Source organism: Corylus avellana, chromosome ca2, assembly GCF_901000735.1.
Source record: "Corylus avellana chromosome ca2, CavTom2PMs-1.0".
Taxonomy (NCBI): domain Eukaryota; kingdom Viridiplantae; phylum Streptophyta; class Magnoliopsida; order Fagales; family Betulaceae; genus Corylus; species Corylus avellana.
The window spans coordinates 13778184-13843253 of NC_081542.1; the positions used below are offsets into that span (position 1 = coordinate 13778184).

The 65070-nt window shown below is 35.2% G+C and overlaps 5 protein-coding genes and 1 pseudogene across 11 annotated transcripts; 2 read left to right on the plus strand and 4 right to left on the minus strand.

The window, feature by feature from the left end:
- Positions 1 to 887: 887 nt before the first annotated feature.
- LOC132171345 (probable indole-3-pyruvate monooxygenase YUCCA10) lies at positions 888 to 3342 on the minus strand. The gene is made up of 4 exons (XM_059582639.1): positions 2646 to 3342; positions 2294 to 2527; positions 1364 to 1489; positions 888 to 1165 (listed from the first exon to the last, which is right to left on the minus strand). The coding sequence occupies exons 1-4, from the start codon at positions 3255 to 3257 to the stop codon at positions 1001 to 1003; spliced, it is 1137 nt and encodes a 378-aa protein (XP_059438622.1). The 5' UTR covers positions 3258 to 3342; the 3' UTR covers positions 888 to 1000.
- A 1543-nt stretch (positions 3343 to 4885) lies between these two features.
- LOC132169091 (probable indole-3-pyruvate monooxygenase YUCCA10) lies at positions 4886 to 6690 on the minus strand (annotated as a pseudogene).
- Positions 6691 to 34513: 27823 nt separating this feature from the next.
- Positions 34514 to 35322, plus strand: LOC132172218 (classical arabinogalactan protein 26). The gene has a single exon (XM_059583681.1). The coding sequence runs from the start codon at positions 34647 to 34649 to the stop codon at positions 35067 to 35069; it is 423 nt and encodes a 140-aa protein (XP_059439664.1). The 5' UTR covers positions 34514 to 34646; the 3' UTR covers positions 35070 to 35322.
- A 613-nt stretch (positions 35323 to 35935) lies between these two features.
- On the minus strand, positions 35936 to 39148 carry LOC132171208 (protein NETWORKED 3C-like). 2 transcript variants are annotated; one of them, XM_059582467.1, is made up of 3 exons: positions 39013 to 39148; positions 38228 to 38337; positions 35936 to 36714 (listed from the first exon to the last, which is right to left on the minus strand). In XM_059582467.1, exons 2-3 carry the CDS (start codon positions 38316 to 38318, stop codon positions 36035 to 36037), a joined length of 771 nt encoding a protein of 256 aa, XP_059438450.1. In that variant the 5' UTR covers positions 38319 to 38337; positions 39013 to 39148; the 3' UTR covers positions 35936 to 36034. The 2 variants fall into 2 exon arrangements, with proteins under 2 accessions (XP_059438450.1, XP_059438449.1); XM_059582466.1 differs by having other exon boundaries at positions 38228 to 38342; positions 39013 to 39128.
- Positions 39149 to 40621: 1473 nt separating this feature from the next.
- On the minus strand, positions 40622 to 48591 carry LOC132168792 (sodium/hydrogen exchanger 1-like). Of its 4 annotated transcripts, none has more exons than XM_059579839.1 (16): positions 48480 to 48582; positions 48209 to 48265; positions 47323 to 47530; positions 47069 to 47187; positions 46737 to 46834; positions 44666 to 44725; positions 44172 to 44218; positions 43877 to 44071; positions 43547 to 43593; positions 42820 to 42886; positions 42600 to 42700; positions 42368 to 42469; positions 42022 to 42160; positions 41881 to 41943; positions 41425 to 41508; positions 40622 to 41207 (listed from the first exon to the last, which is right to left on the minus strand). In XM_059579839.1, the coding sequence occupies exons 3-16, from the start codon at positions 47491 to 47493 to the stop codon at positions 40887 to 40889; spliced, it is 1614 nt and encodes a 537-aa protein (XP_059435822.1). In that variant the 5' UTR covers positions 47494 to 47530; positions 48209 to 48265; positions 48480 to 48582; the 3' UTR covers positions 40622 to 40886. The 4 variants fall into 4 exon arrangements, with proteins under 4 accessions (XP_059435822.1, XP_059435823.1, XP_059435821.1 ...); XM_059579840.1 differs by lacking the exon at positions 48480 to 48582 and adding an exon at positions 48371 to 48432; XM_059579838.1 differs by lacking the exon at positions 48209 to 48265 and having other exon boundaries at positions 48480 to 48591.
- A 6444-nt stretch (positions 48592 to 55035) lies between these two features.
- Positions 55036 to 60452, plus strand: LOC132168793 (tubby-like F-box protein 3). Of its 3 annotated transcripts, none has more exons than XM_059579843.1 (7): positions 55036 to 55216; positions 55310 to 56279; positions 58270 to 58357; positions 58532 to 58661; positions 58745 to 58924; positions 59087 to 59569; positions 60045 to 60452. In XM_059579843.1, exons 2-6 carry the CDS (start codon positions 55929 to 55931, stop codon positions 59556 to 59558), a joined length of 1221 nt encoding a protein of 406 aa, XP_059435826.1. In that variant the 5' UTR covers positions 55036 to 55216; positions 55310 to 55928; the 3' UTR covers positions 59559 to 59569; positions 60045 to 60452. The 3 variants fall into 3 exon arrangements, with proteins under 3 accessions (XP_059435826.1, XP_059435827.1, XP_059435825.1); XM_059579844.1 differs by having other exon boundaries at positions 55903 to 56279; XM_059579842.1 differs by having other exon boundaries at positions 55036 to 56279.
- The last annotated feature ends 4618 nt before the right edge of the window (positions 60453 to 65070 follow it).

Genomic DNA, 65070 nt, shown 5'->3' on the forward strand with positions numbered 1-65070 from the left:
CTGGTGCATATGGGCAATGAATTTGACCTAACAATCCAACCCCAACAGAAAACCACTACCATTCAAAAACCAAAATCCAACTCACCGTCTATACCCAAAACTAAGCCACCATCATCAAAAAACTCAAACACACTTGTGCCAAGGAGACTAAGAGCTTGTTTAGAATTGTATTTAAGAAATAAAGCTTTTAAATAAAATAAAAAAATAAAAAAACGTTTTTTTGACAAAAATTTCATTTTTAAACTTTTGTCAAAAGAGTGTTTTGATTATTTTTTGGCTCTTAAAAGCGCTTTCAGTTTCGTTTACTAAAAACGGGTATTTTTATTTTTTCAAATGAACTTTTTGAACATTAAATTCATTTTTCGGTCTCTAAAATACACACCCAAAAAAGGCTCCAAATCGGAAACAACTATCATAAACGATTGCAATGCCGACAGCAAAGCGATGACTGTCGAACGTCAAGGAAGTTCATGACCAACAGGTTCTTGTCCTTCCAAATGGCAACAAGAGGGTCAAAAGAAGTGGGTCAACTTTCGTCTTCTTTTGTGGCTCAAAAAGAGAAAGAAAGAAAAAGAAATCGTGTTTTTGTTTGATCCAGATAAAAAAAGATAGCCAATTCACGGTTGGCACACAGCCACTTGGCATGGATGGATGGATTGGATGTTGTGATTTAGGAACCCAAGCAGCTATCGAAAGAGACGAACTGCCACCCGACATCAAATACAAGAGAGGCCCAGTGACACTGCTCAAAACTGTAAGGTTGTCAGCCACAGCCGCGTCTATTTTTAAATTAATATTCCTCCCCCAACTTCATCTAATTTAATTTGCTTCTCGGGTTTCCAAATCCCAGTTTCTATCGAGGTAAGTTGGCAATATCAGATCAGTAATTAATAAAATTCTTTAGAGCATAATGAGTATTATTAGCCTCATCGTCCACAAAGACAATTCACTGAAAATAAAAAAGTTTATTTCAGAATTTTATGCGGAACATGACATTTTTTTACAAGAGAGACTTGATATGATCAGCTATATTTTGTGCATCAGTGCTAGCTCCATAAATCCCTTTTCTTGCAAATCCGACGCAGTATAACCCTTTCTTTCCCTTCCAATGATTAGGGTAACTTGGCTTTGGAAGCCCGTCCTCGTTCAAAAGATAATCATCTCCCTGCTCAACATAATACGACATTTAACATAAGACACAAACATGTCTCAATACAACTCAAATTTAACGCGCAAAAATGAAGTTTAACAATCTTTCTAGAAAGGAGTACAGCTATTGTAGAACATCTTTTTATGTTCTTTTTTTTTTGTTTGAGAGACAAGATTGGACAACTTAATAAGTAATCAAAAGAAGTAGCTTTACCTTGAGCCACAAGCTCGTAGACCTCTTGAAACCGGTACAGAAAACAATTGTGTCAAATGAACGTGACTTGCCGTCCTCGAAAAGTAGCTCCTTCCCACTCATGCTTGCTATTTCTGCTGGTATCACCTGCGAATACATCATACCATGCAGGGCCAATCAACAACTCCGTTATTAAAAGAAATAAGAACTGCTAAATTTTTGACACAGTTTATGAATCTGATACAAATTTAACACTAAATTTAAAAGTTATGATTGATGAGTCTGACTCATTTAATTAAATGAGTTTAGTTATGATTGACTCATATAATTTTATATCTATGCTTCGACACAACTCAAACTCAACATGTAACGTAATGACATACAAAATTAAAGGATTAGAGTTAAAATGTTTGATCCGTTTAATTAAATAAGTCGAGTTATGGTTAATCTATATAGTATTTTATATATGTCTCGACACGATCTGAACTCAACATACGAACAAGAATTGCCAACCCTATGGATATGCCTCATTTGCTTACGTGCTAAAGCTGCCACCATTGATTTCGTAACTTTATTTTTATTTTTATTTTTCTTAGCCATGAAGACTTGAGGGTCAACTCATCGGCTTTTATCAGTTTAGGACTTTGAAGGTCAAAAGTAGTTAAACCACTTATATATTAGCATGGAGTGTAGACTGAGATTTTCTATTAGAGAATTACTTACTTTAGACATTTATTCTGAATAGTTTAAAATGCATAATTTATTTCCTCTTTTAAAATACTCAAATTTTCTATAAAATTCATGATAACAATTTTTTAAAAAAAAAGAAGCAAAAGAGAGATTGAAGTAAAATGCTTTTTACTCAACCACCAACATGGTCACCAAACTTAACTGTGAAGTTATGATTAAGCTGACGATCGACCTAAATAAGTTGAAGTTAAAACTCTTTACCTGAATTTCTCCGGCCTTGATCTTTTCATAGGCTCCGACGTCGGCCACCGGATACTTGCCGTACTTATCCTTCATATAGAAAGGACCCTCACTAGGCCTTCTTATTCCATACTTGCTCAGATCCCCATAAACCACCTTGCTCATCATCACCATCAACGAGTCCACCGTGCCTACCTCAAATCGCTTCAATAAAACTAACCCCATGTATATCATCTCCCTTGACAGAAAATGAACCTGCATATATATATATACATATATAAATTTTTAGGTGCAAGTTCACTCGACCCAGATAATTCCGGTTTATAAAAAAAGAAAAGAAAAAACAGAGCAAGGATTGATATGGTATTCATACAGGGCTTCGAACAATAATGTAAGTGTTGGCACCATGATTGACAAGGTCCAAGGCGATTTCCATTCCAGAATTCCCAGACCCAACAACCAAAACCTTCTTGCCGTTGAACTCCTTCCCAGATTTGAACTGAGTAGAATGAAGAATCTCACCGGAGAAAGTGTCCAATCCCTCAATCTCCGGCGTATAAGGATCTGTGGCTTCCCCGGTCGCCACCACCAAAAACTTCCCGCGATAATCCTCAACCTCACCGGAGCCTGCATTTCTTGCCTTCACTTGCCATGTCTTGGAGACCTCATCGTACTCTGTGGACTCAACGGTCCTCCTGTGCAGGGGATTAATGTTGAAATGGGAGACATAGTCGTCTAAGTATTGGATGAACATGCTTTTTGGTACGTACGTCGGAAAAGACGCCGGGAATGGCATGTGGGGGAGTTCACAGAATTGCTTTCTAAGGTGGAGCTGGAGACGGTCGTAGGCATATTTCTTCCAGAGAGAAGCGAAACAATCTTCTCTCTCGAGTATTATGTATGGGATTGATAGGCGGCTGAAGCACGCCGCCGTGGCAAGCCCAGATGGGCCAGCTCCGATGATTATTGCTACTTGTTCCTGCATTCTACCAGAGCTCCCTTTTGTTATTGCAGAGGAGGAAACATGGATGATAAGAAGGGCTGTGGAATTGTGGTTTTCTATGCATCTGGTTTTGTTTTGTTTTTGTTTTTATTTTTTTATTTTATTTTTTTTAAATATATATTTTTGTTTCCTTGGATTGAAAGGAAAATTAAACGAATGTAGTTGTCATCACTCGAGAGGGTACAGCAAGGATGACCCAGATTTGATTTGTAATAGCTAGGTATGTGGGGGCCAGCCAAATCTTGATTTTTATTAAATTATCTTACAAAAAAATATCTTCAAATTAATTTTAGAGTCATATTTCTCGAGTTTCATGCATATTAAAGTTTACAATAATTTTTGACACAACCATGAATCTTAACATAAACAGAAACAAGAAATTAGTGGGTTATGGTCGAAAGGTCTAATCCATTTAATTGGTTAAAATTTGACATATGTCATAATTTTATACATATGCTTCGAAACGAGATATTAGAGTGATAATTTTTTACGCAACTCGTCAACTTAACATGAAATTAGATGATTACGATTGAAGTGTTTAACTGTTTAATTAAATGAGTCAGGTTAAAATTGACTTATATACTCTTATACTCATGTTTTAACACGACTTGAGCATAATATAAGAACACAAATTGTCACCCTTATTGCATACTGATTAGCCTGAGTAAACCAACTATGATAAGTCCTTCCTTGTATTCACTTAAGTTCTTATAAAGTAATTTTTTTTTTTTTAGTACCTTCTATGTTTAAAATTTGTAATACAACTTAGTTACAATATAATGCATAGTAGAATGTGGAGCAAAGTGGGTTATATGGGTCTAAAGTTAGATATGAATAACGCATATGATAGGATGAAGTGAAATTTTTTGGAGGCTGTTATGTGGTGTTGTGCCAAATACCCACCTAAATTAATAGGCGAATAACTGGTGCGTTTTACTCGCAAGTGCACGATATCAAAACGATAGTATATGGTGCAAGTATGAGATCATTCCCACGAAGATTGTTGATTTTGTTTAAAACTGATTTTCCAAATTAATTTGCCAAATTGTCACCAATGTTGAAAGAGATAAAGATAATGAAAAGGTTAGAGATTTGATATCCACCACTAATCAGACTAATTAAAATACAAATACGCCAATGTTTCAATCATGTTGATGTATTTAATGCTTGTCAACATAAGAGCATGGTATCTACTCCTTAAGCTATCGATTTCCCTAAGCAATGAATTATGTATGATTTCTACTCTAATTCTTTTCTTTCCTAAAGGATTTAGCATTGTATCTACTAGGTTGTTCTTTAAGGAAACATAAATTTATAGAAATCAACAAACATATGAAGCTTAGGGTATGGGATCTACTTCTAGTTTCCCATATTGATTACCCCAAGAACTCATGATAAGATTATTTTGTTACTTTATTAAATCTAAGAATCGGTCATCCAAATCCCAAGTTTCTATCAAGGTAAGTTGGCAATATCACACCAGTAATTAACAATACTAAAATACAATTCTTTAGAGCATAATGAGTATTATTAGCCTCATCGTCCACAAAGACAATTCACTGAAAATAAAAAAGATTATTTCAGAATTTTATGCGGAACATAACATTTTTTTACATGAGGGACTTGATATGATCAACTATATTTTGTGCATCAGTACTAGCTCCATAAAGCCCTTTTCTTGAAAATCCGACACAGTATAGGCCATTCTTTCCCTTCCAGTGATTAGGGTAACTTGGCTTCGGAAGCCCGTTCTCGTTCAAAAGATAGTCATCCCCCTGTTCAAAATAATACGACATTTAACATAAGGAACAAATATGTCTCGATACAACTCATATTTAACACGCAAAGATGAGCGGAATCCGCGTTTAACAATCTTTCTAACCAGGAGTACAGCTATTTTAGAACATCTTTTTTCTCCTTTTTTTGTTTGAGAGACAAGATTGGACAACTTAACAAGTAATCAAAAGAAGTAGCTTTACCTTGAGCCACAAGTTTGTGGACCTCTTGAAATCGGTACAGAAAACAATTGTATCAAATGAACGTGACTTGCCGTCCTCGAAAAGCAGCTCCTTCCCACTCATGCTTGCTATTTCTGCTGGTATCACCTGCGAATATACATCATGCCATGCAGGGTCAGTCAACAACTCCGTTATTAAAAGAAATAAGAACTGATAAATTTTTGACACAGTTTACGAATTTGATACAAATTTAATACAAAATTTAAAAATTATGGTTGGTGAGTCTGATCCGTTTAATTAAATAAGTTTAGTTATAATTGACCCATATAATTTTATATCTATGCTTCGACACGACCCAAACCCCAACACATGACATAATAACATGCACAATTAAAGAGTTAGGATTAAAGGGTTTCATCCGTTTAATTAAATATATCGAGTTATGGTTAACCTATATAGTATTTTATACGTGTCTTTACACAATCTAAACTGGATATACGAACACAAATTGCCAACCCTATGAATATGCATCATTTGCTTAGGTGCCAATGCTGCCACCATTGATTTCCTAACTTGTTTTTTTTTTTCTGAGCATGAAGGCTTGAAGGTCAACCCCTTGGCATTTATCAGTTTATGGACTATGAAGGTCAAAAGTAGTTAAACTACTTATATATTTGTATGGATCGTAGACTGAGATTTTCTGTTATTAGATTGTTCAGAATTTAGCGGTCAAAAAAATGGGCTACGAGGATTACTTACTCTAGACATTTATTTCGAATAGTTTAAAATGCATAATTTACGACTCGGGATTGGCGAGTCACCTCTTCCTCTCTTAAAATACTCAAATTTTCTATAAAATTCAGGATCCCAATATATATATTTTTTTTAAAAAAAAAAAAATGCAAAAGAGAGATTGAAGTAAAATGCTTTTTACTCAACCACAAACATGGTCACCAAACTTAACGGTGAAGTTATGGCTAAGCTGACGATCGACCTAAATAAGTAGAAGTTAAAACTGTTACCTGAATTTCTCCGGCCTTGATCTTTTCATAGGCTCCGACGTCGGCCACCGGATACTTGCCGTACTTATCCTTCATATAGAAAGGACCCTCACTAGGCCTTCTTATTCCGTACTTGCTCAGATCTCCATAAACCACCTTGCTCATCATCACCAGCAACGAGTCCACCGTGCCTACCTCAAATCGCTTCAATAAAACTAACGCCATGTACATCATCTCCCTTGACATTTAGGGTCAAGTTCACCCGACCCGGATAATCCGGTTTATAAAAAAAGAGAAGAAAAAACAGAGCAAGGATTGATATGATATTCATACAGGGCTTCGAACAATAATGTAAGTGTTGGCACCATGATTGACAAGGTCCAAGGCGATTTCCATTCCAGAATTCCCAGACCCAACAACCAAAACCTTCTTGTTGTTGAACTCTTTCCCAGATTTGTTTAATTACCGTATAATGCATCTAATTAACATTAAAATTCAAAATCTCAAAAGAATATTAAAAAAACAATAATTATGCTAAATTGTAGTCTATGCTAGCTTCTTCGGCAAATAAAAGTCATTCATTATCAATTTCCATTGAGGATTTGTTTGGGTTTGCAATCTCAAAAAGTGGGATTTAAAAATAATGATTTGAAAATATGATTTTTAAAGACCCAGTTAAACGGTTGACAAAATTATAATTTGACTTTTAAAATCGTAGTTTAGCTTTTAAAATTGTACATTTTAAATCGCAATATTTTAAAATTGTGCATTTTAAAACGTAGAAAAATTCTCTATGTCTTCAAATCGCAATGTTTTAAAAACACAATCCCAAACCATCTATTTTTTTACGATTTGGTTTAAAATCTCACCTTTTGTCTTTAAAATCACAATGCCAAACATACCTTGAATATTTCATTAATTTCCCCTCAGTATAGTTATCTACAACAAAATCGTACTTCATTTTATTTAAATTTTGTATTGATAATGCTTGTAGCTGAAAAAAAACTCACTTGATAGATTCATCTATTATTAAAATAAACAAACAGTTATTTGTAAGAGAAAAAAAAATATCTCTTTAAATGTGAGAAACCATAATTAGTTTTGATATACAAATATAAATAAACTATGAGTAGTGTTATTGACCATATTTTTATCTTTCTAAAATTAATGTGATTTTTTAAAATACTATTGAATTTTGACAATTTTAAAAGTTACATTAACTTAAAAAAATAAAAATAAAAAGGATTGTTGTAACATCACTAGTAACCTACGGCCTCAATTAATGAAAGGGCCCACCACATACTGAGAAGGCCAACTACATCTACATGGCCAACACCCAAAAAAAAAAAAAAAAAATAGGATCATCTCCAGTCTATTATGGATCGGAGAATATTTAGTTCATGGCTAGAATTTCTTCTTAGAAATTTAAGAGCTATAAATAGGACACTTGTCCCACTACAAAAAAATAATAAAAATAATAATATTTCAGATTAAAAAAATAATAATAATAAATTAACAAAAAAATAAGCCACCCCTTCTTGGCCATAGGAGGTGGCTTGACCATTTCATTTTAGATGGGGGTGACTTGAGAGCAGAGACGGAGGGAGGGGGGGACCGGCTGGGGCCATGGTCCCCCCCCCCACTTCCTTAAAAAATATATTACCGATTATTCAAATTGCTATAGCTAGCTTCCAAAAAGTCTCTATAATTAATACATGTTTGCAATGACGTTGCTTACACATAGAGACGGAGGGAGGGGGGACCAGCTGGGGCCATGGTCCCCCCCCCCCCCACTTCCTCAAAAAAGATATTTTAAGGAGTAAAATAAATAAATAAATTATACTGGTCCCCGTCCAAAATAAATTGATAGGTCTCGGCCCCCCCAACTCTCCTCCACCTGTTGGTTCTTACTTCTTAGGTTAATCATGGGGTTTTCTTTTGGTTACTTTTTAAATTGTTTGGCTTGGAAATTTGGTTAAGAATCAGAAAAGTTTATTTATTTATTTTTTTTTTTGCTTCATAGATTGGCTGTCGGCTTTGAAATTTGGAAATTCCTGTTGCTACTTGGAAATTTCTGTGTTTTTTGTTGTTATTATTTTCTTTATGTATGTATGTAAATCTTGGATCTTTTCTCTGTGAGGATTTTTGATTCTTGATTTGGTATGGTCGTATGAGAATTTTTGATGGGTTTTTATAATTAATGCCATTGAGAAATCTCTAGTTTCTTTTTGAGTTTTTGTTCCACCCATTGAATTTTAAGTTTGAAATCATAATGATTTAGAGAATTTTGATTAGGTCCGAATTTGGGGGAATTTTAGTAAGAAGCTAAATTCCTAAAATTAACTAGGGGCTTTTATGTGTAGTGGATTTCTATGCATGATTTAAGATCCGGGTTGTTAGATTAATGGGTTCAAAGCTTTAATTTCACTATTGTTTATAGTATGGACATAAACCATAATTTGTATAGTATGAATTAAATTAGGGCTTTTGGTATGTGAACACTAGGATTGCTAATTGGATGTGTTAATTACATTTAAAGCGTTAATTAACCCTAGACTTTCATGAGTTCAATGGAAATTGAAGCCCATGGGGAGGTTCTAATATGTCATATTATAATCATATTGATTATTGTATGTGAATATGAGTATTATAAATTTGGAATAAGTTACTAGATCAATGGAATAGGAAGAGAATAATAATTATAGAGTTAAAGTGTAATGTTTGACTTAGAGTCTATGTGATGATTATGTTATTCATGTGAGTTTGTTCATTGTTAACCTACACATATTTTTTCTTTATTTTCTAAAGACTCAAAATGATCATGTAAATTTATTTGTAGATGATGAGAAAGTCAAATACAATGCTTGACTATTTCAAAAGAAAAAATGCACAAAGTTTATTGGAGTTTGATCCTGGATTGTGTGTCACTTATGAGAATATCATGTTAATCAACGAGGTGCAAAATAACTCAACTCAGGTCGCACTTTTTGAGGTTAGTACTCAAAGCTCAATTCCTAATCTAAGTGGTCTTGTAATTTAGATATTATGGTTATTAAATATTGAGAATATTGTTTGTTAGAATTTAAACATTTAATTGAAGAGTATGACACAATTCTAAGCTCAATTCCTCATTGTATTTAAGTACCAGTGATTAGAGAAAGAAGAAAAAAAAAATAGAAAAAAGTACAAGTTCATTACACGCTGCCAAAAAAAAAAAAAAAATTGCTTTGATCCCCTGCCACAAAACTTCTTGGCTCCGTCCCTACTTGAGAGCCATCCCAATGGGTGGCTAGGGGTGGCCGGACCACCCCTTGGCCTCTGGTGGCCAGACCACACCATGGCCTGGGGTGGTCGAAGCCACCCCAAGGGCCAAAAGAATTTTTTTTTTTTTAGATCTGGCCCTTGGGGGTGGTCCGGTCATGGGTGGCCGAAGCCACCCCCAGCCCCAACTGGGGTGGTCCAGCTGCCCCTTAAAAAAAAAAAATTTTTTTTTTCTTAGATCTGGCCCTTGGGGGTGGCTGAACCACCCCCGAGGACCATGGGGTGGCTTCGGCCACCCGAGGCCGGCCGGTCAAGGGTGTGAACCACTAAGGTATGAGGGTGGTCCTTAGAATTAGCGATTTTTTTTTTTTTTTTAGATCTAGCCCTTGGGAGTGACCTGGGGTGGCTTCAGCAATGGTCTAGGGTGGCTGAAGCCACCCAAGCCCCAATTGGGGTAGCCAGCTACTCTTTAATTTTTTATAATTTTTTATTTTTTATTTTTTTTATTAATGGGACAGATGTCCTATTTATGACATTAGGATCTCTTTAAAAATATCCTGACCATTAACCGCATATTCTCCTGTCCAAAATAGACTAGAGAAGATCTTGTTCTCAATAAAAAAGAGACATGGGATTGCTCTCTCATTATTAATTTTTCAGCCAAAATGTTTTTACGAAGTATGTTTGAAAATGTGTTCGAGAATAGAGCTTTTATATCAAAAGGTGTTTTTTTTTGCAAAAACTTCATTTTTAAGCTTTTGTCAAAGTGCATTTTGGCCATTTTTGAGCTTTTTGGACCCTTAGAAACGCTTTCAATTTTTTTTACCAAACGTATACTTTTTTTCTCAAACAAACATTTTAAGTATTAAACGCACTTTTAGGTACATCAAACGTACACGCATACACGCCCTTAACCATTAGAGACTCCTCCACTAACCATTGCGGTCCCGTAAAGGAAAACAAAGGAGGAGGCATCTTTTTCTAGCCTTCAAGGAAATGATAAAGACTGGAGTTTGTATATATATGGTGTCATCAACTTGTCTTTTTCAATGAAACAAAATTCATAGCAAAATTAGGTAACTAAATAAATAAATAAATTAAGACCTTTTTTATTAATAAGAAATTACGGAAGACATTTAAACTAATAAATTTATCATAATTTTTTTTTTTTATTTTTAAAAAAAGATTTGTATCATGTGGTTATATTTTTTTTGCTTCTATATTTTAAAGTCAAATATATACGTAAGATAATTAGTTCAAGTTTGGGGTGCCACTATTGGAAAGTGACTAAAATCTTTCTTTACATTCAGCACCTCCAGGCTCTTAGCTCCCCTAGGGAGTTGGGGAGTGGCCATCCCTTGCCCAAATATGGAAAACCTCTTTGGGTCCTTTAAAAATAAAAAATAAAAAATTGAAAAACCCTTTTGGATCCCTAAAAATTTGACAAAAACAAAAAAAAAACAAAAACAAAAAAAGAGAGAAAGTAATGCTATTCTTCACATTAGTTTTATTTTATTTTTATTTTTAAATAGTTGACATGAAAGGCTACTTAGAAGATGTCACATTGTCTCCGAAGAGTAACTCAATCGATTAGAGGTCACGTTGCATGAAGTCACTAGTTTGAATTGCTCTTTTCCCTTTTTTTTCACTTGTGCGGACATGTTAAAAAAAAAAAAAATGAAAGAAGAGAAGAACATGCCACGTTAGTCTGTGATAAATGAACGTGAATTTACCAAATGAAAAAAAGAACATGTCATATATATATATATATATATATATATATATATATATATTCTTGTCTGTGATGATACATCAACCAACCAACAGTTTATAGTTCAATGTAGTAATGTTTTTTATCCCACTTTTGTTTTTTTTTTTTTTTTGAAGCGATTTTATCCCACGTTATTAAGACGTTGAGATATTCTTTTTTTTTTTATTGGTTAAATACCTTTTTAATACCTTGATTTTTTTCACCTAGGTTTCATTTTGTATCATAGATAATACCTAAGTTATGACTAAATACGGAGATAGTATCAACGTTCATATTTCATTAATAAAACTAACAGATTTCCACCTCAAAATGCAACCCCATACCGGCCCCGAGGGTGGTTGAGCTACACCCAATGGCCAAAATATGGGGGGCCGGCCACCCCCATTGGCCAAAAATGGTGGTAGCCGAACTACTCCATGGCCGGTATGGGGGTGGCCAAACCACCCCAAAGTCCCCTGATTGCAAAAAGATGTGGGAATCCCTTAGTTTTATTAATGGAAGATGGACAGATGTACCATTTCAATATTTAACCATAACCTAGCTAGGTATCATTTATGATACAAAATGAAACTTAAGTAAGAAAAAATAAAGGCATTAAAACCTAAATACCAAAAGAGTATTTAACATTTTTTGTTTTTCAAAACTTCCTATATTATGATATTTATTCTTCGTGCTTTGATAAATATAGTATAAATACAGTTACAATGTTATTTCATCTTCATTTTCTCAAGTGCAACAAATTTTACTTTTTGTTTTTTTTTTTTTTTTTCTAAAAAAAAAGAAAAAGAAAGTGAGGGAACCAGTCAATAATCTCATTTATTGGTTTTGTGTTTATTGTAGACATGATCCAGTCCTCCAAAAAAAAAAAAAAATCTCACTTGCAACAAAAATAAAATAAAAATCCTCCATCCGCCCATATAGATATTAAACCATACAATGAAAGAAAAGATAATCAAATGAAAAATAAAGACAATGGTAAAAATAAAATAAAAATAAGAGATTTTACGTTGTTCAGTTTATGACTTATATTCATAGGATAAAGCCTTAAGGGCTAAGTTTTTTTTCTTATTCACTTTATTGGATTTACAATACAAAAGACTCATGGTTATAGAAAAATTGGAGTAGGTTACATGGAAGGTCTCCTATAGGTTTCATGAAAGGTCTCCTATACAAACTTATACTAATTATATAATACATATAGGTACAACATAGTAATCTAAAATGGACATAACGTCTACTAAGTAATACAAACCGTCTAATTTAATGTAGATAATGAGATTTTATCTTTAACATACAAAACCTCTGACACAAAGATGAGAGAAAAATATCTAAAAAAAAAAAAAAGCCCCCCCCCCCCAAACTACCAGCCGTTTGCAATATAGCCCCACAATATTCAAAGTGTACTAAAGTAGCCCCTAAAGTACCAAAATGTATCAAAAAGGCCACTTATTTTTTTTTTATATATATATTCTTATAATACCTCTATTCTTTTAACAAATAAAATAATAAAATAACTGTAAAAACCAAACAATTTTTTAAAATTACAAAAAAACCAATCGGCGAATAAATACAAAAAAAAAAGTTTTTTAGAATAAATAAATAATTTAGGCCAACTACACTGACTATTCATGTCGTATTAAAGTAAAATTAAAGGTACGGTTCTTGAGATATTCCAAAAAAAAAAAAATTAGTCCATGGAGTCAAATTTTGTTAAAAAATCGTTTTTATTCGCCCATTGATTTTACTTTAATACGACATGAAGCAATTTGTAATTTAGGCTAACTACAGTGACTAATTATTTATTTATTCCAAAAAACTTTTTTTTTTTTTTTTTTATATTTTTCGCCCATTGGTTTTTTTTTGTATTTTTCACTAATTTTTTTATTTTTTTTTGTTTTTACAATTATTTTATTATTTTATTTGTTAAAAGAATAAGGGTATTATAGAAATATAAAAAAATAAGTGGACTTTTTGATACATTTTGATAGTTTGAGGGGCTACTTTAGTACCTTTTGAACATTATGAGACTATATTGCAAACATCTGGTAGTTTGTGGGGCTTTTTTATATTTTTCTCCAAAGATTACTATTTTTTTCCTGTATGTTTTGTGTTTTGTTTTGGCTTATTAAATCATCACTTATTCCTAAAAGTTTTGTGGCGATTTAACATAATATTAGATCAAGCTCTTGGATTCAAATCTTTTTTCTGTCATTCACCATTTCATTGAGCTTCCATATATATATATATATTTGAAAAAAGTACATTTGCCACCATTAAACTACCACCTCATTATCAATGTATCTTCAAACTATCAATTGTGTCATTGTCTCATTTAAATTAACAAAAAAATGTCAATGTACCTCAAGGCTAACAAAAATGACTTTAACTTTTTTTTTTTAATAAGACAAAATATCCTTATAAATAAAAAATAAAAAATAAAAACAAAAAAAAAACTAATTGCTTAAAAAATTATTAAAAAATTAAAAAATATTAAAATGACACCCTTGACACCCTTGGTTTTTTTTTTTTAATAAAAAAAAATTTAAGAATTTTTTTTCAAAAAATTGATGAATGGTATTTTTGTCATTAGGGGTATATTAACATTGTTTTGGTAGTTTAGATAGTACATTGACACATAGTTAGAAGCTTGGGAGAATATTGTCAATGAAGTGGTAGTTTGAAAATACACGCACTTGTCGTTTCAGATGCAATTTAAAAGCCTTTCTTTTTTTTTTCAAGGGTAGAGACTACATATGAGGAAGATGCAAATAGAGATTCTACACCTTTTTTTATTTTTTATTTTTTTAAACAATGACTAATCTAATGGCCGATGAACACTATCACATGCACAAGTACGTAAAATAGGGTGCAATGCATTGCTCATATTTCAATCGTGTAATGTGAAGCATATTGCCATATTGGGTTGAATACCAATAATAGATGAGACAATATTATTGCAACTTTTCGTCGTGTTGTAGCATTCTTAAGAACAAGAAGCGTGATGGATGATAGATTGTGGGGGGCTAACCATTCATTTGAAAAACTTTTGTGCTTGCTTCTGCAGGCTTCCTAATCCTTTGCATGTTAGGATTTTTGGTTCGATTTTATTACCAAAAGAAAAAGGTTGCTTCAAGTATGATTAAAGGTAAGGTCTTTTTTATGGTTGGATTTTGAGGGATTGAGAATTGTAAGTAGGGGGGACAATTGGACAAAGGAAGCTTGTTCTGTCTAGGCTGTCCAAGGTCGGCGGGGGGGAAAAAGAAAAAGAAAAAAAGATGATGAAAATATATGTTGCTTTGCGTAGAGTTTAAGTTACCTATTGGGATACATAGCACAAGGTCAATAAACTATAAAGATCTACTTTTGTTTTACTTTGTTGATGTGATATTGTCGATCAAACTTTGAATTAGTCCTTTTTAAAAAAAGATTTGATCAAAAGATTGATTGGTAGCGTGAAATAAAAGTGTGGCCGATAGCAATACTTCAACGAAAATTGCTAAATGAAATACAAATGTATATTATTATTACTTTTTTGTGGGGGGAGGTAGAGTTTAAAAAGTGAGGATTGAAATCCCTAGTAATTCCAAAGTTTCAGGTATATATAGTTCATTTTAAACAAATGGCCTGAATTAACCCAAAAATAAGTAAATAAGGGTTGGCCCACCCCTCAGTAGTGAGAGAGTGGTGTCGGGAGGTGGTTCATGAGTCCATCGAGGGTAGTCGCACCCCCTCACCCCAAGGGGCCGGGGGTGGCCAACCACCCCATCCATCCACCCTCTTAGAGTGGTTAACCACATTCTAGAGGATAAAACAATGATAAACCACTCATCAATGAGCTAGCCGATCACCTTAAGGGGTGGTTCAACCAAATCAAAGAGCAATATCTACAACCCAGCCCTAATAAGTAGGTATATTTTCTTTATTTTTCTAAAGCTTTTTTTTGGGGGTGCTTATACTTTGACAATTTGTGCTTTTTAATCATTGGGTTAGTTATTTGAAATAAAAGCTGGTTTATTTATTTATTTATTTATTTATTTTGCATATTTTGTTTAATTGATATGAGTAAGTGTGAAACTGTTGGTTGTCGGGCTTGATTTCTGGTTGTTGGATGAGAAAATGGAAGAAAATAAATAGAAATACTTTTGAAGGAGGAAAAGACATAAATAGAAGAAAATTGTAAGCTTTATGTCTTTTCTTCCTTCAAAAGGGCGTTTCATTGTCGGAAATTTTCAGGCCACTCTTGGATTAACGCCCGGCCTTCTACAGGTTCGAGCAGGTAAAAATCGGGCCACTGACCCAAATTTTTTTGGCTTTTCATTTTTGGGCCCAAAAGAGAGAGACTCATTTTGCTTTTCGGTCCAGGGATGAAATTACAAAATTCACAAAAGGATAAAACTATTTTTTTCTTTTGGCGGAGTTAAGAAATTAAGCGGCGAAAGTAGCGATTTTAAAATGTAAAATACGCAATTTGGCTTTTAAAATGCAGTTTAGCTTTTAAAATTCAACAACTAGAAAAAACGTAGATTTTTCATTTTTCTAAATTTTTTTGTTTAAAAAACACTTTTAAGGACTAAACGCATTCTAAAGCCAATGGTGGTCTGGAACTTCTATAAATAGAACGCCACATGGCTCTCGTTTGGCACTTCATATGCCAACTATATGTGTCACGTGAAACATTTATTTTAAATTACTAATGTGCCCTAAAGATTAAATTACTAACTTGGAACATTTGGTTAGCATGAACCAGCCTGCTTTCATTCCTAGAGATATATAGGAGACCTTTCAACTAAGCTTAATCACAATGGACATTGTGATTAAGCTTTTGAGTAAGTTACATGGAAGGTCTCCTATACAAACTTATTTACTTTTGAGTTCATTGTTACATGAACATTTATTTATATGTTACATGAACATTTATTTATATGTCACGTGAAACATTTATTTTAATTACTAACTTGGAACATTTGGTTAGCATGAATCAATCTGCTTTCATTCCTTCTAGGAGTATCTTTGAAAATGTCTTGTTGGCTCAGGAAATTGTGAGGAATTATCACAAGGACAAAGAGAACCCTAGATGCACTTTGAAGATTGATCTTATGAAGGCTTATGACTTTGTCAATTGGGAGTTCATGATTCACTGTCGACATTGTTTTGGCTTCCCAAATAGATTTCTGAGTTGGATTAAGAAGTGTGTAACTTTTCCTAGATTTTCCGTTTGCATCAATGGTGCTTTGGTTGGCTATTTTGAAGGAAAGAAGGGGTTAAGGTAGGGTGATCCTATTTCTCCTTATATTTTTGTCTTAACCATGGAGGTCTTTTCTAGGATTATGGCTGATCATACTGGTGGCAGTTATGGTTTCAAGTTCCATCCCAAATGTGTGAGAATGAGGCTTACTCATTTATGTTTTGTTGATCTCCTGATTTTTTCTGAAGCTAGCTCGAGTTCTATAAATGTTATCAAGGTTACTCTTCTTGAGTTTGAAGATCTGTCTGGTTTGAAAACAAATCCTTCAAAAAGTTCCTTTTAATGTTCCTGAATTTCAAATAAAGTGAAGCATGTTCTGTTAGATGAGTTAATATCTTGGGGTTCCTCTCATCTCCTCTAGGCTTTCTTTAGTTGACTGTGGGGTTTTGCTGGACAGAATTAGTGGTTGTATAGATTCTTAGCTTTCCAAGAATCTTTCTTATGCAGGCAGGCTCCAATTGCTCTCCTTTGTGTTGTATAGTTTACAAGTGTATTGGACAGGAATTTTTCATTCTTCCTAAGAAGATTGTTAAAGCTATTGAACAAAAATGCAATAGGTTTCTTTGGAATGGGAAAGATGAAAGGACAACTAAGGCTAAGGTTTCTTGGTCTGATTTATGTTTTCCTAAGGAGGAGGGAGTTTTGGGTTTGAAGATTAGACATGTTTAGAGCATTTTTGCTAGGTCAGGATCCATTTGGGTAGCTTGGGTAAAAGAGAACCTTTTGAAAAGAAAGAGTTTTTGGAGTGTTGGCATTCCTCAGAATTGTTCTTGGAGTTAAGAGGAAAATTCTGAAGTTGAGGGATATTGCCAAAAGATTCTGAGGTTTGAGGTTGGGAATGGGGAAAACATCCATATGTGGTTGGACTTGTGGCATCATTCAAGGATTTTGGTTGAGCAATATGGTTTTAAGGTTGTCTATGATGCTCAAAGTAGTATTGGGGCCAAGCTTTCTTCTGTCATATGTAATGGGGATCGGCTCTGGAGACCAACCAAATTAGAGGCTCTAGTGAGATTCAAGCTAGATTTCCTGGAGTTAGCTTGGGACATTGTGATAAACCTGTTTGGACTGCCTCTAGGAAGGGTATCTACGTAAGCTCAGATATATGGGAGGTCTTTAGAGAGAAGAATGAAGAGGCTATATGGTGGAAGATGGTCTGGTTCCTCTTGCTATTCCTAGGCAAGCTTTTATCATGTGGCTTGTTATGAAGGATAGGCTTATTACAAGGGAGAGACTGCTTCAATGGGGCTATAAGGGTGAAGTTCAGTGCAATTTCTGTCATAACTAACTGAAAAATCATGATCATTTATTTTTTGAATGCAGCTTTAGCTATAGAATTTGGAATTTCTGCATGCTACGTTGCAAAATTGAAAGCCCTCATGTGATTTGGGATGATATTGTGCAGCTAGGATGTAGCAATTTGGGGCACAAAACTCTTAAATGCTTGTTATGTCGTCTGGTTCTTGAATATGTTGTGTATAACCTTTGGCGAACAAGGAATGAGCTCAAACATGCTGGTCTTCCAAGTACTGAAGAGCAGCTTTTGAAGAAAATATTGTGGGAAGTTAGAACTAGAATTGTTGGGAAAAGAGGGTTTCCTAGAACTAGGGAGAACCTTATTTTGTGTTCTTTGTGGAACTGATATGCTTTTGTAATGATGGCTTACAGGTTTTTTTCCCTGGTTTTGGTTGTTTTTCTTAGCCTTTAGTAAAGGCTTGTAACTAAGTTTGAGGTGTTGCTCTGTTTTGAGTTTTGTCCTGTCATGTTTTGCACCCTTAGATGTAAAGAATGGTCAGGATTTTGAAATTGGAGAAACTCATATTTCTCAAAATCGGAAGGGATCCGAATCCTTCTCATCCTTGGGAACTGTCGCCTACAGCCAACCGCTTGCCACACGTCATATGCAGCTACAATGCTAGTCCCTTTGCAGCTTAGTCCAGTCTCTTGCAATCACCCCTCCAAGCTTTTTCATAGAGTATACGAACGTCAGACGCTAGGTGCTGTTTGCTAAAGGCCTCAAATTTCAAATGGTGTCCTACTACTATAGGAGATGTGATTGTCCCCCATCAGACAGTTTGCTAGTTGTCAATATAGCGTGTGCTCCAATGCTTTTCTTTTGGGTTCGTTTGGCCTGGGGTGAAACAAGCTTGGTGAAACCGACCAAATCTCACATGGATGTCTTACGCGCTCTGCCAAAATTATAAAACGTAAAGGAGAACAAAACCAGAGAGAGAGAGAGAGACAGAGGCCAAAGCGAATGAATAAAGGGGCGGGAGTTCCAATAATCTCCGTGAACTGGTTCCGAATCTCCTCCACGGTAGAGCGATTGGCCATGCTCCTTGGCCGCGGCAACTATTCTAACAACCCTGAGGTCTTCAGGCTCTTCTTGTCCCTCGCCAAGTATTTATGAAAATGCAAACATTTTGCGGTGTGTGTATTTGAGGCATAATATTCTCTATTTGGAAACTCGTTTTAGCCTTTCACCGGTGGGTTTGGGCGAATTTGGTGTTGAGAATTGGATATCATGAAGGCTGGTTGCAGGCTGATCATATCCACATTTAGAATAGAGCTGAGCCCAAATCCTCCCTGCATAGCTACACTAAAACGGAGATGTTCGGCGCTTTCATCTTCAAGCGTGCACAGGCCACAAAGAGACACTGCCTAGACTCCTACACGAGGCAGCAATGGTGAAGGCAACCCCTCTCTTTCAAGAGGATTCGCCCCCTTTGTTTCGAATTCAGGTCCTTTGAACTAGAGAGGAGTCGGTTCCTTACATTTGAGGGTAAATTTGTCCAAAAAAAGTGAAATGGCAAATTTACCCTCTCAAATGTAAGGAATCGGCTCCTCTCCCGTTCAAATACTAGAGAGGATTCAGTTTCCTTTGTTCCTGAGTAGCTCAGTGGTAAAGCGGTTGACTGTTAATTGGCTGGTCATAGGTTAAAAATGGCTGACACATTGACTGCCTTTGAAATATAAAATATAATCCAAGCAGTCTAACCCCGGGGCAAACCCCAACCGAAAGGTTTGATTTGAAAAAAGATCTTAAGAGTGTCTAGGATGTTCAGGTGCCCTTTGGTCTTCACGTGTCTACTGCTTAGTTAGCTATGTAGTTCTGTCTCGTTAGTTAGATCGAAATGGACTGGATTCCTGACTCCTAGTACCAACCTCTTCCATTCTTCTTCTTTTGATGTACATGAGCTAAGAATCATGCTTTCATTAAATGATATACCCATAGAAAGCTCAACTGGAGGGCAAAGACTGCATTTACAAAAAAAAAAAAAAAAAAAAATGCATCCTTAGTTGGCTTTGGATTGGAGGCTAGATTCTGTCCACTAACTCTATTGGTTCGGCTGTTGGAATCTAGCCAATATCAACCCAATGGGTTGGTGCTAACCCCTGCTTGTGAGGAGAAGAGGAGCATAGAATAGAAGGAGGATCAATATTGCTTCAATGTGCAGTACAATGGTACAAGTCTGAGACTGTCGGGTACAAGTGTTTAAGTTTGATTCTTAAGGGTCACCACTTCATAAAATAAATATGAAGGGTGGGACCACATTTAACTCTTCCCTGGAGAACCCCACTTGAGTAGGACCAACACTAGTTTATGACCTTTAGTTAGTTCCAAATGAAAATTTGTTGGGGAATCACACTGCAATTTTCTTCTGGTGCTTTAGAATTTTGATATTATCAATGAATATAATCTAGTTCAAAATGGTCCTTTGTTTTTCGTTTTGATGGGTTGTACAATTTTTTTTTTTTTTTTTCAATACTAGGACACCTTACATTGGCAACAGATTTATTAAAATGATGTTGAATTGATTATTTATTGATTTTTTTTTTCTTTTTCCACCAAAGAGTCATTAGGCTTGATTTTGGAAGAACATGATTTTGCATGAGTCTTTGAAATGTTGAAGTGATCACCATACCATGACTTTGAAATCAAGTAAGAATCTTAGACTACATATTTTGATCAATGAATGAAAATTTAATCAAAGCGATAAGCTTTGACAACTACATTACTAATAGTACTTGCATTGTCTTCATTTTCCTTTTATATCATTTTATTTGTGTCATACTCTATTATGATGGTCTCCTTGTGAACTTGCTTTCTTTTTCCTATACAAAATAAATGGAAAAATATCGTCCTCTGCTAGGGTTTCTCTCTAAGCTTTCTTCAGAGAGGACATAGTGGTGAGGAAAAGTCTCTTCCTTGGCAAGGGGATAATTGTGGTAGTACCTGTGGAAAGAGATGCACCCGACAGAAAACATGATGGGTAGGGCAGACAAGAGATCCTTGACTGAGGGAGAAAGGTGAGGGATTACGATCTTTGATGAAGAAGTGGAGGAGATCTGTCTGAAAAGTGCAAACTGCCTGGTGGGCAAATATTGGACGGAACGAAAATATAACAAAGAAGCCTTTAAGTCTGTCCTCTCGAAGCTATGGCGATTGGTAGGTAGAGTAAGTTTCAAGGAGTTATAAGACAATTTATGGCTTTTTGAATTTGCAAAGTATGATAAGCGCAAAGTGTTGGATGGGCGGCCATGGTCATTTGACCTGCAGATCTTAGTGATACAAGACTTTGATGGTCTAATCCCACCTTCCCAAATGCAGCTCAACCACTCTTCATTTTGGATCCAAAATCACGATATGCCGCTCTTGTGCATGACAAAGAGTGTGGGTACCAAACTTGGGGGCTCCTTGGGCTTACTAAAATATTTACATAAACGGGTGAGTATAGATGTGACCAAACCCCCGGAGCAAGGTAGAGCACTACATGTGGGAGGAAAATCCTTATGAGTGCATTTCAAAAACAAAAATCTCCCATTTTTTTGATTCCACTGTGGATGCATTGTTCATGGTCCCAAAGGTTGTAGTGGAAAGTAGAGGATACGTTTCGCTTCAGAGGAAGGGGAGAAACAGTGGGGGGTATGGCTAAGAGCATATGACGGTAGGAGGAAGACAGGGTTAAGGACTAACCAGCCAAACCGAGATGGCTGGTCCCCGTCTCCGGCTGATAAGTGCCAAAATATTCAAATTTTACCCCTTAACTTATATTTGTTAGGAAAAAATCCACTTTGCTCCCTTGAAGTTTTAGGGGTTTTTCGACTTGAACCCCAAAATTTAAAAATTAGCAATATACTCCCTTAATGTTTCAAAAAATTTCAATTTAAACGTTCCGTTACTAATTTTCATCAAATTGGATGAAAATCTATGAAATTACATAATTACCCTTAGGCTTTTTTTTTAAAAAAAAAAAAAAAAAAAAAAATCCGTCCAATTTAACAAAAATTAGTAACGGAATGTTTAAATTGAAAATTTTAGAAACATTAGAGGAGTACATTACTAATTTTTAAACTTTGGGGTTCAAGTTGAAAACCCCTGAAACTTTAGGGGGTAAAATGGATTTTTCCCTATTTTTAATTCCTTAGTTTTGTTAGTTTATGCTATTTTATTTCCTTTTTGTATTTTCTTTGTTTTATAGGTTTTTGGAAGAAAAGAAAGCGTTTCCGGAAAAGTTCCAAGCTTAAAGGGAAAATTGGGAAGACCTAGAAGATATGATTAAGCTTAACCAATCATAATATGATGTGGTTAAGTTTAATCAAATAAAGGAAAGGATTAAATCGAAATTTCTCAAATTGGAGTCAAAATCGGATTTGATTCAAATTTGGATTCTGCATATGTTCCGGTATTTTGACCGTAACTTTCAGCTCAAATATCTGATTGAGGTGATTAAAGAGGCATTGGAAAGCTAACTTAAAATGATACAAATAATTGTGAAATAGTGTTTTCCTAATTCGGACTTCCACTATGCCAAAATCACCCCGCAAGATAGGAAAGCAATTTTGGACGAATCCTATTCCAATTTGGACTTAGTTTTTCTTTATCCTAATTGGACTAAGACTTAAATCTCCGAATTTCCTAGGATTACTAGGGCTTCTAGGACTCTCCTAATCCCTATAAATATACCTCTAAGCCTCACAATTCAATACACAATTTCAAGGAAACAACTTTGGGGAGAAGAATTGGAGGCTACTTCAAGGAGTCGTTTTTGGTTCTTTCTTTCCCTTTTCTTTTTAGTTTTATTTTAATTATGTGTAACTAACTCTTAAGGAGTGCTAGATTGAAGCCCTAATTATGTTCATTTAATATTTCAATATTGGCGCCTTTGTGATAGTCATATTGTGTTGCTTAACTTGATTAATTCCTGTTTTATTGAATTTCTCATATGTGTTTGTCTGATCAACATATGCATATGGTATAGACTAGTTAATTAAATCAATTTGGATGACCGAGTCTTGAGTTTAATAAGAGTAACAAAAGAAATCCACACTGGGTTCTTGGGTTAATCAACATAGGAAATCGAGAGTAGACATCCATTCCCTAGGCCTCAAGTGTTTGTCAATTTCTGCAGATTTATGCTTTCTTAAAGAACAACTTAGTAGACATCCATGCTAAATCCTTTAAGAAAGAAAAGAATTAGAGCAGACATGCATGCATAATTCGTTGCTTAGGGAAATCAATAGCTTAAGGAGTAGACACCCATACTCTTAGGTTGGCAAACATTAAGTATTTATAATATGATTGGATCATTGGCATATTGTTATATTATCTAAGTATGATTAGTGGTCGATATCAAAGCCCTACCTTTACCTTATCTTTATTTTTATTTCTTTTTCATAATATCAATATTGTGACAATTTTGAGATTTTAATTAATTCTAAAATAGAATCAACAATTCTAGTGGGATCGATCTTGTACTTGCTGCATTATACTATCATTTAATCTTATGCACTTGTGAGTAAAACGTACTAAATATTATCTATTAATTTAGGTAGTATTTGGCACAACAACGCTGATGTGGTGCGGGCTGATTGGGCAAGAAGCTTAAATTAAGTCCAAGTAAAGAAAGGAGTAGAACCACCGGCTTACATTTTATATATATATAGTTGACGACCAAGGCCTCAATTAATCTTCTGAATCTAAATTTTGAGGATGGGGATAAAGCTGAAACCCAAAGAAATACAACTTCTCCTCGAAAAGCTTTACAAGAAAGCAAATGGAGAATCAGAAAGCGATATCCCTGAATTCAACTTATACGGCGAGAAAGAGCCGTGGCAAATATGGGAGGAGGCAATATTAGCATCGGCATGCATGCAAGGTGGTGGTGCGGCTGCCGCCGCCACGTTAATGAACCAAAAAGAAGTTTGCATCTTCACAAAGGTGAAAAAGAAGACCCTCAATAGCTCACGTATTGACCGGACAGTGGGAACCGGCGCGTGGAAAGGGGAGGACGCTGGCGTCACGATTTATGGTAACACGACTACTAATGAAGGAACTACTACGGAGCTTGTCGGAATCAGAAAAAGGTTTCCGTATGAGAGTAAGACGATCCATCACGGCCGTTGGATCATGTACGAGTATGCCCTTCAACCCTCCACGCTCACCCATGCAAAAGTAAATATTCATTAACCAATTTTACTTCTTTTTTCTTTTGTTATCTAGTAAATTTTTGTTTCAAAAGTTGGTTTCTATTGGACAGAGTTTTCTTTCAAATTGGGTTCGAGGAACTTCCTTTAACCCAGTCTATAAAAATGACATGTGTCCTATTTTAATAACATATGACATACACATGAGTTTTTAATATTATTTATTCCAATTTTGTCCCTACTATTAAAAAACATGGGCATTTCACATGTTCAAATGACAACTCTGACCGTTTCTAAATTATGTCTTATCAGTTTATGACATATTTCTTAAAATAATAAATGACGCATCATTTAGAAACCAATTTTTGAAAATAAAATTTGAAATATGTAGCAATTCTCTATTGCTTTTGGAACACTCATGAACAAAGTATAATTTCAGTTAATTTCAATGTTCTTATTTATGGTCTGTGACTTGCATGCAGTTTCAAAATTATGTGCTTTGTTGGATGAAGAAGATGGAGGGATCAGAAAAGAAGAGGAAACCAGAAGAAGAAGAAGAAGAAGAAGAAAGGCTAGATCAGATCCTAACACTGAACCATATTGGACATGATGATGATGAGAAGGAGGAGAATACGAGGTTGACCAATATTGGACATGATGATGGTGGTCATATATTTATTGACTTGTCTGACTCTGATGAACAAACTGTCAACAATATTATTGAAACTAGTACATCGGTGTCGGTGGATGAGAAACAATCCAACGATTCACCGGAATCAAACTTTGACGACCATACAGACTGGGCAAAAGCATTCGCTGCAGAGTTAACTGAAGGCCAATCACACCTTCTGCAGGAGCCAGAGATTGAGATGTTGCCCAATACTGCATATTTTCTTGATAATTCTATTAATTTCCAATTTTTATAAAAATGATAGGTTTTCTTTTTTTTTCTTCTTTTGGTCTGTAAATCAATGAAAGACAGTATCTTTTTTTATTAATTTTCTTTATTTATTTATTTATTTTTTTAGGACAGTGGAATGTTTTTATCAGGACACTTGTCAGTCGGACAAAATTGTCATGGAGGTACTAAATTGGTTTTATTGATAACATAAATATCATCATGTAATACGGATTGAATAATCGAACAATATACAGTGGGTTGTATGCATTATTTTATGGTTTAGTTTAGTTTGTTGTCGCCTTGGTACCAAGGGTTTATAGTGTGAAATACACAATAATGCTGCCTATTTTCTTGATAATTCTATAAATTCCCAATTATTATATAAATGATAGGCTTTTTTTTTTTTTCTTTCTTTCTTTCTTTCTTTCTTTCTTTTTGGTATGTAAATTAATGAGAGACCCTAAACCCTAGTATCAAAGTCCAAGGCAATAATATATATCTCCTTTTTTTTTTTTAATTACAAGATGATGATTTAATGACATGCACTTCCACAACACATGACTGTTGAAGTGAGGGTAAAAGTGGAAGAAAAAAATTTAAAATGGCATATGACTTGCACATAACCATTGACCATCAATTTTAACCCATTTGACTGATGAAAATAGGTTTTTTGTCATAAGATGGTAGATTGATGGGGTCAGGTATTATAGTTGGTAGTTCATAGGAGGAAAGTATCAAGTTGTTGTAGTTCATGGGAGCAAAAGGTAATCACTCCTATTTTTAATTTGTTTTTATTAATTACTTGGTATGCTTGATAAGTGCCAAAATATTTGTATTTTAACACTTAACTTATATTTTTGAATTCTTTAGTTTTGTTAGTTTGTGCTATTTTATTTTCTTTTTGTGTTTTTTTTGTGTTTTTGTAGGTAATGGAAGAAAAGAAAGCGCTTCCTGAAAAGTTTCAAGCTTAAAGGGCAAATTGGGAAGACCGAAAAGATATGGTTAAGCTTAACCCATCATAATAGAGGATCTATATAATGTGGTTAAGTTTAATCAAATAAATGAAATGATTAAATCGAAATTTCTCAAATTTGAGTCAAAATCGGATTAGATTCAAATTTGGATTCTGCATACATCTCGATATTTTGACCATAACTTTCAGCTCAAATATCCGATTAAGGTGATTCAAGTGGCATTGGAAAGTTAACTTCAAATGCTACAAATCATTTTGGATAGCATTTTCCTAATTCGGAATGACACTATGCCAAAACCACCCCGCAAGATAGGAACGCAATTTTGGACGAATCCTATTCCGATTTGGACTTAGGTTTCTTTATCCTAATTGGACTAGGACTTAAATCTCCAAATTTCCTAGAATTACTAGGGCTTCTAGGACTCTTCTAAGCCCTATAAATAGACCTCTAAGCCTCACAATTCAATACACAATTTCAAGGAGACAACTTTGGGGAGAGGAATTGGAGGCTACTTCAAGGAGTCGTTTTTTTTTTTTTTTTTCCTTTTCTTTAGTTTTATTTTAATTATGTATTACTAACTCTTTAGGAGGACTAGATTGAAACCCTAATTATGTTTATTTAATATTTCAATATTGGCGCCTTTGTGATAATCATATTGTGTTGCTTAACTTGATTAATTCATGTTTTTTTGAATTTCTCATATGTGTTTGTCTGATCAACATATGCATGTGGTATGGACTAGTTAATTAAATCAATTTGGATGACTGAGCCCTGGGTTTAATAAGAGTAACAAAATAAATCTACACTGGGTTCTTGGGTTAATCAACATGTGGAACCGGGAGTAGACACCCATGCCCTAGGCCTCATGTGTTTGTCGATTTCCACAGTTTTATATTTTCTTAAAGAACAACTTAGTAGACACCCATGCTAAATCCTTTAAGAAAGAAAAGAATTAGAGTAGACACTCATACCTAATTCATTGCTTAGGGAGATCAATAGCTTAAGGAGTAGACACACATACCCTTAGGTTGGCAAACATTAGGTATTCATAATATGATTAGATCATTGACATATTATTATATTCTTTGAGCATGATTGGTAGTAGATATCAAAGCCCTACATTTACCTTTATCTTTATCTTTATTTATTTTTCATATGTCAATATCAATTTCGTGACAACTTTGATATTTTAATCAATTCTAAATAAAATCAACAATCTCTGTGGAATCGATCTCGTACTTGCTGCACTACACTATTGTTTTGATCTTGTGCACTTGCGAGTTAAAGTATACTAAATATTATCTATTAATTTAGGTAGTATTTGGCACAATATCGGTAGGCGGATGGAATTCTAGCAGTGGAGCACAGCCAACTTCCTCCCCAAGCATGGGAAGTTGCGGCAATCACGGAAACCCTAATGAAAGTATTCCCAGGAAGGAAGCAAGCAATACGGAATCCAGCTCTTTCCATAACGGTCATGGGACAGCATTTGTTGCCAGCTTTTCAAATGAGTCAACTGAGGGGGAAAGTGGAAAACAAACAACTGGAAGGGAGATGAGGAGCAGAAACATGTGAACCCTATTGGGGCAAAGAGGGGAATTTGTATTGGGACAGGCCAAATCAAGCCCAAGAATTATTCTGGAAGGGGAAGTCCAAAGCATAGGAAACTACAGCCCAAGTTAGGGCGAACTTGCTTAAACCATACTGGAGCTGGACCTGTGACCAAGTCGAAGCTGAAGCAGGGAGACAAAAACCACGAGAAGAATCTTACTATGATGACTCAAACACACGAAGGAAGTAGTTTGAGGACTTGGAAATGGAAGGGTCGTGAAATTAATGGTCAAGGCTTGGGACTTGAGATGGGAGGTGAGGAGTAGAACAAAGGAAGATTGAACACCTAGGGACAAAAGCGACATTGGAGGCTTCGATGAAGAAAGGACGACATGTAGATGTCTAGTGTCATGGCAGAGGCAGTGGAGCAGCCCCACCGCAAACAATGATTCTCCTTAGTTGGAATTGCCGGGGGCTTGAAAACTCCACGGCAATCCAAGACCTTTGCCAATGGGTAAGGAATAAGAAGCCCAACTTTTTGTTTCTTATGAAAACAAAAAGCTTTCAGAATAAGATGGAGAGAATTCGTGTACGTTTAGGATTTTTAGGGTTGTTTGTCGTCGACCTGGTGGGATGAAGTGGTGGGATAGCATTATTATAGCATGAGGAATGTGGAGCTACCATCCCGAACTTCTCTAGAAGGCATATCAATGCTATTGTCTACCCTCCAAATGAGAGGAATTGGAAGCTCATGGGCTTTAATGGGCACCCAGAAGTAGGGCTCACAAAACGTGTTCATGTCCAACCCAATTACAACATGACACGTTGAAGCCCAACCCGAACACGACACGTTCAGCTAAACGTGTCGAATACCAAAACCCAAACACAACACATTTTATAAACGGTTAACACGACACGACACGTGTAACCTGTTTATATAAACGTGTTGTGTTGGGTCGACACAACACGACCCGTGAACACGACCCAGGACGAATGTAAAGTCATTTTAGTTTTTAACCTTTTATAGATTTACCAAAATATAAAAATCTTAGCAAACAATGCAACAAATACAATGTGGCAGTCTTTCCTCTACTTTTTTTTTTCCTAATCAGTCTTTCCTCTACTTACTTTCACTAACAAAATCCTCTAAAACAATAATCAAACCATCAAGGGAAAAGCTTACAAAGTTACAAGGCCACATGGAGTAATGTTAAAACTAAATGAATTACATGCTCCTGTTAAGGAATATTAATAGAAATATATCCATGTGTACTGATTTCCATTGTCAGAGTAACTTCTTCTGGCTCATCCAACATAATCCATGTGCGTACTATATCAAAACATAAATCAGTAATTAGTGTTATTATAGTGTAGTAAAAAAAAATACAAGTTGATGAATGAATTAAATATGCAAATAACTAATATTACCTTGTTGTTTTTATAATCATTAAAAAAACCAACAAAGAATACAAACTCACTTCTAGTTCTAGCCATACAACTAAAACATCAACAAAAACATCAGTAAACCACCAACAATAACCCATCAGACTAACAAATTAACAATCAACAACCTGAAGGTAGAAAACAACCACAAACACAAACAGATTGTCAATGTAGAATGTCGAAATCCTAAGGAACATATTTACATCAGACTTACTGAATTTCCTTTTCCACCTGCGTCTATGTCATACATTCCAAATCACAGCCAGCAAGATTTTCTCCTAAGCTCTCGGTGGATTACCATGTCTTATAGTATTATTCCTCTGCCACCAGAATTGGTAAACAAAGAAGCACACCAAGTATAATTTGCACAAACTAGCCCTTAAAACCTTATTCCTCCAATTTTGAATTCCAAGATTCACAATATCTGGCCACTCAACAGGGAAAACGCCAAAAAATACATCAAACTGCCATTCCTAAGCGCCTAAAACAGAGCAAAAAAAAAAAATCAAAAAATGCAGAAAAAGGCGGTGATTTGCAGGTTCTCATAAATGAATTTTGTAATCATAAATTACAAAATGCAGAGAAATAGCAAGAACTTTTGTAATCATAGGGTCATTGTTTCTTCATTTTTATTTTATTTTTAGATGAGGGATAATGGAAATTACAATAGCAAACTAAAACAAAAGAAGAAAAATTACAAAAACCTAAATCAAAGACCAAAAAATAACACAAAAAATAACCTATTTGTTTGAGCGAAGTATTGCCTGAAATGAATGCCTTCAAGGCTTCAAGCCTTTCAAAATTTTCTTTTCAACCACGAAATCAAGTAATTAACCAAAGGAAATAAAATACCTCGAGGTAGTGCTGCTACGCCGCAAACCAAGAGAGACAGAGAGACCAACAGAGAGAAGGCCGGAGAAGGAGATACCGATGGAGGTAATGTTGTTGTGCCGTGAACCAAGAGAGAAGGAGACACCGACAGAGAGAGTCGAGAGACTGAGAGCAAGAGCAAGCGATCGAAGCGAGAGTGAGAGAGGTAGTGGACAGAAGGTCTCCTGAGTGGCACAAGAGAGGCAGGAAGCGAGATTCTTTTTAGGGTTGAGTAAGTTAAGGCTTTTAGGTATAGAAACAAAAAACAAAAAGAAAAAAACATACGGGTCAAACTTGTCAACCCGCGAACTCGGCGGGTTGACACGACCCGACACGTTTAATAAATGGGTCACCCGTTTAAGCCCAACTTTAACCCGAATTTCAAGTGTTGTGTTCGTGTCGGGTTCGCGTGTCATGGGTTAAATTGCCAGCCCTACCAAGAAGCGACAAGGAGAAAGGAAGTGTGAGTGTTAGTGAAACATCTCAAAGATTTCCCCTCGGAGCCTTGGTTGTGTGTCGGGGATTTCAACGAGATTGTTGTTCAATCAGAGAAGTGGGGTGCATCCTTGAGGAGGGAGAGCCAAACGGATGATTTTAGGACAGCAATTGAGGCAAGCAAGCTCAATGACTTGGGGTATAAAGGTTCACGGTTTACATAGACAAGTGGTATAGAGGACCACGGTTTCACTAAGGAAAGGCTTGATAAAGGCAGGGCTAATCATGAATGGTGCTTTACATTTGTGGAGGTGGAAGTGAGAGTTCTTGCAGCATGCACATCGGATCATAAACCTTTGCTTGTCAATTTGAGTCCTCTCCAGCACAACAAAAGCATTACAAAGGGTTGAGGTTTGAGGCTGTTTGGGTGGTAGAAAAATATTTTCATGATGTAGTTCAAAAAGCATGGTTGGACGGGCATAGAACAAAACCAGGGAGAATACGTACCAAGCTAGAACATTGCTGTAAGGTCCAATCCGATGGAAGTGCAAACAGCTTTCATCAACTTTTATCAACATCTTTTTTCTCCAAATGGGGTGAATGCAGTGGAGGATTGCTTAGCTGGTTGGAGGCAGCCCTAGGGCAGATGCACCTGCTCAAGTCTCCGGGGCCGAATGGCTTGGCTGCTTGTTTTTTCCATAACTCATGGACCATAGTGGGGAACAAGGTTAGTGCTACTGTACTTGATTTTCTGAATTATGATATTTTTTACTCTGCCACTAATCATACATTTATAGCCTTGATTCCAAAGAAAAAGAATCCCACTTGTGTCACTAATTTTCGACCGATTAGCCTGTGTAATGTAATCTATAAACTTGGTGCAAAGGTGTTGGCTAATCAGTTAAAGAAGGTGTTGCCCGGCCCCCATATTATTTATCCTACATAAAGTGCCTTTATCCCTAGGAGGCTTATCACAGATAATTTGCTAGTGGCATTTGAGGCTTTACATACCATGGGCAAACGAATGGGAGGCCAAGGACATATGGCGCTCAAGTTAGACATGAGTAAAGCCTACGACAGAATTGAATTGCAATTTTTAGAGGAGATGATGAAACAACTGGGGTTTGCCCCAAGATGGATTCATTTGATTATGACATGTGTGAGAATGATTACTTTCTCCATATTGATTAATGGCCAACCGCACGGTAACATTGTCCCAACAAGAGGAATACGGCAAGGTAATCCTTTGTTCCCTTAGCTTTTTATTCTTTATACTGAAGGACTCAGTTTGCTGCTAAATAGAGTTGAGACAACCAAAGGAATTATGGGACTAGCAATCACAAGGGGAGGAACAAAGTTAAACCATCTCTTTTTCGCAGATGATAGCTTGCTCTTTTGCAAGGCTAACTTGAGGGAGTGGCAAAAAATCCAAGAACTCTTGGCGGTGTATGAAAGTGCTTCGAGGCAGAAAATTAATAGAGAAAAAGCTTCTATTTTTTTCAGCAAAAACACCAAGGAGGATATCTGAGCTAAAATACTTAACGCGTTAGGTGTAACTTCTACTACTTGTTTCGAAAAGTATCTGGGCTTGCCTATTCTAGTGGGTCGCTCTCGAGTACGTTCCTTTCAAAGCATACACGGGAGAATTTGGGACAAGATAAGTGGTTGGAAGGAGAGATTTCTCTCTCAAGCAGGGAAGGAAGTTCTTTTGAAAGCTGTGATCCAAGCAACCCCACATATACGATGAGTGTTTTTCAACTCCCCAAGACCTTATGCAAAAAAGATTAACTCTATGATGTCGAAATTCTAGTGGAGACATAAGGAAAATCTCTCTCGAACTACATGGAAAAGCTGGGATAAATTTGAGTTTGCCAAAAGAAAGGGGGGGGTAAGGGATATCAAGATTTGGAGGACTTCAATAAAGCCTTGCTTGCTAAACAGGCATGAAGGCTGCTATAGAATCCTCAATCTTTGGTGGCAAAATTTTTTTGTGAAAAATATTATCCTAGGAGCACTCTCTTGGATGCTGAATTGGGTAGAACCCCTTCCTATGCCTGACGTAGTATATGGCGCTCTATGACACTCCTTAAGGAAGGACTGAGGTGGAGGGTGGGGAATGGGCAGAATATAAAAATTTGGGCAGACCATTGGCTCCTCTCTCCTCACACTTTTGCTGTCCAATCTCCCGTTCGAATTCTGCATAGGGAGGAAAGGGTGAGTGCACTCATTGATCCTAAAACCAACTAGTGGAATTATTCCTTGATCAAGGAAATTTTCTGTGAGGAAGAGGCAGCCAGGACAAATTGTCATCCAAGAGAATAAAACAATCACCACGAGCTCTGTTGGGTCAAATTTCGGCTTACTTGGGCCCAGTTCTGATCTACCGGCCCATTCCTCATACTCGGTCATTTTTACTGTTTAAAACAAACTCATGTTCGGTAAGGCAGCTTTATTTGGTTGGGTTATTGATACTCGGCTGTCAAGCTCGGTCAACCGAGCTTAAGGCAGGTACCGAGCATTACTCTCAGAAATATTAGAATGTCAGGAATAAATATCTTGTTTTAGTATATTGTGGAACTCGGTAAATCCACAGTGTTAGATGAACAGGAACAATTCGATGCCTATAAAAGGGGAGTCCCCTCTCATTATTTTGGTAACTTCTTTTCACCCTCTAAAGCTGAATACTTTGATTATCTTTTTTCTGATCCATAATCTTCAAGTTCATTTTTCCCTTAAACACTGTGACTAACTTAGGCATCGGAGCTTCCTCTGGCCGGACAACGCCGGCAGCTTTGATCCCTTTTTCTTATCTCTTATTCTCAGCTCAACGTTCGGTTATCAACTATTGTACTGACCCCTTCTTACATCATCATTCGGAAAACTGCTTCAACAAGCTCCTATAGTTCTCATATGGCATAAACCCCCTGAAGGTTTTTTCAAGCTCAACTGGTGCATCTCTTGATGTAAAGCGGCAACAAATGGGGATGGGGATCGTAGTCTGGGATCATGAAGGTGGTGTGGTGGCTTCTTACTTTGCAACAAAGGAGTTCATCACTGACCCAATCACTGCGGAGGCACTAGCTGCATGGAAGGCAATGGAGCTCAGTCATCACTTGGGCCTGCTGAAAATTGTGCTAGAAGGAGATTATTTGGAGGTTGTTAATGGCTTCAAACATGAGAGTAATTAGATGGGGAGATACGAGCGTGCGGTGCAAGACGCCAAGAATATGCTACACTATCTTCTGGAATGGAGAGTAAGTCATGTACACCGTCAGGGTAACGGTGTTGCCCATAGCTCAATAAAGTTGGCTTTGTCCATTCGTCAGGAATCCTTATGGGTGGAAACCCCTCCTTTATGTATTCATGAGCTTGTTCTCGTTGAGCAAGGCTCGATTTAATCAATGAAAAGCACTGATATTCTCTCCAAAAAAAAATCACTTATTCATCCAAAAAATAATAATTAAAAACAATTTTTTACAACCACTAATTGGTAAAGGGGGTTGCCCCTCACCACATGACTTGTCAAAAGAGAGCTAGGTGGCATTAATTTGCTAGTTTCACATTCCATATCATTAATTAATTAGACAGAGGTTGATAAAGGAATCTATTTAAAACTAGAGAAAAACGTAAAGAACTATTTAACGAAATTGAAAAACCTAAGGGCTAAGAAATTGCATTAAAGCCTAAGTACTAAATTTTAATTTTTCCCTAATTTTATTCAATTTTTTAATGGTAGATTGATTAGTCCAGATGCACTTGAAATTCTTTAAAATAATTTATAATAATCATTCTCGCCTAATAAAAAATCAATGTAAGACTTAACACTCATGCATACTTATATAATCCACTAACTCAATATTCACAATTCATTTTTTTAAAATAAATTGTGACTAAATTTTTGGAGAGTCCCATGTAGTTCCAACAAAGAGAGCTTCGGACTTTCACATTGTTGGTCCTCTATTGAAAAGCATTTTGAACAAACAAACAAAAAAAAAAAAGGGAAGTGCATCCAAAAGCACTGTTCCCAATTAGACACTTCTTTCACTGCACCTTCACTTTCACTACATTCATTTCTGTTCTCCAATGAAGAGCACAAACAAGAAGCCAAATCCAAATCAGCAGGATCAACAGAGTTGGAATGCTCAATTTTTGTCCCTCTCTGCCTGTTTTTGAGATCAACTTGCAACTTTCTTTTATGTTCTTATAATATAAAACAGAATTTCATGGGAGAGCTGCAGCAAAGCCAGCAACAATGCTGAAAAGGAAAAAGATGATGGACACTTCATCACCACGTGCCCCGGATGAAAATCACATATCCATCTTGTCCATTAGCACAACATGCAGGCTGTAGTCCCCACCACCACTTCCACAAAGACCCTTTTTTTATGCCTTAATCATCAATCTCCCCACATTTCTCTCATATTCTCATATTCTTCTCCTCTCCCTCTCTCTCACTCTCTCTCTCTCTCTGTGAGGAACACATTTATTACAGTTCATAATAAAGGCATTGATTCTATCATTCTATCATCATTTATGGGATCCTATTGGTCAATCTTGGCAATGTTGATGATGATCTTCTTCATGGCCTACCAGTCTTCATCAGCTTCAGCATCAGCATCTGCAGCAACTAGGAAAGTTTCTACTATTTCAGCTGCGCCTGCCGTCTTGCCAAGTGCTCCTCTGTTCTCTCCAGCTCTATCCCCAGACATCACTCCCCTGTTTCCTTCTCCCGGCGGCGTGACACTTCCTCCTTCTGAGTCATCACTGCCAACCATTCCTTCAAGCCGGACTCCAAACCCAGATGCCATGGCTCCTGAACATGATGCTGCCTTTCCCCCATCTGGGTCTTTGCCGCCATCATCCTCTGTTTCTACAGCTTCCTCTGGCAGGCCTCTTAACCTACTTTTATTGTTGGCTTTGGCGGCTGTTTGCATAATGCAGCTCCCTGGTATGTGAGGAATTTGTTGATGGACGGCTCCAATTATTGTTACTAGTGGTTCCACTTTATGTTTGTGGAATTTTTTTCTCTGTTCTTTTGGTAGTAGATGGTATGGTCTAGTGTGAAGTTAGGTATGTAGTGTAAGGCATTGTTGTGAGTTGTGATAGTATACTGTCTGCAGAAAAATATAAAATAAAAAGTACTCGTCTTTTTTTCTTTTTTCTTTTTGCCCTTTTTCATATTGTATTGTCACTAATGGAAAGATTATTGAACTGGGGGCTTTTTTTTAGGTCTTTAATATTGCTAAACAAAAGGTATCCTGCCACTTAACAGTGATTCTTTTCCTTTTGTCTTTTTCTTTGTTAAAATATTAATTAAATAATAAAATTTTTTATTTTTTATTATCTTCAACTTTTTTCAAACCCTGTCTTTATAATTCACTCTATTTTATTTAAATATTTTGCATATTAAATCTCATAAAATCTCACTTGTTAAAGCCTAAAGGGATGTAGGAACCACAAACAATGGTTTACCTATCATTCAACCATCTTTTTTTTTTTCTTTTGTACCTTTTTTTTTTTTTTTTTGTGATGAATTACTCACGGATCTTCAATTGAATCAGAAAAGTATATTACTTTAGAGTGCTTCTGGTCTGTTATGAAGATGAACATACTGCACTTTTTTCAGCCAAAGAGAATCTGATTCGTCCTTCCTGCAAAGTTCAAAGTGGGGGGACTTTTGCAGCCTATTTACCAAAATAGCGTAAAACAATGATTGAAGTAACCAAGAATAAAAAGGAGTAAATAAACAAGACAACAATTTGAACTAGAGATGATGAATATCAAGAAGAATGATGGAAAATGCTTTGAAAATAAGGGTTAGATTAACTTTCAAAGTTGGGCTCGAAGGGTATTCTCCTTAATATAGACATCTCTGTAGAATGTGTTACAAACTACACTACTTTACTAACATATAAACACCTCTACAAAGCAACAACACTTGGCTTCGAGGATCCACTAAACAAGTTCCCTAGAAATGCCTCCTTAAATTTGTTGAAATCAAAAAGAATCCGTTTCTTGGGGTCAGAGGAGTCTCTAGCAAGACATTTCCTCAGCCTCACGTTTTCATCCTTAAGCACATCCACAGCTAAACTCAGCTGTCTTATCACCTCTCTCTTCTCTTCATCTTTCTTCACTAGTTCATCTTTCTGAATTCTGTTCTCTTCTTTAAGCCTCTCTATTTCTTCCGTCAGTTTCCTCACTTCATCGTTGCTGGCCCTACTTGGAATTTCCTCTCCTTTCATTACTTGATCATCTTGAGTTTCATCTTCCTGTTCAGGATCATCAACTTCAGACTCAACAGACTCTTCAGGGTCAGATGTCTCCGAGTAGTTGTCGTCCGTTTGATCCATCATGCTCTTTAACTTTTCCGGTCGAGTTTCAGTTGAAGAAAATGGGGACCCCAAGGTTGTCATGAGGCGAGTGCCAGAGTCCGACTTCAGTTGATCATATCGCTCGGCTAATGAACGATGAGCCCGATAAAATTCTTCAACCATGCTGATTAGCTCCGGTCGCTTCTTGTAATACATCTCTGCGCGTTGAGCAAAGGAATCTGCATCTTCTTCAACCAATTTTAGCATGGCCTTGGTCTTCTCATCCAGCTCTACCACAAACAAAATAAAGTGGATAGCCATCAATACAAACAAATCAACCCGCTTGCATAAGGACATAAAGGGTTTAATACTTTAAAGGTCATAATTCGATAAAATGATTGAGAATTCTAGGGTTTAATACTTGTTTGACCAGTCACTAATACTAGCATATGCTAAGATCTATGTGCCACCAAGTTGTTCAGATAACTCAAATAGGATTATTAATTTTTAAAGAACTTCATGCACATGCCCCAGCTACCATGTTTAACCACCAAAATAGAAAGGAGAAGAAAAAGAAGATAAAAGGTTAGATTAATGAATAAGGGGCCCCATGGTCCTTCCTACTTTCTTAGTACTTAGAATCTGCTGCTTTGTGTGTTTAGAAAGTTTCTTTACATTAACGAGGCCCCAGGGGGTCCAAAGACAGGCTATTGAGGGACAACTCCTAAAAGTAAATGTAAAAAAAAGCATTTGACAGCTCTTGGTGGAGCTGAGGCAAATCAACATTCAACAGTGAGGACCACTGTGAGCGTTCTGAGTGTTACACTCCATACAATCATCACATCAGTGACTATATATTACCTATCAGAGCCAGAGCCATGAAGACAAGACGTGGTACCTGTTCTAAGGAGCCAGAGGCCCTTTGAGTCCCAAATTCATCTCCCCAACCCTGTTACTTCATTATGTGAGTGGACCCTTTCACACATTTTGCTCAAAATCATGGCCCAATATAAGCTGCTGTAAGCTTTTTGGTTGAAAAAGTGTTCTGATGTGATATAAATGTCAAGTAATTTTGAGTATTGTGTAAGTGTCTTGTGTTTGAAGTTGTTTTTACTAAAAAGCAAAAAGCTCCCTAAAAAACTATGCAAATTTTGTTAGTCAGCTAACCAGAGTCATGGAATTGATTCAAGTCTACAGCAAGCCACCCCTTAAATTGATTTGTCAACTTACCTTTTCAACCCCCCTGCCCCCACCCTTCTCAAGTATTGACTTGTCCCTAATAGCATATAACGATTTGCCTAATTGAAGACTCATCATCCAAATGTCCAATTCACAAAAAAATAAAATAAAATAAAAAATCTACGGAGGTCCATACAATAATACATTTAGTTTTTCTAATTTTTCTATTTACCTTTTAAATTTTGGACACACTAACAAAACCCTAGATCTAGAAATTTTGTTTGTATTCATTGGAGATAATCCACCCACCATTATACCAACCAGTCTCCCCGAGACTTGTTCACTTGAATCACTTGTAATTCAAAACCCCCTCTGAAAATGCACTTAGTCACACAAAAGTACAAAGATTCAAACTTTCAAAAAATAACATTAAAAATACACAAAGATTCACACAACAAAAGTACAAAGATTCAAACTTTCAAAAAAGAACATAAAAATATACAAATTCTGCAGCGGTCAAGAATCAAGAACCAACCATCAAGATTCACTTAATATATCTTTGAAAAAAAAAGGCAAGAAAACCCAAAGAAGGAAATAAACAAAAAGAGGGATTAGTTAAGGTACCAGCAAGAGTGGATTGAAGCCATTGTGAACGCCTTGTGCTGCTGTGGCTGTCAAGCCACCACCAATTTGATGATTGATTCTTCATCATCATTCCCACTCACTGATAACTCCTTACCTTCACAAAATCAAACCCCACATCTCAAAATTCTTTCTTTTTTTTTTTTTTTTTTTTTTCAACTACCCAGAAGTCAGTTAAGAAATATACAAAGCAAAAAGATCCACATTTTCTTTCTTCAAAACTCACTGAATTAGAGGGAAATATCAAGGGGCTATTCTAGTCATTTGGCGTACTAAAAAGCTTAAAGGGAAAATCTCTCATTTTTAAAAAGAAAACCTCCACAAAGAGAAATTTACAAAAACACCTACCTATAAAAGTGGATACAACAAGAGTAAACAAGCTAAGATGATCCACCACTCCTTGGCTAAAAAGGAAAAGAAAACTATGGTTGGTATCTATCTAGCTCACGACTAGTCGCATCAGGAAAACGACTGTCGCACAAAGGAACCATTGTAGTGCTATAGAGGGACACTGTAAATCATATCAAACAGGGCAAATCTCACAGAGCTGTAAATTAAAGAGGGCTAACAAAATACCCCACTGCCCAGAAAAGAAATTTGATAATTACCCACAAAAAAAAAAAAAAAGCAAGAAAGAAAGAAAATAGTCTCTTCAAGATTCAATGACTCAGAACAGGACCACTTTTCTATGCCCATCTAAACCCATAACTTGAAAGTTTGAAACTTCAGAGAAGAAGAAGAAGAAGCTAGAAGAGAGACAGTAGTACCTGGTTCTGCTTTTGGCTCTTCTCCACGAAGATGCCAATGGTGGGTCTCCTTCTCTCCCTCTGTCTCTATGTGCGAGCGTGTGTGAGTGTATTTACGTTTGGATTTGGTAGTTTTAAATGCACGACCTCGATAGTCTCCTTCTAGAACTCGGATTGTGCTGTAGACCGTTGTGATTTCGACACGTGTGCAATCCAAGCCAATTAAGTTGCAGTCCACGATGCTGGAATGGCGCTGAAAATGACTACATTACCATATAAACGATGATTTCAAAATTATTTTGTGAATCTACCCAGTTGCCCCAAATGAGGCCCTTTATTTACACTTCTCTACCCCAGTAATTCTCTATCTCCAATTCCAAATTTCACTCTAGAAATGAAGAGAAGGATCATATTCATGGGTAAGTTTTATGGAACCTCTCCATTCTAATCAAGACGAAGACGAGAGGATATATTTTTATCATCAATATTATTCGATGTTGGTCTCTGTCAGTGGAATAGTTTACAGTTATAAAATAAAAATGTAATTTTTAATATTATTAAAAAAAAAAAGTCTTAAACAATTTAATCAAATCATATCCTGAAACAAGTTATATCATGTACGCAATTTTTGGATGGTCTAAGACACTGTTTTATGGTTTTATATGCTGACGAAAAAAGCTAAGTAAAAGCTAATTGTAGTCGGTGGACCATGTGGGGGAGCGTAGTAGGACGATTTGAAAAAAGGGAGCAACGGTCGAAAATGTCATAAAGAAGCTTGTATAATCAAAAGATGACGAGCTTTGAACTGTTGAGACGGATGTGACAAAATGGGTTCTGGCATCATCTAATGGAGTTCTTAATATAAACTCTCCACCTAAAATTATATATAAATGATTTGGATCCTGGGCATGTATTGTATTGGTAATATGTAGTGTTTGGTTGCAAATACAATCTTAAAACCTTGTTAGAATGATGATGGCTTATGATAAGAGTAATGTTAAGAAATTATATTTTTATTTTATAACTGTTTCACAATATTAACCTAAAAGTTCCAACCAATTTTTGGATTAGTCCTTAGTAAAAAAAATTATCTAAAAATTAGTTAGGACTATTACTGCCCCCATCAACTTTGTATTATAGATGTATAATAAAAATATGATGTATAACATTTCTTATGATAATTATGATGGGTTTGTTTAATTTTTCAATAGACAGTTTTTCTAAACTGGACTAGAGAAATCCTCTAATCTAGTTTATCTAACTAACATCTATCTCAAAAGCATGTTATTCTCAGTTTCTTACATGTATTTTTAATAAGATAAACCGTGGCTGTGAATGTAATACTCGCGGACATTTTAAATTTATGTGAGAATTACATATACTAAAAACATATGTCAATTTAATAGACGAAATTTGACGAAATTTCTCAGGGCGAATTTGTAAGAAAAATTTGTTCATTTTTAATTTAGATTATATTTTATTAGGCCAGATGTACTTTGAATACTAATTCAATGTTTAGATGACTTGGCTACTCACTTACAAAGATAAAAAAATACTACTAATTGGATTTGGGTATAATTTATGCAGAGGACCATAAATACCAATTCACAATAACAATAGCAAACATGGCTGCATAAAAATACCATTGTAACATTGCTTTCCTTTCTTTCACTCAACTATTTGAGCATTTTTAATGACTTCATCGTTTGCAATGGTATCTCTCTCTCTTAATCCATTCTTTCACGCTATCCACATGCAAGTGTACTGACATGAATTTCAATTTATTTACATGAAACTATGAAAGCTTCAATTTCACTTGCGCAAGAAACATCCTATACTACCCATCATCAAAATTCCATATGTTACTATATGTTATTATGTTAATCTATTTCTCATTACTGGACAACGGTTTCTGTGGGTGAACCGGGGACATGGGGAACAAACCCCCTCCCACCAAACACGGGACGCATGAAAGCATTATCAAACTTTCTCCAATAGAAATGGACAGTGTGAGTTGGGGTGCTCAAGAGCATTCGCAAGCTAGTTGGACGGTGAATGTTGGCCCCCATGTCAGCTTCTGACTCGTGCCCCCCATTCCTGAGAAGTGGAAGATTCAGAGACTTGTGAGCAGTTAATTCAGAGCACATTTCGCTTCCCGAGTGTGTTTGTATTGGTTGCAAGAGCCTCACAAGAGGCTTGGTCAATAATCCACCCACCTGAAATTAATTCAACAATGAAAACATCATCAAACACTGCTTATCCCATAATAATTATCTTCCTATTTATCGATAGATATAGGATGTCTATCAAAGTTCGAACCACATGTTTTAAAAAAAGAAATGAATTGGAAATAATGTCAAATACGCTTGTAAAAATAGAGCAGTCCAAAATCTAGGGCAACTTTTTTAACCTACGTGGAATGAGGTATCTTACCACAGTAGTGAAGAGAACAACTGTGATGGTGCTGGTGATCATCATTGCATTTGCCAGCTGTTGAGTATGTCCTGACCTAGTAAACTGCACACACACCATGATACATACTTCATCACATGTAAAAACCACCTTAAATGAGTAAAGAATGCCGCTGTGTATCACTAATTTATTTTAGGTATTCAAAACAGTAGGAATGATAAGACTACATATGGTAACATTATCATGATGTCACCTGCAACTGCAAAATGCACCAAGAAATAAGGAAAGAAATGCCATCCTCACCACTAAAGCATAGATCCTTGTTTACCACCAAGACACAAATTGGTGTTGATCCATGTGGCCCGACAAAGGTCCCACCCATGCCCAACATGAATATGGGCCCCAATTCAAATATTGTGAGAAGAGTCATAACACAGGTAATGAGTGAGTAGCACAGTAAACTTGTCCCACTTTTACCTGATTATAAGCAAGTGCCACGGATACAGCACCTCGCATGAGTCCAGCCCACCATATGGTCACCTGTTTGAGTTATGTTAATGAGTGACTGAGAATTCAGGGAGATGAAAAACTCAACACAACAATATCAAAAATACCTACCTGCTGCTTAAATGCAATTTTGTCATTCTGAGACTTCTTGGTTAAGTTGGATATAAAAGATAGGGGGAATACAAAAGCTGCCCTTCCAATCAGAACCAAGGCAAGCAATATCGCACTCACTCCAACTGATGTCCCAGGACTGTGAAAGTAAATTGAGCTCAGATTACAAAAATGACAAAACTATTTGCAAAAATCAAGTTACATTGAAAACCATTGTGATAAAAGTATAAGAGAACTTGAACTTCTTAGTACAAGCTGGATGAACATATCAACAATAAAATATATAGATTACAGGGGAAGATTAAGCTTAGTTGGATTATTCTTTTGTACACTTGTAGACTATTACCTCTTGCTTACAACTTTCCACTTCTCCATGTCCAAGGCATCCATACCAACATATAGGAAGATGAAAATCTCTGAGACAAATGACAACGTAGCAAAGGCATGCCTGCATAGATTATTAATTAGAATAGAAAAATATCTGCTTCAAATGACATTTGGAGAAAAAAACTATCATGTGAGGGAGGAAAGAAAAGTAGGTTTCAATGTCTAAGAAAATATTTACGAAGTTAACATACCTAGTTGTGACTCTTGAACTTTCAGTCACATTATGCCAGGTGTAGTGCGACATAACAATCCCGCAAAAGAACACAGTAAGAATGCCACTTAAATAGAACAGCTGGAAGACAGGTTTTAACAACATCGTTAGACCACAAAGTTCTATTACATGAAATCCAAATACTAAATTTGAAATAAAAGTAAATGGAAGTTTCAGATCAACATATTAAAAAATCTTACTTCAGCCATCATGTATGAAAGGTAAGCCATTAGCATCATAAGAGCAACTTCACGATCAGTAGAGTGCCTGGCAACATTTGTTATAACAACTTCAATTCCAATTAAATAAAACAGAACATACATTTTTCCAGTTTTCTTTGTAGTTATCTTTTTTATCATGAGAAGCTTGATAGAGCAGAAAAGAGCAATGTTTTTCCTTTTAGAGAGTCACAACAATGGTATTATCATTTATCACCACATTCTGTGCACTATTATTGACAAAATTGTGATTCTAAAAGCATAACAGCAGAAGTTCATGGGCTATACCAGACAATTGCTATACCTATAAAACCTTTAGTACATCCTGCATAATTCAATTAGTCACATCCAATAATTGTTTATTTATGTTCCTAATTGATCATAATATTCTGTGGTTAGACAACAACTTATGTAAATTGTTCACTTTAGCCAAAGATTAGCAATTCTGAAACAAAAGGAAACTAAGGTCAAATCCAAAGTGCCCAAACCGATCAATACTAATAGGTAAACTCCACTAAACTACACCTAAAGTTCCCCAATCAAAAAATAAAGCACATTTGTTTTACAGCAAAGAATCCAACAGAGTTTATATCTGAATTTTTATACAATGATAAGAATAAACAAAAAGAAAAAAAAAAAGAAGGGAAACTTGACATAAAATAGAAAGAAATAAATACTAATAAAAAGGCAATTACTAGCCCTTGGCTACCTGCCAAAGTACAACTTCTTTATTATGTATGCGCTGAGCAATCCAACCTGCAAGTAAAAGATGCAAAATGTCAATAGGTAATATACGAAAAGCCTAGTGATTTAGGCTCCCTGTAGTCGGATGTTACCAAGAATTTCTAGTCTCTATAATTTATTAAGGATTCTCATTAAGGTGAGCTAAAGGGTCTCAGAAGCATGAAGAAACTCAATTCATAAGTCGTGTTACTGCATAGAAAGGCAAAACAGAATAATATTGCAGCAAAAAGGCAATGTTAACACCTGAAAAAGATGAGCACACACACACACAGAGACCAGAGAGAGAGAGACTCACTGCTACCCCCAGAACCGTGCTGGTGAAGAATAAATATAAGAAACTTCCAAGGAATCGCAAGGCATCGGTTGAGGTGATATTAGAAAGGTCAAATCTCTGGATTGCATTGAAAAGTACCACAGATGTGGCATCGTTGACTACTCCTTCCCCAAATACTAGACTGTACAGTAAAGGTGTCTCTTCCTGATTAAGCACCTGCCATGACAGATGGAAACTTAGTGAGGAATGCTTTATCTAGTTATTCACCAATTTTTGCTATTGTACACAGAACTGCAGCCTTTTCAATATTTGTTACCTGCAATGTGCAAACGGAATCTGTAGCTGAAAAGATAGCTCCAAGTGCTACAAGTAATGAAACAAACTATAATTAGGGCCGAGTAAAGAGAATAAAGCAGTATTATACATAAAGATGTTTAAGCTTTATGTGAAGATATAGCTTTAAGAGGAAGGAACTTTGTCTTCAGCCAATCATAGTATAGCATTCAGAACACTGACTGAAACACAGACAACAAGAGAGAAAACATAAAAGACAGTACAGATATTATGCATTGAAAAAAAAAACAAAAAACAAATAGGACCATGAATTTCAAAGAGCCAAAAGCTCTCAATAGGCTCCATCAAAATACTTGCAAATGGGTCAATATTCCGAACCAATTCATAGAGCAAAGAGGGGTGAAGAGTCTGACCTCCCCCTTTAAATTTATTGTCCAAAAAGATCCCAAACCAATAGAAAAATGTAAAGTCTTCCAAATATTGATATGAAATTTAACATAAGAAAGCGAGGATTACCAAGATAATCTCCAATCTCCAGGAAACCAATATCCAACTTTTTGAATAGCTGTATCGAACCTGGATCAAGATTCTAAAAGTTACAAAATCATAAAACATAAATATATACTGAATAACTATAAAGTTACGAACAAAAACCAGTTTTTTCCATCATTTAGGTTAACAATTTCCTTTTTATTTTTCTTTTTGGTGGTACCTTTCTCTTTCCAACAAAGAAATGGTATGATATGCTGAGATTCTGATGATAAATGCAAACATGCCATTTGAGATCCATCAAAATCATTCACGCACTAGTTCTAGTAGCACTAAGTTGTCAACTTGAAAGAAAATAATTTTGCTGACAGATCCAAGGCAAGCACATATATCTTGGGAGTAAATATCATAAACATCTGCTAAGAATTCGCACAATACATTTACTCCCAGAGGAGGTTTCTAATATAACAATGATCACAAGTTTTAGCACTTTATACAAACTTTAACCTCATAAGAACATCTCAAACAATAGTGGCTATTTTAGCTACTCAAAATACACCTTTCTTTTCTATTTTAGTTACTTGCTTTTCAATACAAACTCCAACAGACTATCTATTTCACTCTCTATTTTCTTTAAATATTATTTTCTAATCTTTGTTTATTTCTTTTTTTTTTCCACTTCTCCCTCACTCTCACTCCCACGCATACCCCCATTCCCTGATTTTTCTTCTCACCCAAATCCCTTTTTCCCTCTTTTTGTCTTCCACACCAAGAGAAACTGAGAGAGAAATCGCACCAGGCTCTTTTTCTGGATCCCAGCTCATCCACCCCCCAAATCCCAAATGAAGTGCGAAAGATTTCTCTCAATCCCTGTCTCTGCGGTGTTCCTGTTAATGGGTTTCGTCTATTACATCACAATTTTCGTTTTTTTATCAAGGATTGGGTCAGGTTGCAAAGCTCAGCTGGATCTTTGAACTCTTTGATTTTTTCTTCTTTTTGGTGTTTTCTTTGCCTTTTCTCTTTCTTTCTTGTGTTCTAATTGAGGACCAGCGCAACGAGAGAGGAGAGGAAGAAGTTGAAGCATGGAAAGAAGTTGATGGCCTGCTGGTGGCTTTGGTAAACTTTATGTATGGGGTTCGGCAAAGGGAGTGCTCTTCCTATGCTTCGTCTTATTTGGCAGTGAGGAGTGAGTGTGTGCTTCTGCAAGAGAGAGACTCTGAAAGGAGGGGGAGAGAGAAGGGAGCGTTGAGGGGGAGGAATAAAATTCTCATTAATTAATTCCCTTCAATGTGCTACAGTGAACTTTCATATATGAAGTTCATTGTAGCAAAATGGCTATGACGACTATTATGTTGGAGGAGTAAAATGGCTCATAATAGCTAAATATAGCTATTATGAGCCATTTAGAGCATCTGCTGGAGATGCTCTAACAAGATAGAATAATATTACAGAAGTTTTCTTATAATGATATCCAGCATCTAGCAGAGAATGTAAACCCAATTACCTTCTAACAAAGAATGTAAACTTACTTGTCGAGTAATAACCTAAAGGAATATGCAGTTACAAAAAAGTAGGATGCTTGGAACAGTTAGCACCAGCAACATTTCCCATTCCGGAAGTAGAAAAAATTGTCCTAGCATTCAGATTCAAAAGTATTTCTAATCACTCTATTTGTCAACAGACTCAACATAGCTTAAATATTTTATTGCAATATCACCAGCAATTATTTTCATAGGAAATCTAGGTATACTTTCAGTCTCCCTCATGTAATATTTCTGCCTAATTTCTAGCAACAGAATTTTTTTTATAATTAATAAATCAAAATATAACAGGGTCTAGTCAATTAAACTCATACAGCACAAAATAATAGGTGGATAACCCCTCATGCAAGTATGCATAAACATTTTATTTTTAATGAGTACAATGCATGTATATAAAACTCGTGTGGATATGTGTAAGTACTTGCATATACATGCACAACAACCAAAATATTGGTCTGATTAAATAGAACGGAACAATGCAACATCTTGTATTCAAGAAAGACTGCATACTTGTCATGTCCATCTGTTGTAAGCATGTATGCTGATTGTTAACATACCTAGTGATATGACGGAAAAGGATATTAAACTACCAATAGCACCAAACAAAATGATTGTCATGAAGTTTCGGAAAAATTGCTTCTTTTTCACCTGAAAACTGAACAGGAAAAGGATGCGATCAGAAACTCGGCATCAAAAATTAATTTTTAACATACTAAAAAACCTTCTCTAATGCAGGCATTGATAATTCAATATGCTCAATCCATCTGCAGCTCACTCAAATTAATAAGTGTACTGCACTGAAGTAGCAATATTTGAGAGGGTGAGGGGGGGTGAAGCAAAGAACATCAACTAAAAAGGTGAAGCTTTTGATAGGGAGAACCAATCTTACCCAGCATTAAATATTATTGGTGGAAGAAGGTATATAAAGAAAAGTTCTTCACTAAATACTAAGACGTGTGAGCTTTTTCTATCGGTAGTAAGTAGAATTACGATTCCACAACAAAGACCCTGTAATCAACCCCCCAAAAATTTATCCAGAGTTCAATAATACTACAAAAATTATATACAATTACGAACATTCCGTTCACTATAATTGAAAGTAGCAGGCCAATGCCTTACAGAATATAAGGTAGAGAAACTCACAATGACAAGAGCGGTAATTGACTCAGTCATCCATCGACTCTTTTCAAGAAGATGCCCGAGTACAATACAAGCACTAAGAAGCACTCCGAACAAAGTTATAGATTCTACTGAAGCTACATCAGGGCCAGCAAGCCCCATCCTCATCAGACCAGAGTCCAAAGCGAAACCCATGAAGCCGCCTCAATCTCAAAAAGGTCCAAGAAACTCACTGTTTAACAAAAGATTTTATCTCAATGTCTGTTAGAAGCACAATAGAAATAACAATTTCATGTATATCTAAGATTCAGTTACCAAAACTTTGCGTCCAAGGTTTAAAGAGGAATGACGAAAACCTCAGTGCAAGGAATCAGCATAATGACTTCAAGTACGAATATCAAACAATATTAATCGAATTATAACATCTATCATAAACATTAAAGAGATGTGAACAAAGAACCAAACTAAGTACTCTACTGAAAAATTATAAAAAAAAAAAATGGACGAATATTGTTTAAAGTAATGATTCCAAAAGGGGGAAAAAAAGTGAAGCTGTGTTTTAACTTTGTTTTTTTTTTTTTTTTTTTCTTTTGACAAGTAAAAAGCTTTGTTTAACAGAATATATAACACCAATATTCACACTTATTGATCCACAAAAAAAAAATATTCACTCTTAACGAAGTTTGATTATTCAATTAGGGGTAGAAAAAGAAATCTTAAGCCTCGAATTGTTTCCTTTTTTCTATTTTCTTCGATGTTAATTTTACCAAACACGAACAAAATATTTAAAAATAAAAAATAAAAAGTTGGCCTAGAAAAAGTCCATTTATCCCCTCCATTTCCTTTTACGCTAATCAATTTCAGTTCTAGGAAACAAAAGGCACAGAACAATAGACAACTTAACACCTACGAAATCGCTTTGCTTTCCTTTTCCTCCAGTTTCTCAGCAACCAAACAAAATCCAAACCTAAAGCAAAATAAAAAACGTAGTCGCTAACCAGTTCGGCTCTTCCAATTTTAAACAATCAAAGGAAAAAGAGAGAGAGAGAGAGAGAGAGAGAGAGAGAGAAACCATCAAAGAAAGCGTTAAGACCTAAGCTTTGACTTTCCTCCTTTTCTTTTCCTACATTTCCTCAGCAACCGAACAAAACCAACACTAATAAACTCGAGAAATTGTTTACCTGGAACTCCTTCCGCATCGTAATAGACAGAGAATTTGAGAGAGAGAGAGAGAGAGATAGAGAGAGTAGAGAGGAAGGACTCCTCGGAGAGCCTAACGTTCAAAGACCGCGAAAGGAAGGTGCGGGGGAGAGTTTTATACAATTGCGGTGCGGGAGCATGAGGTCATGTTGCATCTTATGTTTGAGCCGTTGGATCCGTCCTGACCGCTGATCAATAGTGTGAAAAGTAGAAACAATTTTTATCTCAGTGGGGCCCACTAAGTACGCTTGTCGCGGACTCTACGCCACTATTTGCCATTGGGCCGGAGGAGGACAAACCGGTGACTGATGGAATTAATGGGACTTGATGGACGGTCAGAATTGTGTAAGAGACCTATATAAGGACGATTCTAGATTTTTATTTTTATTTTAATTATTAGTAAATTAAAATTAGTAATTTAATTTTAAAAGCTGCATGTATTTTTTACTGAGACATAATTACCAAAATGATACGAAGTTTATTCATCGAAGAAGATGGTCAAAACATTTAATCAAGATAAATTATACAAGTAATAATTAATAAGCTCAATATCATTTTAGTACTTATCTTTTGATAAAAGATTTGATGCTTATAACAGATTTAGTACTCATAATATTTATCTTACTAATAATTACTTACCCTGCTAAATTATTGACGGATAGCATTCACAACAGCTCTCTGATACCTGTCTTTCTTTCCTAAATACAAAGAAAATCTCAACAACAAAAATCACTTGAGCTTCCCTAAATGTTCCTTAAACACTGTGAATGTTACAGTATTACCTGATGCATAAGAAAGGTAAAGAGATTCCCTATAGCTTTTATATCTATTATTTTAACACAAAATATTTGTTTTCCTCTCTCATCTCTTCTATCTTTGCTTTTTATTGGAGATTGTATTATAAAAAAATAATATTTAATTTGTATAAGAAAAGATAATGGAAACTATTGTGAAATGTATTTGAATAAAGAAGCAAAAATTAATTTGGTTCCCTTAATTTATGAAAAAAAAGAAGAAGCTAATGTCAGTGTTCTAGGATCTCATGATTTTTGTTTGTTTGGTGAATGAATCATTTGTTATTTGAGACTAAAATACGTTAAATTATCATTTATTCTAAGACATAAGTAGTTAAGATTTGGTAAATTTAATCATTTAATCAACATTTTAATAAGATTTAGTAGTTTAGGACCCTAAACTACTACGCAATTTGAAAAGACTCTCCGAAATTTCAAAACCTCTCAATTTCACCTACCGAATTTTCAATTTGGTGCAATTTACCCTCACCAAATTTGATGAAATGAACTTTATACACTCGAACTTTTATAAAATTTGAAATTTACACTTAATTTCAAATTGAAAATAATATAAAAGAATAAAAATTGAAGGGTAATTTGGTATTTTTAGTGGTTTCCGTTTAGGGTTTAACGGAAAAAAATTGACAGAGGAGTCAATTGCATCAAATTGAAAGTTCAAGAGGTCAAATTGAGAGTTTTTAAAATTTAAAGAGTATTTTCTAAACGCGTGGTAGTTCAGGATCTTAAGTGAAATTATTCCTAGATTATACATAGAATAATGGTACTCATCAGTCATCACACATATTTTAACGAGAAAAATATTCACACCCCATCAATTATCACATCGTTGTCAACGCCCTTAATGTCAGTAAAAAGACAAAAATAACACTACAATCTTTTTTAATAAGACAAAAATATCTCTATAAATGAAAATAAAATAAAATAAAAATTATTTATCTAATTTATTAGATCAATATGAAAGTTTACTAAACATCATTTATCTAGTTTAAAAACCACCTGCTTTGCCCGGGTAATGAGAAAAAATAAAGCTATTATACCTTTAATGAGTTGGTGGATAGAAGCAGACCTACTCCTCGCTCCTGGTGGGAAGTTTTAGTATGACAAAAAAGTAAGGGCTTGTTTGCTAACTTTTTTCCAAGTCTTTCAACTTGGTAAATCGTATGACAAAGACAAATGAAACCGGCGAAGGATCCAAAATATTTCATACATCATTCATGCTCAGAAAGAAATAAATTTTTTTTTTTAAAAAAAAAAAAAGTCGTACATTAATCACATAATTTTTTAATTCTAATTTTTAATATATTCATTCACACTCATGGGTCAACAAAGGCATCCCCTTCCCAAAATATGGGAAAAAAAAAACAAAATACACCGTCCCCAAAAAGTTTGTAATAAGAACCGTTAGAATAGATTTCGACACGGTGTGAATTGCATGTTGTTGGAGACCTTCTAAATCAGCAATACGTTATTCGTGTTTTCACAATTGTTACAAAGTAATAAAAGCGTCAAAAGATCCGCCGGCTCCCTAAATCACGTACAAAACTCAACAATTGAATTTACTTGAGTCTGAGAGTGTATTTCAGTATTTTTGAGTATGATAGTCTGAGATTTATACTTGGTGTACGGGCCTATTTATAGGTTGAGATAGACTTGAACTGAATCTTCTTCTTTGAATTGATCTAGGAGTCCTGAGAGCTAGAATTAAACTTGGGCTCTTATTCCAATTTAGACTTTGAGTAGGACTTTGGACCTAAATTCTTTCAATAGAACCCTACTTCAGGCTACTTGAATTGTATCTCTTCACTTTAATTAATAACTATGTGGGCCTGTTATTAGCCTTGAGGCCCAAGATCTGATAAGCTTACTGTACAAAATTATTCCCCACAATAAACAAATTTTAAAGAATAAATTTCCAGTTGTTTTTCTTGAAGGTGCCTGCAGGATGTAAAAACATTCTTATTGAGCTATTTAAATTTGATTTTTCTTCAACATTTTGAGAAAATTCATAAAAACGCCAGTTTAACAAATTATTTTATTTTATTTTAAATTTAACTTTGGTCAATAAGACTTTAGTTAAATATTATTTTTTTAAGTTTATATATTCATTATCTTCTCTTTCATTTACCAAAAGCAAATAACTAATTAAAAATAATAATATTTAATTAAAGTATATAAAGATACATATAGTTTTGATATTTGATTCATTTTTAAAATGACTTTTTAAATTTTTTTAAAAACAGTGAGATTTTCTCTTCAAATTTAATTTTTATTTTAAAAGCTCAATAAAAATATTATCAATGTGAGAAGACAAGATGCTAGATACAAAGTGAAATGTTTGAGAGCATAACTTGTATGGTCTAAAAAAAAAAGAATTGGCTGTCTTGGAGCACATGTGGAAGTGATTCAAGCTCCCCCTCCTTTACCCACTTTTGGTCCTTTTTCTTATCTACTTTCCACAATTTTGTGTTACCTAAATTTTAAGGATTTCTTTATTATTGGGACATAAGAGAAAGTCAAATTTGTGAGGAGAGACAATTATAAGGACTTTTTTTAGGTGTCCTCTTAATTCTAACCGGATATTATTTTATAAAAATCAAGTAAGAGAAATAAGAGCTAACTTTTTTTTCTTTTTTTTTAGAAAATAATATTCACCTAGGACCAGGAGAACACCATGAAAGCACCTAAAATTTCTCGTGAGAGACATAAGGGTCACTTTCTTTTTTACTTTTTTTATAAAATAGTATCTACATAGAATTAAAAGAATATCGGGAGAACACCTAACACCTCTGAAATTTTCAACAAAATGGAGAGTCAGTTGGAGAGTAAAAAATATGCATTTTGACTTTCCAAACTAAAATTTTATCTAAAATAGGAAACCAAATGTGAATGCTCTGATATTAATTCATATGGACAGATATTAGTTATAATACAAAATTAATACATAAAGAATATTGTTTGGAATTCTTTATTTCCTGTAATGTTTAACATTTATATGTAGTGGCATTGTTAGGTGTATGCAATCGCCATCAGTTCTATAAGATAAATATTGTTTATGTGTATTGGGCCATCTTAATTGTATGACAGATCCATTGTATTTATAATAAAGTTGTAACTTATCAGTTTACAAGATAACTACAAATAAATGTCAAATATACAACTAACGCTACGATAAATTTAGTCCTCGAAGGGTAATTCAGTCAGCAATGGATCTCACTTCATGAAGTTTAAGTTACTAGTTTGACTCTCTCTCTCGCCTATTTCTTTCTCCTTGTGTCATTGTGCGGACATGTCAAGTCTTCTTTAACCGCTTGTAATCCAATAAGTTCAAACTGAAAATAGCACATACTTTTTTATTTAAAAAAAATGTGGAAAATAAGATGGTCTTTAGAGCTCATTTGGGTTTACAATTTTAAAAAGTACGATTTAAAAACATAATTTTTTTTTTAAAATACAATTAAATGTTTGGCAATACAGTAGTTTGGCCTTTAAAATTATAGTTTAGCCTTTAAAAAGTTGTGCATTTTTAAAAAAGTACCTACTTACCTGTGATTTGAAAACAGTTTTCTATTGACATTGTTCTTAAAATCACAATTAGATTTGTGATTGATCATCATTGAATTTTGATCAAATGATAATTTTAAAAGAGACCTCATTTTTAAAAAAATATAAGATAAACTTTTAAAATTACTCGTCAAACACACCAACAGTAAGCTATCAATAAAAAAAATAAAATAAAAAATAAAAAATAAATGGTCAATTATGTTTTACACTCTTGTGCTGGTTCCAATTCTGTTGAAATCTCTTTGCTTTTTTCAATTTTTCTATGAAAGCCTACCGAGACATGGGATAATTCAAATAGATTTTTTCTGTCCCACTTTCTATCCATTTATTTTCTATTAGATTTCCGCCATCCAATATTTAGACAATATTCTACATAAGCATCGGAAGAAAAGAAAGAGGAACACATACGATCAACAAAATATATTTTCAAAATAAAAAAATAAAGAGAATTACGAATAATGGAATCCTAGTGATTTGTTTGGTAAAGCCTTTCTTTTTCTTTGTTACTATTTATGCACAATTTTCTAAAAAAAATCAACATCAAAATATTTGAACCTTTTTTTTTTCTTCAATTTTTATTACTATTCAAATAAAAAAAATTACTACAAAACAAATTTTTTTTTACATTTTCATACCACTTTTTCATTTTTTTATAGCAAATATTCTTACTTTTTTTTTTTTTGGCATAAATTTACATCAACTACAGTATTTAAGGGGAAAAAGCTTTGCCAAACAAAACATATTTGATTGAGAGAATGATACAGAAAACCCTATAAATATTAAAAAAACAAAATGGACTGAAGATATGAGAAAACTCAGACTCTTGCTTTTTTTCTTGTTTTTTGGCACAATGGTTGACATGTCTACACAAGGGAAAGAGAATGGAGGATTCGAACTAGTGACCTCCGCTTTATGAAACGTAGTTCACAGCCGATTGAGCTATCTTTTGGATCATTTTTTTATTTTTCTCTTGAACAAAAAATATATATATATATAAAATGGGTTAAAAAAAAAATGCTTTTGTACCTTTGTTAAAAACTAAGATATTAGCTACACAAACGATACCAAAAGAAGCACGAGAACGAGCATGAAGTTTGAAAGGTCTCTCAACCTTACTCGAACCCCTTCTAAGTGGCTGCAACATCCACTAAAAGAGGGCTGTCAAATGAGAGGTATTGAGTTTCCATCTACATTCAAATAAGAGGAAAAAAAGAGCTCTAGTTACATTAAATTTCCAAAGCAAGATTAAACCAAAGTGGCACTAGAAGATTTCAACCCATACAAAAAAAAACAAGAAAGCTAAAACAAAACCCAAAGAGCAAAAACTAAAAAGCATATATTCACATATGAAAGAGTTCACGTATACAGAAATATTGGGGCTGGGTAGATTACTCTGTTTAGGGACAGTACTGGGGTCATAAAAATGGTGAAAAAGAGAGGCGATGGGATGCCTGAGAAGCAAAAAAATCTAAATGTCTTTCTCATGAAAAAGGCAAATGGAAGTGAAATTGTTTCATGATTTGTTCTCAACTTCTCTTTTAAATTGGAGAAATGAAATGCTACTGAAGACACCCGATTTCATCTCCATTATATATTAAGTTGATGTGACAGTATTCACTAACTTTTAATTTTTTTAATAAAAATTAATCTAATTATCACATCAACCGAATAAAATGAAATAAAAGATAAAATGAGAGCATAGTATATAACATTACTCTTTAAATTAATATCTATCTTAAACTATGTGATTTTTTACGTATATTTTAATATATATGTGTTTAGAGCATATGATGGACATTTTAAAAATTAGATGTGAGAATCACATGAAGTATAAGAATTACAGGCTTTAAAAATATTTATTAATTTGATAGATGATATTAAAGAAATTTTCTTCAATTTAATTTGGGGAAAAATTTTTCTATATGGTAAAAACTTATTTTTAACCACATAATTATGATTTCTATATAGTTTTTAATTTTCTTGGGCAATTGTAGCTCAAATGGAATATAAGTCATGTGCTCAATCTATCAATGTTACATTTTTCTAGAAAACAGAAGTTTAAGCTGGGTCGGGCCGCTCAAACCAGGACCCGATCCAATAGGGGGAGGCATACCAATTAAGCCGCTTTATAAAGGCATCGAATCCAGCAAATATTGGTCCCGGTGGACCCCGGTAGGGACAACTGACTGACCAAACGAAAACCTAGGCCTCTGTACCATGATGCCATTTCCTTCCATCTTAGTTCTTACATTACTGTAAATTACCAAAATGGGGTTTTCTGTCCCTGACCCGAAATCCGGGCTTTCTTTGCCTTAGCATGTTTCCGTAACAGTGCCTCTGAGGTTTGTTTGTCGGTTTTGTTTTTTGTCTGTTTGTTTCAATTATCTGTAAAGTTCCGCAAGTTGTTGTAAATGTTTGATGTTCACTTTCTGTAGGGTGGTTGGTAATGTTTTGGAGAGGGATTTGTTAGAAAAATAGAAAAAGAACTGAAAATTTTGTTGTATTTGGCGGTTTAGTTAGTTGCTTTTTGGTGGGTATCATCAAGTTCCTGGATTTATTGGTCCAAATTGACAATTCAAGTCGAGTTTTGGGTTTACTCTGGATCTGGGTTCTGGTTATGGTACTGTTTTAGATAAATTATGTTTGTTTCTCACATTTTGGGGGTATAGAATTTGTGGTGACGGTTGGTCAATGTTACCAAAGTATGGTTTTTTAGCTTTTGGGGCTTCTGTATTCCCTTTTTTTGGTGAGAAATTTTGGAATTTAATGGCTTAGTATTATGTATATATCATTTTGGGAGTGATTTTGGTTGATTTCGATATTTTACAGCAAGAATTTAAGTGTCATTTTCTTCAATGTAGAGATCTTGGCTTTTTTTTTTTTTTTTGATAAGTAAGAGATCTTGGCTTTTGCTTCTGCATATATGATTATTAGTTTTTAATAACTTCTTATATTTGGTGAGAAATGTGGGTTACTTTGGAGGGAGTGGGGATATTTTGATACAACTTTTCTGTTGTTTGAGGTGTAGAGAGTTGAGGACTAAAGAGGTATCAAATGTCGATTAAGAGCATTATTCAGGATATGAGGGGAGAGTTTGGGAGCATTTCCAGAAAAGGGTTTGAGGTGAAGTTTGGGTATGGGATGAGATCCAGGTCCCTCCGGGTAGTCCAGGATAGCTCGGTGGTGGCAATTGATGCTTTTAAGCAGAGCTGTTGGGCTAACTTACCGCCAGAGCTTTTGAGGGATGTGTTAATGAGGATAGAGGCCTCTGAAGATACCTGGCCTCCCCGGAAAAATGTGGTTGCTTGTGCTGGTGTTTGCAGGAGCTGGAGAGATATCATGAAAGAAATTGTGAGATCCCCAGAAATTTCAGGCAAGTTGACATTTCCAATCTCCTTGAAGCAGGTATGAAATCGATATCAGTTGCTGTTTTCAGATTCAACTTTTTTTTTTTTTTTTTGTTTCTGTTGTATGTTTCCTATAATTTGTTTCTCCCATCATTATATAGCCATAGGTGTATGTTGGCATGTTTACCATCATCGTTTTTTCTTGTCGATTTTAAAAGATTCAGCAACCAGAAATGAAAATTTCACATGTGTACATTCCTAGCTATTAATGGCAGCAAGTGGATTTTAATTTGAATAGTTTTCCTTCGAATTTGTTTCATGGTGGATATTGGAACTGGTTCACAAACAATGACACGATTAGTTGATTTGTTAGCAAACATGCTGCCTCAAAACCTTTCAGAATTTTATGAGTCAGGTGGTTGTCTATTTTAATCTAGCCAACCAAGGTTGGAACCAGTATCACGATTCACCATAAATGCTTTTGCCTTAGCAATTTGATCCACAGGTTGCATGATGCCACCTGTCAATGGTTTTATTTTAGAATATAAGCTCTTGCAGTCCAAGACAATCTTTCTTGCCTGAGTTTACGAATTTCCTGCCTAAAGAAAGAAAAAAAGAAAAAGGAAAATCTTGTATAGCTATTGGTGTGATATTGGGGGAAGATTTAGGAGTGATGAAAAACCAGACTTGGGCTCTCACTCTGTTATTTTAGGTATAGTTTTGGATATTCGTGGATAATATGGTAGTTATTGAATCAGAGAAGTTTGGTGTGCATATGTTTTCTAAGTTTGATATCTAGGAGATTAGGCAATTTATAGATACTTGTCCTTCCTCGGTTTAACTATACAATCAATTAGAATCCTCTACATTCATGCATTCTGGTGTAGTGTTGTCTGGAAATTTGTTATTTAAAAGAATAGCATTCTTTAGAATGCGAGCCCTCCATTACCTCTCAGTTCCAGAGAAAAGGGGAAAGAAAAAGAAAGTGTTAGTCCATCAAGACAAAGCCACAGGTGCAGAGCATGGTTTTAGGAATGAAGCAGAACTTCCATCATTTCATTAGTATGATCTTGAATGTTATTGATCTTTATTTTCTTTTTCTTTTGTGATGATAGTAAACTTGGTATCATGATGATTTATGGACAAATATATTACTTTACTTGCAAAGGTCATGCCTTCTTTTCTCTGATCATTAACATTACATGGATTTGAAGTACTGAATGTATTTATTAAAAAAAAGTGCTGAATGTAAAGCCTTGGACTTAAAAAAAAAAAAAGGAAAATGGAAAAGAAAGTAAAGTAGTCAGGGACTGGCTTTACTAGTAGTAGTGTTGGACATTTTAGGATTGACTTTCTGTTGTCCCTCTAAATGGTGTAGTTTCTATTAGGAGATTGATATCTTGGGGAGTCTTTTAGTACCTATAATATAGCATGTTTAGACACCACTCAACCCAAAAGCTTAAGCCTATAAGTTTGGGTTCAACCATGATCCTATATTAATTACTCACACTTATGACATTCTTCCAATATAAGACTCAAACGGTCAAACCTTTCTACGCTCATTATGTGTATGCTCAATAATCTCCTCCTCAAGTGTGAGTCCATCGCTTCATTGCTACACTCCCCCTCAACACCACTTAGTAGGGAGATTGATACATTGGGAGTCTTTTAGTGAGCTCATGATATAGCATGTTGAGACACCACTCAATCCAAAAGCTTAAGTTGATGGGTCGGCCCAACTATGCTTTATTAATCACTCACACTTATGACATCTTTCCAATGTGAGACTCAAACCTTTCAACACTCACGCATGTATACTCAATAGTTTCTAAAGACTATCAATTTCCTATAGATAGTTGTTATTCTTGAAATTTTAAATTTTGTTCTAAGTGCTTCATGATGTGCATTATTAGAAACTACTGGAGGCCATCTCTCCTCCTCTGGAAAACCCCTACTGAGATATTCCTTTTTAGTCGGGTTATAATCTTTAAGGCATTTGCCTTTTGTCATGGAGTTAATATTCAAAATAATTTGTTATCCTTTTGCAGCCTGGCCCAAGGGACTCCCTCTTTCAGTGTCACATCAAACGGAATCGTAGCAGCCAAACATATTATCTTTATCTTGGCTTAAATCAAGGTCAGTAACCAAACATTTTTTCTCTGCAGTCTATTGTATATTTGATTTACTTTGTAACGTTAGTTTGATTAGTAGAGAGTTAGGGTTCCTACTACAGAAGGAACGGTTCAGCTTTTCTTTGGTTTACTCTTTGAGCTGTTGAAATTGAACTCCTGCATTTTTCTCTCTTGGCAGTTTCAACTGATGACGGCAAGTTCCTTCTTGCTGCGCGGAAGTGCAGACGCCCTACTTGCACAGATTACATTATCTCTTTAAATTCTGATGATGTGTCAAAAGGGAGTAGCACCTATGTGGGAAAGCTGAGGTATGTTGAGCTGGCATGTGATATTACTGGTTCTTAATTATCTTGTCGGCATAAGCAGAGAATCTCACTTTCTGTGATGGCAGATCAAACTTTCTTGGAACAAAATTCACAATCTATGACGCCCAACCTCCACATTCTGGAGCAAAAGTCACCAAATGTCGTTCTACAAGGATGGTTAATTTGAGACAAGTGTCCCCCAAATTCCCCGCTGGCAACTATCCCATTGCCCATATTTCATATGAATTGAATGTGTTGGGCTCCAGGTATGATAGATATTCTAAACTACTTCCTTATCTTCAAAGAAATATGAAAAATAATGTGGAACTGGCATGATGAAAACAGTAGTTTGATTCATTTCTGCCGTGCTTAGTTATTAACACTATTTTTGCTATGTGAAACTGAAATTTTCATATTATGTAAACCAGGGGTCCTAGGAGAATGCAGTGTGTTATGGATGCCATTCCCGCCTCTGCTGTCGAGCCAGGAGGCGTGGCTCCAACTCAGACTGAATTCCCTCTCAGCAGCGTGGATAGTTTTCCATCCCTTTCTTTCTTCAGATCAAAATCAATCCACAGGGAGAGTTTCCAATCTGGACATTTTTCTGGTCATAGTGAGGGAAGGCTGGTTTTAAGGAACAAGGCTCCTAGGTGGCATGAACAACTCCAGTGCTGGTGTCTGAACTTCAATGGACGTGTGACAGTTGCTTCAGTTAAGAATTTCCAGCTGGTTGCTTCTACCGAGAATGGAGCTTCTGGGCAAGAGCATGAGAATGTCATTCTCCAGTTTGGAAAAGTGGGAAAGGATGTATTCACCATGGATTATCAGTATCCAATCTCAGCTTTCCAGGCATTTGCCATATGCCTCAGCAGCTTCGACACTAAGATCGCTTGTGAATGACTGAATAGCAGGTTCAGATCTAGTCTCATTACTTGGTTAATTGCTATGTGAGTAGAAGCAAATAAAATAATTGTGCGGTACAAATATAGAATTCTTTTTCCGAATGTGCCTTTTGCTTTGTCTAAATGTGCAAAGTAATTTTAAAATTATATATATATATATATATATATATATATATATATATATATATATGTATTGTGCTTAAACATTTTATATTGTAATGAAGTGACCTGCCACTACTCAACTAATTGTCAATGTTGCAGTTAGCTATGAATCTCTTATGATTACTTTAAATGTCTTCAACTAAGTCTTTTAAAATATGAATAAACTTTTATTTGGGTTGATTTTAGTTCCCACACAAAATAACAGCTCACATCATGTTCTCTTTGAAACCCTTTGTGCTTCTGATCTGGATTTTACTAAGCCTCCATTATTTTGAATTTGAAGCAGTTGAAGTCCTGAATTTTACCTAATATGTATTGGCAGATGCAATAGAAGTTGATTGGAAGACTAGGGTTGCAGCATGGACCTCCAACAGCTTGTGCTTTCCTCAAGCTGCCATCTAGGCAGATAGGCTTTTTAATAGTCTCTCTGTACATACAAATTGTTGATGTTACAAGCAAAACATGCTTATGCTGATTGTCTTCTTGCTAACATAGTTTTTTTTTTTCCTTCTTTCTCTTGGGTTTTTTTAGTGCTTGTCTAGTCTATTTTGAGTGTGAGAAATTGGACAGACTACAGAGTTGGGACTAGTTTGTGAGTTTCTTAGTAGTGTTGTGTTCTGGCGGCCTGTGTTTTTTCTTTTCTTTTCTTTTTTATAAATGCTGTTGGGTTCTGCTTTTTGTTTAATTTGCATATGCCTTACCATCCTTAATACATATGTTTCTTGAACTATTGTGTCTTATCTCCAAGTGGCAAATTCTTTATTCTATAGTAAGTGCATCTCCAACAGATCTTCTAAAACCCCAATTTTTTTAAACTTCAGCTAATGAGTTTTCAAAACTCCACTCCATATTATCTTTGGATTTTTAAACTAAAATATTGCTACAATGCCTCTTCATTTGTAAAGGGGCATCGTATTTCTTAGAACAGGTGAAATTCGAAAAATAATAACGCAAAAAAAAAAAAAAAAAAAAAAGAAAAGAAAGAAATTACAAGCATAGAAATTTACATGGTTCACCACTAAGGGTTATGTTAGTGATGTTTTACTATTTTTTAGAAAAATAATACATGAGGCGTCAATAATGCATTCATGTAAAACCCTACAATCAGAAGTGACAATAAATACAACCTTCAACTGGGTCAAAACACTAGAATGGGCCCAAAATAAACTTCAATGTCGAGCGAGGTCGGGTGTAAACCGGATCTGATACAAACCGGGCTCTACATAACCTAAAATGTAGCTTATCCATCCATTTTTTTAACTGTTTCTCTCTCATCTCTATGTGGCTTCTTCATCCATTCATTCTTTTGATCAATGATCCCACTAGCTCTAGATGGAGATTGCTTGGCAGAGTTTTCACTTGTTTTCCTGTAACCCCAACTTCAATTCAATTCCAACTCGTTCTCCAGAATGACTAAAAAATCAAAAGAGGATTCCTTCCCGTTATTTTGAGAAGATGAGGAATTAATCTCATCAGTTGTTTTGGCCTCACAAGAAACCAATGAAAGATTGCCCTTTTCACCATTGTTGCCTTCTTGGTTTTTACTCATCAGCTTCGTCGTTGTACCAAGTTGTGAGTTTTCTGCCATCATGGTATCTTAGTTTTGGGATTGCAGAATAAACCCAACTCTCCCTTACTGATCGACCAGAATCGACCAGAAGGCAAAATGCATGAATTTGATTTGCAGGACAATGGAGGACCTTCCACGAGAAAAAACGACAACCCCCACGACGGCTAACGTGAGCTTCCAACGGTCCTCATGGCCCACACGTGTATAAAATATCTTCTTAACCTTATCGTATAAACTTGCAGAAGTAAATATCTTCGTATAAAGTGAAATCCCATTCCATCAACGGTCGGAATAAATTGTACATCAGTTAAAGTCATTAAACTATAAACCAATCGTGAATAGACAACAGATAAAAGTTTATCTAAAGTGAACAGTATGTCCTATCAAGCCCTACTAATCGCTGTCCCATAAGTGTACGAGCAAACATATTCACCCCTCCATGCCTGTTTAAGGCACTTCGATGCTATAGTTGCAACCATCACAGCACTGCAAATCAAAGTCATCATGATTGTGCAAGACAATCAGAAAATGAAAATAAAAAATATATATTATAAAGAGGCATATGTTGATTCGTTGAACTTGGAAGTTGGAACCACTAACATCTGTGAAAAAAGCCATGAACGTAATTAGATATCGCACAGGATCTTTCATTTTTTTTTTTTTAATAATTTTAATTTTAAAAAATATTTTTTTTATTATTTTTGATTAAGTATATGAACACGTATCAATTTTTAAATGTCCTGATATGGAGTTTCATCAATTTTTAAATAAAATTTAGACGAAAATATTATTTTTATTTTTAACCGTTATTAAGGTGCCATTTGAAATATAAAAGGAAACTAATAAAACAAAAAATAAAGTTAATAAATCAAGAAGACAAAAAAGTATTTAACCTTTTTGATTTTGAAGCGAGAGTACGACACTGGAACATGATTTGTCTTTTTCAACTTTATGTGTTTTTTTTTTTCTTGTTTTTTTCATGAGGTAGCTGTCTTTTACCGTTTTACAAAATCTCTTCAATGATTTTTTTTTTTCTTTTTTTGTCTTCAAAGTTAGGAAAGCTTGTTTCACTGGAACGTCAGAACGTGTCTTTACTCTTCTGCGTCATACAATTTAAATATAAATTTTAAAAATAGGATATAAATAATTATAAGGAAAAGACATAGTTACAACCGTTTGTAATTTATATATATATATATAAAGAAAGAAACAAAGTATAAGTAAACATCTTCTTTTAAATATGAGAGTAATTCTAGAAATTTTTCTTGTATCTCTCTAAAAATAATGTTACTTTTAAAATTACTATTTCATCAAAATCATATAGTGATTAATATTCTAACAGTCTGCAGTGTCAAGAACTTTTAGCGGTCGTATGATGGTTGCTATGAATGTCTATGGCCTCCTGTGGCCACTGTAAAGTTCCGATAGCAGCCACAAATATTTCAAACAGCCTCATGGTGTCGCCGTGAAGTTTTAGCAACCTCGTGGTGGCCCCTAGAAACTCCTGGCACTTTTGGCAGCCCTACGGTGGCCGCCATGAACGTTCCGGCGGCTTCGAGGGGTAGCCACCATGAACTTCCAACAGACCCTTGCTTTTTTGAATAACTAAAATAGATAATATCGATGCAGCCTTTCTTTTATCCAAAATAGGGGCAAGATTTTGTAACAAATGCTCAAGACACCAAATGCCTTGCCTTTTCATCTCATCTCTTCGGGACTCTTCCGGAAGGAGAAGAGATGAAAAGAATGAATGAGATGAGAAGCATTCCAGAGAATTGCTTAATTAGAAGCATTTTGATTTCCCTTGTATACCATCCATTGTAAAACAGGAAATAAAGCGGAAAAACATATATAAAAAAACCCAGTAAGCAGGAGTTACAAGCATGTCATGGATCATATAAAAACCTGCCATTATTTTTGTGACCCAATTGAAAAGAGAGACCATTACAGTGCAGTAAAATAAGTAAATCAGAAAGGTGGAGGTCCGCCGCCGGGAGGGCCATATGGGCCGCGTGGTCCGCCGAAGCAATCTTGTAGCAACCAACAGCAGCATAGGCAGTAGAAGCTGCAGTCCCCAGAAAGAGACAAAGGGGAAAAATGAAAGGAAAATAAATCTAGAATCAGTGCCGCATTATATTCAATTTAAAATAGTGCTCGTCTCTTCGTGTTCTCTTAATTTTACGTGAATATATATATATATATATATATTTTTTTTTTTCTGTGGGATTGGTGGGGTATTTTTTTTTTGGTCCTTTTTTAGAAAAAATATCTACTTACGACTATGATTAGGAGAATACTAAGAAAACAGCAGAAGAAGAGTCATTCAAAATAATACTTTGGCTAATTACTTGTTTACAAGGTTAGAATCTAATTGATTCAAATCTGATTGTAATTAATTTCATATTTGAAAAATATATGAAGGAAAATGGATGGAATATAAAAATAAATAGTATTTCCCTGTTTTTTTTTTTTTTTAATATAGATTGATTCAATAATTTACCAACACTTTCACATCAACTGTCACATCAACTTCGTCAACCCAATTAGTTGTATGAGACTGGATCTTATGTAACATTACTCTTATGAATAGAAATATTTTGTATTGAAAATATTATCAAGAAATACGAGAATAATTTAACCATTTGCATTCTTTCCTAATGATGGATTTATGTGTCTTAACACTAAATATCCCAAAAATTATGCCTTATTTTCTCCTATGAGGAGTTTTTTGGTACATTGAATGAATATAATAATTAGATAAAAAAGGAGATTGAAGAGGGGAATTGGAGTTACCAAGAAGATATCATGCTGCATAGACCATTACCGAATCCTCCAAAGAAGCCACCACCAGGTCCAGGCCAGAAACCAGGGCCTCCAGGTCCAGGACCCCAGCCAGGCCCAGGACCGCCCCAGCCACCAGGTCCGCCCGGACCAGGACCGCCCCAGCCACCAGGTCCGCCCGGACCAGGACCGCCCCAGCCACCAGGTCCTCCCGGACCAGGACCACCCCAGCCACCAGGCCCCCCATGTCCGCTCCCCGCCAGACCGCCCCCGCCAGGTCCGCCCCCCAGGTCCCCCAGGTCCCATAATCTTGATTTCTACAGCACCGGCACCGACACAGAAATGCGAAGGGAGAGATAAGAGGAGGTACGTTAAGGTTGAAGCAATTTACTGAATTTAGTTACACGATTTCCATAAAAGCTCAGGCGTGATAACACGTAGACCACCTGTCGGCTTTCACATCATCACAGCTGCCACTCAAACTCACAACCAACTGTTTTTCAAACCTACCATTCCAAGCTTTATCCACTACCGGCCGTCTACCCCACTTTTATATATATATATATATATATATATATATCTGAAAAATGCTAAATATTATTCTAGTGTTTTTTTACTTTCTTCTCAATTATGATATAACTTTTAAAATCATCGTTTAATTTGAGACTATTATTATTGATTTTTAATTTATTGGTAGTTTTAAAAGACACATCACAGTTGAAAGAATGTCAAAAAAACAATAGAAGAACATCAAATATTTCCTAAAATAATGTTTTTTGTTCCCTTAAAATTTAATTTTACCCACTATTTCAACTTGAAAAATCGAAAATTTTCCCATTCAATTAGTTTCCTTAGCTTCGATTTGCTTCTAACGAAACTTCAAACCTGACTTTCTTTTTTTTGGTGAGAAAGGCTGTTTGGTAAACTTGTTTTTTTGGTTGAGTTTTTTTTTTATTTTAAAAAAAAAATAGTAATTAAAAGAAAAATAATTTCTATA

Coding starts and splice junctions, on each gene's coding strand:
- LOC132168792 (XM_059579838.1), bottom strand. CDS start 47,493: ATGGGTTTCGCTTTGGACTCTGGTCTGATGAGGATGGGGCTTGCTGGC. Junction 42,470..42,599: donor AGTTCAAGAGTCACAACTAG/GTATGTTAACTT, acceptor TAATCTATGCAG/GCATGCCTTTGCTACGTTGT. Junction 41,208..41,424: donor TTGTTCTCTTCACTACTGTG/GTAAGATACCTC, acceptor AATTAATTTCAG/GTGGGTGGATTATTGACCAA.
- LOC132168793 (XM_059579842.1), top strand. CDS start 55,929: ATGTCGATTAAGAGCATTATTCAGGATATGAGGGGAGAGTTTGGGAGC. Junction 58,358..58,531: donor TTATCTTGGCTTAAATCAAG/GTCAGTAACCAA, acceptor CTCTCTTGGCAG/TTTCAACTGATGACGGCAAG. Junction 58,662..58,744: donor ACCTATGTGGGAAAGCTGAG/GTATGTTGAGCT, acceptor CTGTGATGGCAG/ATCAAACTTTCTTGGAACAA.
- LOC132171208 (XM_059582467.1), bottom strand. CDS start 38,318: ATGATGATGAAGAATCAATCATCAAATTGGTGGTGGCTTGACAGCCAC. Junction 36,715..38,227: donor GCTTCAATCCACTCTTGCTG/GTACCTTAACTA, acceptor TGTTTGTGGTAG/AGCTGGATGAGAAGACCAAG.
- LOC132171345 (XM_059582639.1), bottom strand. CDS start 3,257: ATGCAGGAACAAGTAGCAATAATCATCGGAGCTGGCCCATCTGGGCTT. Junction 1,490..2,293: donor TCAAGGCCGGAGAAATTCAG/GTAAAGAGTTTT, acceptor ATGTATTCGCAG/GTGATACCAGCAGAAATAGC. Junction 1,166..1,363: donor CTACGAGCTTGTGGCTCAAG/GTAAAGCTACTT, acceptor TATGTTGAGCAG/GGAGATGATTATCTTTTGAA.
- LOC132172218 (XM_059583681.1), top strand. CDS start 34,647: ATGGGATCCTATTGGTCAATCTTGGCAATGTTGATGATGATCTTCTTC.